Genomic DNA, 72,089 nt, shown 5'->3' with positions numbered 1-72,089 from the left:
GAATCACCTACTTTCTAATTAACCTAGTGCCCCTTGAAAATCCCCTGATCCTCCCCCAGAAACCCTAGTCAGCTCTCACCCTGCCTGGTATTTTATTTTCCTATCTCTCAGTGAAATTCAACAAACATTTTTTATTGCTTATTTAAGTTGACAGATTCATCTAATCATAGATGACACATCCACAGATCTGGGGTCACACACCATCTCTAATGTGATATTTTGTCTGATGTGTCTTCTTAGCTCTCTTTTTAGAAATGAACAGATGTGTTTGAGTGAGAAGATGCTAGCAGTGGTTGCTGTTTGAGGGGAAATAAGGAATATCCAAGGTTGTGTTGAGTCACAAAGAGTTTAACTTTCATGACGTCACTTATGTTTGATGTAATACAATTATTCATCCTTGAAGCCTCAAGGGTGTTGTTTGGTCCACTTGGAGCTATGCATATCTCTTTTGTTTATTACCAGGACTAATAGAGTCTTTTGAATTCCCTCCATGCACAACACTTCATTATTCACAGCATGCATATTTAAATGATTTTAAATTTTTCATCTTTTAAATAGAAATAGAGGCATGTGCAATCTTTAGAAAACTCCATGTGTGACCATCTTGATAAATAAAAAATATACTGAAAGAAGTGACTCTTTATATAACAAATGAATTACTTATTTTAATCAATCAATCAACAAGCATTTATTAATTACCTACCATGTACCAGACTCTGTAGTAGACATTAGAGAAACAAAACCAAATGAAACATCTTGCCTCACAAGGATATTTGAGGGAGATACATTTTTCAAAAGGTTTTATTGAAAGATTCATTTAAATAGTGGTGTCCCCTAGATGATTCAAGTATGATTCTCATAATTACAGAATACAAGAGTGGGAATGGAGCTCAGCAGCCATTTCATCCAACTAATACCTACATGGGCCTGGACTAGGGAGTTGTCAGAGTTAGAGAACAAAAAGTCATGTAGACAAGGGATTTTACAAAGACAAAATCAATAGGATCTGGCATCCGTTTGGATATGGGATCTAAAAGAATCAAGAATGAGATCTATTTAGTAGAAGTAACCTATTAGTCATTAATTAATCTGAGAATATATGTTGCTCAGAGGCACTGCCTGGAGTGTAATGACTGAGAATCAAATCCCTCATCTGACACTAAATATTTATACAACCTCATATATAATTATTCAATCCCTCTGGGACCTCAGGTTCCTCATCTGCTAAAAATGACCTCAGAAGTCCATTCAAACTCCAAATTTTTGAACCTATGAGATGTCTCATAGGAAAAAAAGTTATATACCTAGACACTGAAAATAATTTTCCAAAATCATCATATAAAATATAGTAAACTTATTTTTAAAAAGCTCTTTATAATTCAAGTAAAATTTTTTTCTTCATTTTTTATTCTTATTGCTCATTGCATATCATTTCTGTTCTCAGTAGGCCAGTTAGATGACTTAGTAGATAAAATCTGGATCTGGAATCAAAATCTGAGATCAAATTTGGCCTCAGACACTAATATGATCCTGAGCAAGTCACTTATTCTTAAATCAGTTCCTCATCTGTAAAATGAACTGGAGAAGAAATGGCAAAACACTCCAGGATCTGTACCAAGAAAATCCAAATTAGAGTTACGAAGAGTCATTCATGACTGAAAAACAACCAAACAAGTTGTCTTCATTTTCTTGCTGAGTTTGTGACTTCAGAGTGCAGTTAGATGTTTTACTAATCATTTTTAGAAGAACTGTGGTCCATATTTGGGTCACAATGCTGTTGAGCAGCTATAGAAGAAAAGAATATCTTTGAGAGTCAAAGAATAAGTATTATCAGGAATTGGAGATTATAATAATTAGGGATAAATTCAAAATATTGGTAGAAGGAAAGAAATGAGTACCAAAAGATAAGCTGGGCTGAAACCATATCAATATGACATCCAAAGAGTAGTCATAACAATATGGAAGGTTCCTAGATAGAAGGGGATAGTGATAGTAAAGCACAAAGTTCATGGTGGTCATGTGGAAGAAAACATTGCCATGTTACAATGTGGATATTTTTAGGCTTCCTTTTGATTATGCTGCTAAACTAGTCTCATTTTCTATTTCAAAGGGAATGATCCATTGAGATCTGGTGTCTAGACACTACCACCATGACTGGACACACACTGGGGTCTAAGTTTTTGGTTTGGTGAGACATGGCAGTGGACTGCTCTTACCAGTGAAGGAACTGAAAACTCCCTGAAGCTTCCCAGGTTTCTGGGCAACTTCCCTGGCAGTCAGTATTAGGCTTTCTTCCCAAGCAGCTAGATATTAGAGATACCCTTTGTCACCATTGTAAATCTAACCACAGATTTTTCTGTCTGTTCCATACATTGAGGGAGTTAAAAAAGAGAGAAAAAAATTTCAGTGGTCAAGTCCAGTTTTACCAAGAGGAATAGTTGCAAATTTAGTACTAGGTACAATTATTGAAATGGGCAGCTAGGTACAGTGGATAGAGAGCCAGCTTCGGAGTCAGGACGATCTGAGTTCAAATGTGACTTCAGCTACTTACTATCTGTGTGACCCTGGACAAGTCAGTTAATCCTGTTGACTTCAGTTCTTCATGTGTAAAATGAGATGGAGAAAGAAATGACAAACCATTCCAGTATCTTTGCCAAGAAGACTCCAAATGGGGTCATAGAAAGTTGTGCAAAATTAAAACAATTCAACAATAATAAAAATGATGCTGAAGTCAGAATTCCATGGAACTTACCACCTACCTAATAGAATTATCAGCAATTCATTAATAGAGTCATTGGGGGAGCATTAGCAAGGACTCTATTCATGTACTCAGTTCAGAGGTAATGGATGGAATACACCTGACCACTGGATTTCTCCAAGGTTTGATGCTGGTTATCTGCTAATTTGTAGAAAGATGGTATCTTGCAGTATGAACTGAAGGTCTAGGAGTGAAGTCCAGTTCCCCTGGGGAGTTCAAAGTAGGAACTATGTTTCAAAGAAAATAACTGGGAAATACAAAGTAAAATTTGTGTGAAAGGTGATACTCTGAGAAAAGGTATAGATTGCATTAATAGGACAAAATTTTGCAAAGGGGAGCAAAATGACCCATTTGTCCTGATAAAAAGTGATATGATGGGGGCAGCCAGGTGGCTGCCAGTGGATAGAGCACTGGCCCTGGAGTCAGGAAGACCTGAGTTCAATCAGACCTCAGACAATTGGTGATTGCCTAGCTGTGTGACCTTGGGCAAGTCACTTAACCCTATTGCCTTAAATATAAATTAAAATAAAACATTAAAAAGGTGATATAAGTATTACTCAAAATCTTATAGCTGCATCAAATTTGTCCATAATATTGTGGGTGGTAAGTAAAGGAGACATGATCATTGACCCATACTGCAATTAGTGAAAAGAGCTATGCCAAGTGTGAAATGAGCTAGGACTTGTGAGCAGCATTAAGAGGGAAAGGCAGGCCATAGAACTAGAATATATCTCCGAGAATTAGGTGGGTAGTGTAGGCAGCAATAGGATATAGAAATTAGGGGCTTATGTAGCGTACTCCAGAATACCTGAACACAAGAAGAAAAGGAATAGTTTGGGGAAACACATAACAAAGCTGGCAAAAAGTTACAAATTTAACCAAAGTTATGAGATGACTTCAACTAGTGACACCCAAACTTTTTGCCATTTATAGAGGGCCTAGATACCCCAATCTCTTTAAGGGAGATTTATCTGGGCTAATTCATCTGACCTTTAGGTAGTGGGCATCAAGGTAGTTAGCATTACTGCTATACTACAAGAAGGATAAAAATTGAGTCCTTCACAATCTTGTAAACCCCTGAGATTTTTTTGTTTTATATTTGACACCCAAGATTAAGAATTCACAGAGAAATTTGTTGAATTGTTTTAGGCTATAAATATATACTAGATTTTATTTACTTCTGATGAACAAGTCACCTCATAAGTCAGTTCAAATGGTATAATTTTACAAACTTTTCATTTGTGGATTGTTAAAAATTTTGTATTATTTAATTCTGTATAAATATTGATATACTGATATGGATATTGTTCTATAATATTGAGTCCTGTATAAGTATTTATATTAACTATTACTGATAGCAACTATCACTACTACTAAGACTATGACTACTACTACTAGTCCTTTGGTATCAAAGAGGATCAATGACTGGTGGCATGAGTTACACAATTATGTTTATTATAGTAAAGGGTTTAGTGTACAAGGCATCCTTCTCACAGGCCTTTAGGAGAATTGTTTCACACCATGGCCTAATTGATAGGAAATGGGACTATTGGAGAGGGTCTGACTGCTTACAGGAGTCTCTTGGTCCCAAAATGGTTTCACTTCTTCCTGTTTCAGCAAAGCACCACGGTACACTATCAGTACCAGGCAAGTACCTGTGATATTTAGTGACAAAATATGATGGCTCTATATATCCTAAACTGTCTCTCTTAGAACTAATGGTCAGTTTGGCCTTTTCTCTTTAAGCTTCTATGTAGGCCAGGCTTCTCGGACAATGTCCAGTTAAAATTTAGAGCAGACTTTGGGCAAGCTCAATCAGTCTAAAATGAAGATTGGGCATGTCCCTTACATATAGGTGTATCTTTAAAAATGGTGAGATTGAACTATTTGCTCTCTTTTCTACCATCTTGTTGTGACCCAGAATGGATGCTATAAACTGAACCGTTGAGCCAGGAAGGACTTTTCATCCCCTACTTCCTTCTCTTTTACCTTGATGAAATATACCTAGGGGGTGTTTGTTTCTGACCTGTGTTATTTGTCTTCCTAACTTTCAGGTGCTTCAGGTGATTCTCACTGACCTGGAGTTGGAGCCAGGGTGACCTGGCATGGAAACAGAAAAGCCAGGTGCCCAGAACTTGAGCCAGAGGCAAGATTTGGGCTTGGAACTGTGGCTGTGCTCTATGAGAACTGAGCTGAACTATAAATCTAATCCCTTAGCCTGAGGATCAGGGGAAGAAGGGAGGAAGAAGAGGGAAGAGAGGAAGGAAAAGGAGAGGAGAGGAGGAGGAAGGGGATGATGTCTTCCACATGTTGGAGAGAATTAGTCTATATATTTACTATCATAACTTTGGGAGTAAATAGTCTTTGTAAAAGTTTTAGTTTTACAACTGGATTGCTAATGTCTAAGTGAAATTGTTCTTTTGCATTAAATAGACCAAGATTGGTTGCTTTGTGTAAAAGCAAAATGCTCTGCTTCTTAGCACAGGATGACTGTGCCTAAATCCACAGATAACTCATATTCTTTGATATGTCCTCACTGAGTATACTTTTCTTATTATCCTGACTAGTTAGCTTAATGTCAGTAGCAGGAACAAGGATCCATGGTATGGGTCTGGGTACCTTTAGGATTTGGAAGCAAGTGCAAGTTGCCTGGACTACTAGAGAATTTTTATATGTCTTATTAAAGAGAAAGATAATGTTTTTGTAGACTTCAGGTGGAGGGCTTTTTTTTAGCTTTTTGCAAGGCAAATGGGGTTAAGTAGCTTGCCCAAGGCCACACAGCTAGGTAATTACTAAGTGTCTGAGGCTGGATTTGAACTCGGGTTCTCCTGACTCCAGAGCTGGTGCTCTATACACTGCACCACCTAGCCTCCCCATGTGAAGTTTATTTTTTTTAATTCTTTTCAAATTTATTTATTTGTTTGTTTATTTATTGATTTATTTTGAATTTTTCAATTTTCCCCCTAATCTTGCATCCCTCCCTCCACCATCCACAGAAGGCAGTCTGTTAGTCTTTACATTGTTTCTATGATACATACATTGATCTAAATTGAATGTGATGAGAGGAAAAATCATATCCTTAAGGAAGAAAAATAAAGTATAAAAGGTAGCAACATTACACAATAAAATAAAGGGTTTTTTAAAAATTAAAGGTAATAGTCTTTGCTCAAACTCCACAATTCTTTCTCTGGATACAGAAAGTATTCTCTATTGCAACTACCCCCAAATTGTGCCTGATTGTTGCACTAATGGAGTGAACAAGTCCAATAAGGTTGATCACCACTCCCATGTTGCTGTTAGGATGCACAGTGTTTTTCTGGTTCTGCTCATCTCACTCAGCATTAGTTCATGCAAATCCTTCCAGGCTTCCCTGAATTTCCATTCCTCCTGGTTTCTAACAGAAAAATAGTGTTCCATGACATACACATACCACAGTTTATTAAGTCATTCCCCAATTGAAGGACATTCACTCAATTTCCAATTCTTTGCCACCACAAACAGGGCTGCTATGAATGTTTTTGTACAAGTGATGTTTTTACCCTTTTTCATAGTCTCTTCAGGGTATAGACCCAGTAGTGGTATTGCTGGATCAAAGGGTATGCACATTTTTGTTGCCCTTTGTGCATAGTTCCAAATTGCTCTCCAGAAAGGTTGGATGAATTAACAGCTCCACCAACAATGTATTAGTGTCCCAGATTTCCCACATCCCTTCCAACATTGATCATTGTCCTTTCTGGTCATGTTGGCCAGTCTGAGAGGTGTGAGGTGCTATCTCAGAGATGCTTAATTTGCATTTCTCTAATAAGTAGTGGTTTAGAGCAATTTTTCATATGACTATGGATTGCTTTGATTTCCTCCTCTGTAAATTGTCTTTACATATCCTTTGACAATTTGTCAATTGGGAAATGGCTTTTTTTTTAAAATTTGACTCAATTCTATGTATATTTTAGAAACTTTGTCAGAAATGTTAGCTGTAAAAATTGTTTCACAATTTACTACATTTCTTTTGATCTTGGTTACAGTGATTTTGTCTGAGTAAAGGCTTTTTAATTTAATGTAATCAAAATTATCTAGTTTGTTTTTAAAGATGTTCTCCATCTCTTCCTTGGACATAAACTGTTTCCCTTTCCATAGATCTGACAGGTAAACTATTCCTTGATCTCCTAGTTTGCTTATAATATTGTTTGTTATGTCTAAATCTTATCTTGGTATAAGATGTAAAGTGTTGATCTCATCCAAGTTTCTGCCATAATAACTTTCAATTTTCCCAACAATTTTTATCGAAGAGAGAGTTTTTTATCCCAATATCTGGACTCTGGGTTTATCAAACAGCAAATTACTATAATCATTTCCTGCTATTGCACCTAGTCTGTTCCACTGATCCACCATTCTATTTCTTAGTCAATACCAGACAGTTTTGATGACTGATGCTTTATACTATCCTTTAGATCTGGTAGGGCTAAGCCACCTTCTTTTGTACTTTTTTTCATTAAATCCCTGGAAATTCTTGACTTTTTATATCCCCATATGAATTTACTTACAGTTTTTTCTAACCCATTAAAGTAATTTTGGAAATCTGTGAAGTTTATTTTTTTAATTTTTTAAAAAATTATTTATTTATTTATTTAGAATTTTATAATCCCTCCCAATCTCGCCTCCCTCCACCCAACCCCCAAAGAAGGCAGTCTGTTAGTCTTTACATTGTTTCCATGCTATACATTGATCTCAATTGTCATTTTTATTATATTAGGCCTATATCGGCCTATCCATGAGCAGTTGATATTTGCTCAGCTACTTAAATCTGATTTTTTCAAAAAGTTTTCAAAAAGTTTCTGAATCTGCCTTGGCAAGTATATTTCCAAGTATTTTATATTGTCTGAAGTTACTTTGAATGGGATTTCTCTTTCTAGCTCTTTCTGCTGCATCTTGCTAATCATATATAGAAATGCTGAGGATTTATGATGACTTATTTTATATCCTGCAACTTTGCTAAAGTTGATAATTATTTCTAGTAGTTTTTAGATTAAATTTTGGGATTCTCTAGGTACACTATCATGTCATCTGCAAAGAGTAAGAGTTTGGTCTCTTCTTTCCCAATTCCAATTCCTTCAATTTCTTTTTCTTCTCTTATTGCTGAAGTTAACATTTCTAGTTTGAATAGTAGTGATAATGGGCATCCTAGTTTCAACCCTGATCTTATTGGGAATGCCTCTAGCCTATCCCCATCACATATAATGCTTGTTGATGGTTTCAGATAGATACTCCTTATAATTCTAAGGAACAATCCATTTATTCCTACATTCTCTAGTGTTTTTAGTAGGAATGGATGCTGTATTTTGTCAAGCTTTTTCAGCATCTATTGATATAATCGTATGATTTCTGATAAGATTGTTATTGATATAATTAATTATACTAACAGTTTTCCTAATATTGAATCAACCCTTCCTTCCTGGGATAAATCCTACTTGATCATAATGCATTATCCCAGTGATAACTTGTAATCATTTTGCTAAGATTTTATTTAAGCTTTTGCAACTATATTCATCAGGGAGATAGGTCTATAATTTTCTTTCTCTGTTTTAACTCTTCCTTGTTTAGGTATCAGTACCATATTGGTGTCATAGAAAGAGTTAGACAGAGTTCTGTCTTCACCTATTTTTCCAGAGAATTCATATAGAATTAGAACCAAATGTTTGATAGAATTCACTTGTGAATCCATCTGGTCCTGGAGAATTTTTCTCAGGGAGTTCAATAATGGCTTGTTGAATTTCTTTATCTGAGGTAGGGTTGTTTAGGTATTTAATTTCCTCTTCATTTAACCTAGGCAACCTATATTTTTGTAAGTATTCATCCATTTCACTTAGATTGTCAAATTTATTGGCATAGAGTTGGGCAAAATAATCCTGAGTTATTACTTTAATTTCCTCCTCCTTGGTAATGGGTTCACCCTTTTCATTCATAATACTAGCTATTTGGTTTTCTTCTTTCTTTTTTTTAATCAAATTAACCAGAGGTTTATCAATTTTATTACTTTTTTCATAAACCAACTCTTGGTTTTATTTATTAATTCAATAGTTTTCTTGCTTTCAATTTTATTAATTTCTCCTTTAATTTTTAGAATTTATAATTTGGTATTTAATTGGGGGGTTAATTTGTTCTTTCTCTAAATTTTTAATGAAAGATTTTATTTATTTTCAGTTTTACAAATTTACCCCTATTCTTGCTTACCTCCCCCACCCCCCACAGAAGGCAGTCTTTACATTGTTTCCATGGTATACATTGATCTCAGTTGAATATGATGAGAGAGAAATCATATCCTTAAGGAAGAAAAACAAAGTAGAAGAGATAGCAAAATTACATAATAAGATAACAGGTTTTTTTCTAAATTGAAGGTAACAGTCTTCAGTCTTTATTCAAACTCCACAATTCTTTCTCTGGATTCAGATGGTATTCTCCATTGCAGATAGCCCAAAATTGTCCCTGATTGTTGCACTGATGGAATGAGCAAGTCCATCAAAGATGATGATCTCCCCCCTGTTGCTGTTAGAGCATACAATATTTTTCTGGTTCTTTTTATCTCACTGATGAAGACATCAGTTCATGTAAATCCTTCCATACTTCCCTGAATTCCTATCCCTCCTGGTTTCTTTTTTTTGGTTAATATGACTTTATTTAAACATCACTAAAATATTCTTGTTTAAGAGCAAATATAATACCCCCTCCCCCACAAAAATATAGAACCTCATGAGAAATAAAGTAAAAGAAAGAGAAAAAAATGTGTTTCAGTCTATGTTCTGATACCATCAACTCTGTCTTGGGTGAATCACATTCTTTTTTTTATTTAAAGATTTTATTTATTTTGAGTTTTACAATTTTTCCCCCAATCTTACTTTCCTCCCCCCCCCCACAGAAAGCAATTTGTCAATCTTTACATTGTTTCCATTTTGTACGTTGTGGATTGCATTCTTTATCATAAGTCCATTACAGAAGTTACTTCCATATTTTTCCACAGTTGCTGTTGTTGATTGTAATTCCCTCCATCCATTCCTCCCCAGTACCATATATTATATTTTCTCCCTTCTTTCATTCTGTCCCTCTTCTAAACTGTGCTGTAAGGTAGCTAAGTGGAACAGTGGACAGAGCACTGGCTCTGGGGCCAAGAGGTCCCAAGCCCACATACCACCCTAGAGATTCAGCAACCACCCAGCCCCTTGGTCCCAGTCAGGCCACCCAATCCCAGCACCTTGGAAAAAAGTAAAAACAAAAATGTGTTATATTTGACTGTTCTCTCCTATGATCTACCCTCTCCTCTGTCACCCACATCCCCCCTTCCCCCTTTCCCCTTCTCTCCTTTTGACTCTAGATGTCTATACCCTATTGAGTGTGTATGTTGTTTCCTCTCTGAGCCATTTCCAATGAGAGTGAAGGGTCCTTCATTCCCCCTTGCCTTCCCCCCTTATATATCATTGCAAAAGTTCATTGCAAAAAATATCTTTTATATGAAATATCTTAGCCTATTCCATCTCTCCTTTCTCTTATTCCCATTCCATTTGCCTTTTAGCCATTAACTCCATTTTTATAATATATTATATCTTCAGATTCAGTTCTCTCCTGTGCTTCATCTATAAAAGCTCCTTCTACCTGCTCTATTAAATGAGAAGGTTCATATGAGTATTATCAGTATCATTTTTCTATGCAGGGATACATGCAGTTCATCATCATTAAGTCCCTCATATTTTCCTCTTCTCCTCCACTCTGTATGCTTCACCTGAGTCCTGTACTATTCAGGACTGATCGTTTCAACAGGAACTGGTTCATTGAAAGTCCATCTTTTCCCCTGGAAGAGGATGTTCAGTTTTGCTGGGGATTTGATTCTTGGTTGCATTCCAAGTTCTTCTTCCTTCTGGAATAATATATTCCAAGCCCTACAAGCCCTTAATGTAGTTGCTTCTAAGTCCTGTGTGATCCTGACTTCAGCTCCATGATATTTGAATTGTGTCCTTCTGACTGCTTATAATATTTTTCTCTTTGACTTGGGAGTTCTGGAACTTGGCTATACTATTTCTGGTGGTTGGTTTTTATGGATCTCTTTCTGGGGGGGATCAGTAAATTCTCTCAATTTTTATTTTGCACTCTGCTTCTAGGGTATCAGGGTATTTTCCTGTAGGAATTCTTTAAAAATGAGGTTAAGGCTCTTTTCCTGAACATGGCTTTCATGCATCCCAATAATTTTTAAATTATCTTTCCTAAATCTGTTTTCCAGATCAGTTGTTTTTCCAATGAGGTGTTTCACATTTTCTTTTAATTTTTCATTCTTTTGGTGTCAAAATATTGTGTCCTGATTTCTCATAAAGTCATCAGCTTCCTTTAGCTCCATTCTACATCTGAAGTATTTGTTTTCCTCAGAGAGCTTTCTTATCTCCTTTTCCATCTGGCCAATTCTGCTTTTTAAAGCATTCTTCTCCTCAATAACTTTTTGAACTGTTTTATTCACTTGACCTAAGCTGGTTTTTAACATGTTATTTTCTTCAGCATTTTTTTGAATTTCCTTGACTAAGCTGCTGACTTCATTTTCATGTTTTTCCTGCATTTCTCTCCTTTCTTTCCCAATTTTTCTTCTGTCTCCCTTACTTGATTTTCAAAATCTTTTTTAAGTTCTGTCATAACCTGAGCCCAACTTCCATTTTTCTTGGAGTCTTTAGATGTAGAAGCTTGTACTTCCTCATCTTCAGATTGAGTATTTTGATCCTCCTTGGGATCATAGACATAGTATTTGTCAATGGACAGGTTCCTTTTTTTTCTGCTTACTCATTTCCCCAGCCTGTGCCTGCTTTTGGGGTGTTTCCTGAGCTTTTGAATTTTATTGTGATACCCCCACAAGGACCTCAGTGTGTGAGGCTCTGACTGCTCTCCTGGTCTGTGAATGACCACAAGCACTCCCCTTTGCCACAGGGCTGAGGGGGTAGGTCTCTGTTCTATGGGGGTCCTAGATTGAGATCAGGATCTGAATGAGATCAGAGCCCTCGAGTCCTGTTCCAGGGACAGAGGACAGACCTCAGAAGTTTCCCTCCATTCCCTTTCCTTCAGTGGGCTGAGCACTCAGAGCACAGCTGCCTAGAGGTTCCTGCTTGCCAGCAACATGAGCCTGCTTCGGTTTCCTGGATCTGGGCTGCCTGCTGGGCCAGGCCACACTGAGTGTACTGAGTGTTGTGACCACACTCATGATCTGGGCTTCACGCTCATTCTGGCAAAGGTCTCCCTGCTGATCTTCTAAGTTGTGCTTGGTTCTTCCTAGGGTGCAAGTTAGGAAACTGCTTCTGCTGCTGGGAGCCATAGCTCCCAGGCATTCTAGGGCTGTTCCTGGAAGGCTGAAGTTTCTTCACTCTGGCGGGCTGCCCCTCTAACACCATGGAACAGAGTTTTTCCACTATTTTCCAGGTTAGCTTGGGCTGTAGAATTGACTCACTGGATCTTTCTGTGGGTTCTGTCTCTTGAAAAATTTAGTTAGAGTCATAATTTTAAGATTTTTGAAATATTTTGGAGAGAGCACCCAGGAGAGGCTCTTCCACCGCCATCTTGGCTCCATCTCTAATTGTTTTAGTTTCATGTTTAGTTCATTGATTTCCTCTTTCTCTAATTTATTCATGTAAGCATTTAAAGATATAATATATCCTCTGACAGCTGCCTTGACTATGTCCCACAAGTTTTGGTATGTTGTTTCATTATTGTCATTATCTAGGATGAAATCATTAATTTTTTCTTTAATTTATTGTTTGATCCACTCATTCTTTAAAATGAGGTTATTTAGTTTCCAATTGGTTTTGGGTCTATATCTCCCTGGCCCAATATTGCATGTGGTTTTTATTGCATTATGATCTGAGAAAGATGTATTTGCTATTTCTGCCTTTCTGGATTTGATTATTAGGTTTTTATGCCCTAGTACATGGTCAATTTTTGTGTAAGTGCTATGTACTACAAAAAAAAAAGTATATTCCTTTCCATCTCCATTCAATTTCCTTCACAGGTCTATCATGTCTAGGTTTTTTTTAGATTTTTTGCAAGGCAAATGGGGTTAAGTGGCTTGCCCAAGGTAATTATTGAGTGTCTGAGGCTGGATTTAGACTCAGGTACTCCTGACACCAGGGCCGCTGCTCTATCCATTGTGCTAGCTAGCCACCCCTGTGATCATACCTTTTAAAGTAAATATTCCTCAGTAAAACCTAGTTTGATTTTTAAATAGAACTAATTTTAGGGGCCCCCTCCCATGCTCAAGGGAACACCAGTGTAGAGGTTGGAGGCATTTGCAGAGCGCCCAGACCCTAGGTGAGATGTTACCTAGCTTGCTTCCCAAGCAGCAGGGGGGTCAGTGAAGGTAGTGTTACGACTCTATACTAGAAGCTGAGTAATAGTAAATTCTTGATTTGTCTTCATGATAATTTTCTTTTTCAAAGAGCCAGAAATGAAGGAAAATGCTAGGAAAATATGATTCTGACCAATAAGGGGAAACTAGTTGCTAAAATAGGAGTAATCAACCTTGGGAAGAAGTAATCACTTCATTTTAGAGTTTGTGATGGAGGAAGAAAGGACTGGTGCAGTTTGACATACATCCTGAATTTGGAGAACACATATTTTGAGGAGTTTAGATAAAGGACATTATAAAATTTTCTCACAAAGCCTGCTGCATTTTGGAGCATGGGAGGAGAAAGAGGAAGCTCTTATTACCTGCTGCTTCTTGCTCCTTGCCTATGAAGATGTTACCAGGGAAATTTGGTAGACCATGTATCCATCATTGTTCCCTTTCATAGTTGCTGCTGAGACCCCATATTAGAAGCTCTTGAGAGGAGAGATTTTTGTACTTGGAATGCAGAAAGAGCTTGATAAATATCTATTGATTGATTGATTGACTGTTCCAAGCTCTGATAGCTAGTTAAGTTGCATTGTTAACACTCAAACATGCACTATTGGACCTTTGGAGCTTCTCATGTAAATGCCTCCATCCTTGCCAGTAAGAAGTCTGACACCTGCCTTTTATACTCTAAGGAGTAGCCCAGATTTTCTCAGTAGATTTATTTTAAAAAGGAGATTAAATAAGGGGGGAAAATCTCCTGTACCTTTAAGGAACACTGGTCTTTCTCTCCCTCTCCCACTGCATTTTCAATAACCAAACAAATTCTGGTTGATAACATCATGTTTTATGACAGTTTAAATAGAATAGAAATGAAAGTAAACAGGAAAAGAATGCTTCCCGATGTTTGGCAGCAAAGGAAAGGACAAGGGAAAAGCAAGAAATAAAGGGCGACCAGGTAAACAAAAGCAGCATCCAACTCTAAGATGGAGAAGGGTTGAAGATGGGGCTGAGGAAGACACCAGGAGGTCTCCATAACTGCCTTTCCTCCCCAATCTTTTTCCTTTTTTTAGGTTTTTGCTAGGCAATGGGGTTAAGTGGCTTTCCCAAGGCCACACAACTAGGTAATTATTGTGTCTGAGGCTGGATTTGAACTCAAGGTACTCCTGACTCCAGGGCCAGTGCTCTATCCACTGGGCCACCTAAGCCACCCCCCAATCTTGATCTGATCAATTCTCCTATAGCCTCCACTTCTTTACCTTGGCTCCTTATGTCCAGATTGTCAGTCAGCTGTTCCAGAAGGTCTCCAGAGTGCATGTCCCCTGGAGCCTCTGCCAAGTCAACAAGAATTTATTGAGCACTCTCCAAAGTGCCTATCATTGTGCTAAGGAATCTGAAGAAAGAAACTGAAAATAATCAACAGATGGGGATGGCACTAGAATTCAAAAGTCTGAGGAAAACTTCTATAAGAATCATTTGCATAAAGATGATAATTAAATCCATGGAAACTCTCAAGATCAGTAAGGGCAACAGTATAAGGAGAGAAAACAAGATGATCTGGGAGAGTCTTGAGGAATAACCATGGATATTGAGCATGACCTGAATGAAGTTCCAGCAAAGAAGAAAGAGAAGTCAGATAGGTAGGAGAACTAGGAGAAAATGATGTTACAAAAACCTAGAGAGAAGAGAGGATCAAGAAGATGCTGAAGACTGAAGAGATGGCAAGAAGGATGAGGAAGGAGAAAAGGCCATTAGATATGACAATTAAGAGATCACTGTTAAAAAAAGTAGTTTCAGGGCAGCTAGGTAGCACAGTGGATAGAGCGTAGCCTTGGAGTCAGGAGGACCTGAGTTCAAATTTGGTCTCAGATACTTAATAATTGCCTAGCTGTGTGACCTTGAGTAAGTCACTTAACCCCATTGTCTTGAATAAAGAAAAAATTTTTAAAAAGGAAATAGTTTCCATTGAATGATGATGTCAAAAGTCAAATGAAGAAACTGATGCTGAGGTGATTATGACTTGTCCACTAGTAAGGACCAGATACAAGATGTCCATCTTGGCCCAGTGGCTCCACAGGCCACAAAATTGCTTTTTCTATTAATGCCATTGCTGCCTCCCTATTGAGGTGTTCCTTCTATGCAAGTCAACTGGAATTGGGCTCCCTTTTGCTATGTGAACCCCACCAGCTGAGGGGAATTGTGCTGGTAGACACAGTAGGGAAAAAGTGGAGGGAAAAAGACTGAGCCAACCCTGCCTGGAAGTGAATATGAACCCTGTTCCACTGGCATGATGAATCAGTTCACTTAAGGTAGCGATACCCCATTTGGACCCAGTTGTCCTGCGCTGATGTGACCAGACTCTTCTAGAATTGATCAGGACCCCTTCAAGTCAGATTCTGCTTAAGAGTCTGTAACAAGTAGATATGGTTCCAAATTTCCTTCCCAATCTTAGCCATGTGGCTTCCTAGTTGGCCACTTCATTGAGGAGAATGTTGTCATAAACCTCCAGGACTGCTTTGTGTTGCCCTAGCAGGCGCCTTGAAATATAGAGTAGCTTGTTTGGGGCATCTGTTCAAAAGATAATCTACCTTCTCCCAGTTATATTTGAATTCCTAGGGCAGGGTTTCTGTATGTTCTGAACTTTTTAACAGTCTAATGATACCTATGGATCCCTCCTAAAACATAAAATAAAATCCATAGGATTACAAAAGAAAACTAATTTTATTGAAATAGTTACAAAATTTTTTTTAAATAAGTTTACAGATACCAGTATAAGAACTCATGTTTCTAGAATCTCTTGTTAATAAATATCCAGAGCTATTTGAAGAAATCCAGGGGATTCCTGGCTAGCTTGTCTCCTGGCTAACTTGGTTAAAGCTAGGATTGGGGGGTAAGAACAGCTGATAGTCACTTACAGAACACATTGCTTCCAATGTTGTATACATTTTGAGACTATTTTTTTAATACTATTAAGGCTACTTTCTAAGACTAGTTTTAAAAAGAAATATATATATTTTAATGCAAGAAAAAATCAGGATTAGAATTTAGAGCTATAAGGAACCTCAGTATTCAGCTAATTTAACTCCCTCAAACAGATGAGAAGACAGATTCCAAGCCCAAGGTTAAAGATAATATGTAGTAGTTGTGTGATTCAAATCTGGGTCCTCCTTCTCTAAAGTCAGTATTCATTCTAATTTCCTATCTTGACTATCTTTGACATAGACCTCTTCATTTTGTGATGAATCAAGTCACACATAGTATAGTGAAGGGTTAAAGATTTTGATGTATGGTAACATTCAGGAGTTTCAATTTTTACATACAGACATGATACAATGCTCAGCCTTGCCTTGGTACAACAATTATTTTTCACAGCTTTGATGATGGACCCAGGTGGGATTGAGACTGTTCTTAGAATGAAGTTTTCTCACTCAGTCCACCTCCCCAAACTTGAAGAAATCAATCATATTTTCTTAAGGCTCCAGAATGAGTTGCTTCTACAGAGGATGGTGTTCTTTGAATACAGACCAAGTATTCAACAGAGTCCTTGACTCTATGCTGGATCTTAATGGAATGTCAAGCCCTGTTGTCATGATGCAGAAGAGGACTATCTCTCCTTTGCTTGGAAGGTGATGTTGGGTTGAGGTTAGCATGGGATAATCAGAGGAATGAATCCAACACTACTGAAACAGGCAGGAAAGAGACCAATAGAGACTCATAGTTTGAAAACAGATAATGCAGGTTTTAAGCCAATTATATAGCCTTCACAATATCTTCTGATAGGAACATTAAGACAAAATTCAATGATAAAAAATAACAAGGGTTTAAATTGAAACAGTCTTTTTATTTTAAATATTTTTAAAATAAATATAGCATGCATACTGCATTCTATCTAAGGATCTCAAAAAAATTACCTGTTCAGAGGCTCCAGATGAGATGATTTTCTCACATGCACTATTAGATTGTAAGCTCATTGAGGGCATGAACTAACTTCTTTGCCTTTTTTTGTATTACTGCCACCCCCAGTTCTTAGATGCCTGTCCTGAACCAAAGTATTTAATGAATGTTTATTGACTAACACACACAGAGGCAACCCCTTGCTTATAAGTTTGAATGTGTTATGAAAATGTCTATTATAGCTCACAAATGGTAGAGTAAAGCACAGAAAAGTGATTTATAGGAAAAGGAGCCCAGGCTCCATGACTGTCTTGACTATTGAATGGGAAATTACTCTGTGCACACTCTCTTTTTACAGTTACAAGAAAGGTCACTCAGATGGTGCAAAAGGATGGCCACTTGAAATAACATCAATAGCTTATCATTACTTCAACCCTTCCTTCAGCGGAAATACCCAGTGGTTTATTTAACTCTGGTGGCTAGGTTCTCAGTATGGGATGTTCAAGTATTGCTCCTTGGTACATCTCTCATCTCCTCATCTCTGTTCCTCTTTCTGCTACCATCATAATCTAGAAACATCTCTTTAACAGCAAGTGATGGCTGCGATTAGATATAAACCATTGATCATGCTTGGGCTAGCAAAATAGTGTCAAAGAAATTGCAAAATGGCCCATTGCAGAAAATGGCACAGATAATAACTATTGCTCATCTTTGTCCATAGTAGTGTTAAAGATTCAATAATAATTTGGAAGCCCAAACATTTTCAACTTGAAACTAAAATTTATCATATGAGCATTTGGTATTTTTGTCATTTTGCTTATTAGAAGTTGCTAAAGAAGATTTTGAATAAGAAGTGTTTTTCCCCCCAAAGAATCAAAATTGGTTTTAAGTACTGGGAATGATAAAGTAGGGAGAAAAGAGGAAACACTAGGGAAATGTATTCATGATAATAATATTTCTGACTATAAAATATTAAATATGATGGTTAGAAGGAAAGGATCTTAGATATCACTGAATTCAGTCCCTTCCTTTTATAGATGAGGAAACTAAGGACTCAAGAAAATCAGTGACTGGTCCGAGGTGATAGCAAATAGAGCAGAATCTGGATTTGAATTCATCTCCTCTAAATCCAGCACACTTTCCACTATACCATACTGCCTCACAGGAAAGTAGTCTAAGGAAATTAAAATTCAGGAAGGCAGAATGAGTTTTGATCATCACAAATAATAATCTACAGAGTCAGGATTTGAACCTGGCCCTCTGACTCCAAATTCAGTCCTCTATAATAATAAATAGCAATTATATAACTAGCATAATAATCACCAGCATTTTACCATTCATAAACCCTAATAAATATTACCTCATTTTATCTTCAGTTATCTGAGTACTGTTATCATTCTTATTTTACAGAAAAGGAAGCTAAGGGAGACAGAATTTAAGTGATCCACTCAAGGTCACTTGTACCCAAGTTTAAATTTGAGCTGAAGTCTTCCTGACTTCAAATCCAGAGTTCTATCTATTGCACCATATAGCTGACTATTACTCTTATAGTAATAGGCAGGCCCAATTAGATTGAATTGAAAAACTTTTATTGAATATCATAATCTAATTATTTTAGACTTTAGAGCTGAGAAGGACTTTAGAGCTCATTTAGTCCCATTCCCTTATTTTACATATGAAGAAATTAAGACCTAGAGAGAAGTTGAGTAATTCAGAACTAGTTAATCACAGAACTGGGACTTTAAAGTTCTCTTTCTAGGGCCCTTTCCTAATAACGTTTGAACAAAATTAAAACTGTGGTTTTAATGCAAGTAGGCATTCACACTTAAACTGAGTCTCCAGTCTATTTGTATGAGGGCATTTTTTCTGCAAATCTCAAATATCTGAAATAGCTCACATGAGAAATCTCCCTTGATAGGAGCTCTTCTCTGTTAATAGACAAACCAGTCCTTCCTCACAGTACCAACTATTAAGGGATACTCAAAACCAATTGAAATGCCACCTTTGAAAGAGGTCTTCTGAAATATAAGAACTTGGCTTTGAATCATTATGACGGCAGACAAAGACAGTCAGAGTGAGTTTCTACCTAGGCAGGATTTGTTTACTCCATTTATCTGAAAGCCTTTTTATAGGGCCCACTGTAAAGAATGGGACTGAAGAGCTGGAAAGCAGCAAAAGTATTACCCATTTCTAACAGATCAAGAAAGGGAGACTCAAAGGGGTTAGTTGACAGGTAATAACAATAGCTAGAACAATTTGATGGCATTTTTAAGGCCTGCAAAGCTCTTTAGATACAAGCCTCATTTGAGCCCACAGATGAAGAATCTAAAATTCAAAAGGGTCATGACACTTCTTCATGGTCACTAGCAAGTACTAGTCATAAAATCTTAATTCAGGTCTCAATTTGAAGCCCATTCCACTGGTTTCCTCTAAGATCCCACAACTACCGGCAGAGCTAAGATGCAAAGCTAAATCTTCCTATTCCAAGTTCAATGTCCTTTCCATGATACCAGAAAGTCTAATGAATAATCCTATTGATTTTAAATGACTCTAAGAGATTCTGAGTGACATATTTTTCATAGGGGCTAGATGCAGACAGTCCTACACCGAGTATGTGTATTATATAAACATGTAATAGAGCCATAACCAATGGAATGAATAATAATTACTAATAATGATGGACATGTATATAGTATATTAAGATTTGCAAAGCACTTTACATATTACCTCACTTGATCCTAATCTTAGCACAGTATTTAGAATGTAGGAAACACTTAATGTTGCTCAGTCTTGACATTCTTTGTGACCCCATTTGGGGTTTTCTTGGCAAAGATACTGAATCGGTTTGCCATTTCTTTCTCCAGTTCATTTATAGATGAGGAAACCATGGGGGAAGTAAATAGCCCAAGATCACATAGATAGGAAGTGTCTGAGGCCACATTTGAACTCAGGTCTTCTGTCTCTAGGTAGAAAGCTCTATTCACTGTGCCTCCTAGCTGTCCTAGGAACTAGCTATGCTACCTCAAATTGTTAGCACTTAATAAAACCTTGTTAACATGTCAAATACATGCTTGTTAATTTCTTAACTTGTTCCCCAAAAACAAACTATGAGGTAACTGCTGTGATTATTCCCCATTTTATAAGTGGAGAAACTGAAGTTAAGATTCTTACCCAAGGTCTCACAGTCAATGAGTTGTGCAACATGTAGAATTCAATTCTTCCTGATTTTAAGTACGATTTTCTTTTAGACTTTGTCCCAGGGCACCAATATCCAAAAACTGGCAATCCTTGTTCCATTCTTTAGGAAGTATACCCACTTCTTTCCCTACCCAATAATCCTCTGTGGGTTATCCAGAGTCCCATTACTGTGGTGCCATTCTCTCAGGGCTCATCTTCTTTTCTCACCTCTGTAGTCAAGAAGGTTCAACCACTTCTGCTGACATGACTGCATCCACCATGCCATCCATAGCAGTATTGCATCCCATTCATACAATAACTGGTTCTTTTTTAAAGTTGTTTTTTTTAACATCAACAGGCATTTATACACACACACACACACACACACACACACACACACATATTCTTATACATATATACACATATGCCATTCATTCCACTTTCCCTCTCCAATGAGCTTTCCTTTTCATCAATAGGAAAAGAAAAAAACCCATTAGCTTACCAAGCATTTTTATCCCAAGCTAAATATCTTTTTCCTACTAGGCCTGTATTTCAGAGATATTTTTAAAAAAAGGAAAAAATACCAACATGTACAAAAATATTCATAGCAGCTCTTTTTGTGGTAACAGAGAATTGGCAATTGAGGGAATGCTCATCAATTGGGGAGTGGTTTGAATAAGTTGTGTTAGATGAATGTAATGGAATATTATTGTTCTGTAAGAAATGATGAGCAGGTGGATTTCAGAAATATCCAGAAAGGCTTACATGAACTGATGTTCAGTGAAGTATACAGTATACAGTATCATTATATACAGTACACAGTAACAGCAACATTGTGTGAAGATCAACTTTGATAGACTTAGCTCTCCTCAACAATACAATGATCAAAGACAATTCTAAAAGAATTGTGTTGGAAAATGCCATCCACACCCAGAGAAAGAACTATGGAGTCTAAATTCAGATCAAAGCACCTTATTTTCACTTTTTTTAAAATGTTTTTTGTTTTTTCTTTCTTGTGGTTTTTCCCCTTTTGTTCTGATTCTTCTTTCACAGCATGACTTAAATGGAAATATGTGTAACATGATTGTGTATATATAAACTATGTCAGATTACTTGTGATCTTTGGAAGGGGGGAAAAAAGAATGAGAGGGGGGAAAAAACTTTACAAAAATGAATGTTGAAAACTACCTTTACATATAACTGGAAAAATAAATTAATTAAAAACATCTTTTTCCCAATTTATTTCTGCCAAATTACCTTTTTCAGATTTGAACAAATTCCTATCAAATTTCTTTTTCAGATTTAACCAAATTTCTGCCAAATTCTTTTTTGTCAGATTTAGATTGTGCTTCAAGGACACATTTTTAAATGCCTCAAAAAATAAATCAAAGTCAATGTGCATGGTTTTTTGTTGTCAGTGTGATGGCATGAATGAAAACTAGTATAAGAAATGTATACAGAATGACAACCTCAGGAAAAATAATCTCTAAAAAATTCTCTTACTCATGCACTGTTTGTTTAACCATATACAAATAGGTCTGGTGCATTCTTTTCTGTGAATATCCCTTTTTGAATGCTGCTCTTAGTCTCTGCTTGAAATTCTCTCCAGCAAAATAGTAGAGCAAAGGGTTAAGGCAGCTATTAGACACAGTCAAAGCCATGGCGATGACAACAGCCTTATGAACCTGTTCATTGCACTTGTTCTCCTTCCACTGCGTTAGGTAGATCGTCCTCAGTATGTGATAGGGCAGGAAACATAGTACAAATAGAATTAGGGCGATAGTGATTGTGATCAGTGCCTTCTTGTAAGAGATTCGAGTTGAAGACTCTGGAATCTTGACCTTGAGCAGGGTCTTGATCATTAGCAGATAGCAGATAGTTAAAGTGAAGAAAGGTAGGACAAAGCCCACCACCATCACCATGTGGTTCAGGATCCTCAACCTGGTGATCTTGCTAGGGCTCAGTTCCAAGCAGGTGGACCTCTTTCCATTGGTGGTGGCTCCACCACTCAGGAGTAGGCTGGAGGGGGCCATGATCAAGATCCAAATGGCCACACACAGGCCCCAGGCAGTCTTGAGACTGGTTATATGCAAGAGCCTGAAGGGACACACAGTGGCCAGGAAACGCACAATGCTCAACACAGTCAGGAAATACACACTGATGTACATATTGACATAGAAAGAATAGGACAAGACCCTGCAGGCTATGTCTCCAAACACCCAATGAGAGCCTTTTAGGTAATAGTGGGCTCTGAAGGGTAGTGTGCACACAAACAGCAAGTCTGAAATGGCCAAGTTCAGCATGAACACATTTACTGTCTTGGGCTTTTTAGAAGGTTGCAGGAAAATGAATATGGAAAAGCCATTTCCCAGGACCCCCAAGACAAATACAACCAGATAGACTCCTGGAAAAAAATTTCTCTTGAAGTCATCCACTGTGCAGTTCTCCCTGGTGCCCCCGAAGCTGTCGTTGGGTTCCATCTCTGCTGAGGTGACTGGCAGCATAGAGTAGAGTCTTTCTGGGCTAAAAAACAGAAATGGAGGTCAACTTGTCTGTATATTATCCACTCTGCAGGTAACCCAAATCATCTTCCCAAGACTTAAATAAGAAAAAAATTATAGTGATTAACAGTGACTGACTGATGTTCAAGTTGTAAGGTTGGCAAGCAATATGTGAGCCTTGGTAATTGGTTAGGTCGGCAAGATTATAATCTTAATGCAGAAGTCTCTAAAATCATTTCCTTTTATAAATTATTATGATAATTTGGACATGATGTCAACATCTCACAAGTTCAGGGCACTACTATACAATGGTAACACAAACTTACTGCGAAAAGGAGGGAGGAGGGCAGAGGAATAAGCATTTATTAAATGTCTACCATGTGCCAGAACTGCATTAAGCATTTTACAAATATTTTCTCATTTGGTCCTAAAAATAATAATAATAATAACTAGCATTTATATAATGCCTGCTATGTGCCAGGTACTGGCCTAAGCACTTTACAAATATTCTCTTGATACTATTGCTGCTCCTTGCTGCTGCTACTTCTACTTCCTCTACTGCTGCAGTGCTATGGCTCCTCTTATACTTTCTCCTCCTACTGCTGCTGCTACTTACACCTCCTATTCTTTCTGCTACCGCTACTGCTGTTTCTACTCCTGCTCCCAGTCCTATCCCTACTCCTTCCATTTCTACTACTAATAACAATTAGCATTTATACAGTGCCTACCATGTGTCAGGCACTAAGCATTTTGCAAATTTTATCTCATTTATTCTTCACAGAAGTGGGTTAGGTTCTATCAGGATCCCCATTTTATAGTTGAGGAAATCCAGATAGGTTAGGGTCAGAGGTCAGATTTGAACTGGGATCACCCTAACTCTAAGCCTAGTGTTCTGACGCACCATTTAGCTGTAGTAGTACCAGGAGGAAAATCATGTTTTAAAGTCATTTGAGTAATATAAATTTTGACCATTATGATAGTAAGGGGAAAAAAATCTCCCACTGAGAGGAATATTTTCAAGATGATTGGGTCATAGTGGGTGCATGAGAATTCAAGAAGCCAGCTCTGAGAAAAAGCAGGCCTCTCAGAGACCCCAATTCTCTGCAATTTGACAGGAATATGAATTAATCATGTTCTATTCCATACTTTCTCCTACTTCTTTTCTAATTTCATCCCTTTCCTCTTCTCTTTTTTATAACTCTAGAGTTTATATTACAAGTTGAAAGTTCTCAGAATAAAACTTAGCTTTTTGAAGGGAAGGTAGAATACTGAAAAAAATAATATGACCTTTCCCTCTCTGTGGGGAAGAGGGGATTCATGCTGAAGAAGGGAGGCCAAAAACTAGAATCCCAAAATGCCATTGGTTTAGCTACTATATTAAATGCATCCTTGGCAAAAGTTTTTCAACTTATTTTGAAGGGGAGGGGTCCCACCCTTGTAAATGAATTTCTAATTTAATAATAGAAGTTAATAATAATAATGATAGCTAACATTTAAATTGTAGTTGCTATTTAAATAATGCCATTCAAAGTACCGACACTTTGCTAAATTCTTTCCAATTGGATTTCACAATAACCAAATTAGGTACATGCTATTCATTTTACAGATGAAGAAACTGAGGCAAACAGTTAAATGATTTGCCCAGGATCACACAGTTCAGATGTATTGTGAGGCCAGATTTAATATTTATAGATGTAAAACTCTAGCCCCTCCACCCAATTGTTATAGAAATAAAGTGGATAAATAAAATAAAGAAAGAAAGAATAAAGAATAAAGAAAGAAAGAAAGAAAGTGCTTTGTGGATAAATAATTGTTCTGTAAAATGAAGGTAAAAAAGGCAGCATATCATTTTAGAGAATGTTGGACTTAGGATGGCTTAGATGCAGATACTGCCTCAGACTCGTCGTAGCTATATCAGTCACCTTGGGAAGTGGGTCCTGTTGGTTAGGTACATGCTGTATCACATCTGACTCATCATCTCTGGTCACCAATCTTCTATATTATAATATTATATTAATAATGATTATAATGATTATATTTATATAATAATTTGTATTATTATATTACCTATTTATATTTAATTATTATAATTACCCTGTGCATATTATACATTCAATATGTTATATATTTATATTTAATTGTATTATAATGACTATATTTACATATTATGTTACACATTTATTATCATATATTTCATTATATATTTATATTTAGTTACAATTGTTATATTTATATATCACATGCTTATATTCACATTTAATCATTACATTATAATGATTATATTTATAACTGCAAAGCACTTTATGCCCGTTATTTCATTTGCTCCTCACAGCAACCCAGGGAAGTTGGTGCTATTATTAGAGGTAAAGAAACTGAGGAAGCCACTTGTCCAGCTGCTTACCGTACAGCCAAGCATATGACTGAGACAGGACTTGAACTCAAATCTGCAAGATTCCAAGCCTAGCACTTTGTCCACTGGTCCACTGCGAGTGAGCCACAATTGCTTTGGTAGCCCATTGTTAGAATGCACATTTTTCCTTAAAGCCTGATTTGCCTTGCTTTTGTCTGTTAATTACTAGAGCCTTTAGGCCCAAGTCCCAGATTTACCACTGAACTTCAAGCTATATAACCTTTAACAAGTTGCTTTGTTGTATGAGTCGAAGTTTCTACAGCTGTAAGGTGGGAATCATACACTCTTAGGAAAGGCAAAGTGCTCTCTCTGTCCACTGCCGCACCAGCTTCCTTACACTACCTACTTTCAGGTTTGTTGTGGAGGATAAATGGGAACTCTGAAGCAACTAGGAGGCCTAAAAAATAGGGTGCTGGCCTCGGACTCGGAGAAGAAACCACCTCTGATCCTGCCCTAGCCCCTTATTAGCTATAGGATCCTGAGCCAATCCCTTCATCTCTGAGTCTATGTCCTCATCAGCAAATGAGGATAATAATCGCATCTATCCCATAAGTAGCTCTGAAGAGCAAATGAGGACATGCGAAGTGCTTTGAAACCTTAATGAGTTACATTAAAGCCATAATTGTTGTTGTCACTGTCACCATTGGACTTGGACTTCTTTAACCACTCAGGGCTGTGAATTCTTAAGACTTGAGTTATAGAGAAGGTGCCAGCCTTGCATTGGGGGGGAAAAAAAAGACTTTCCTCAACAGGGAGTTTTTTCTATTAATGAAATTACAATTCCAGTTCCTAGCCCAAACATCACTGTTACCATTATGATAATCACATTACTATTCTCTCTACTCTTTGGCTGGGGATCTGAGTTGGCTCTCACCTTGTTCTGCTGATACCAGATGGTTTCTCAAGTGAAACTAGATGTATATACACACCAGTGCCTAAAAATACACTCACCATTTTCATGGGAAATCATAACAAGAACATATGGGGAAATTAATCCTCTGATTATTGCTGAATTTTCTAAGTGAACATCTTTAACTTCTGTGACAGAAAAACTTATCAGAATGTGTGATATGGGTGAGAGATTCAACAAATTCTCATAAAAGGTCTTTTCCATAGGAGTATCAATCTATGTACTGGGGGAGAAACAAAGTTCCTTTTTCTTAAATAAGGATCCCAACTTGCCCTCAAGGCCCTGATAGAAAGGATAAGACTTGTATATGAGCAAATCTAAAATTAATCATGACTGTGCAAAAGGAAAAACACAAACTAAATAGTTCAAGACCACTACTGCTCAGGTGTGCTGGAACCCAGACCAGAAACAGAGGACCACCTCTGGAGAAAACTTAATAGGGATAGAAAAAAGTATATCTTTTTCTTGGCAGTACATGGCACCTTCACCAAAACTGATCATGTACTAGGGCACAAAAACCTTAGAATCAAATGCAGATAGGCAGAAATAATAAATACACACTTCTCAGACCAGGATGCAATTAAAAACTACATGTAATAAAGGATCAGGGAAAGAAAAACCAAGAACTAATTGGAAATTAAAGAACCTGATCTTAAATAATGGGTGGATTAAACAGCAAATAGAAATAATCAATAATCATATCCAAGAAAATGATAATAATGAGACATCATACCAAAATTTATGAGATGCAGTCAAGACAGTTTTGAGGGGGAAACTTTATATCTCTTAATGCCTATATGAATGAAATAAAGAAAGAGGAAATCAATGAATTGGTTATGCAACTAAAAAAGCTAGAAAAAAGAACAAATTAAACATCCCCAATTAAATACCAAATTAGAAATTCTGAAAATCAAGGGAGAGATTAATAAAATGGAAAGCAAGAAAACCATTGATCTCATAAATAAAACTAAGTTGGCTTTAGGGAAAAAACCAATAAAACAGACATTTGGTTAATCTTATTTTAAAAAAGAAAGAAGATAACCAAATTACCAGTATCAAAAATGAAAAGGATAAACTAACACCAATGAGGAGGAAATTAAAGAGATAATTTGAAACTACTTTGCCAAACCATATGCTAATATATTGGACAACTTGAGTGAAATTGATGAATATTTACAAAAAATACAAACTATCCAGAAAAGAAATTAAATTATTTAAATAACTCCATTTCAGAAAAAAAATTGAAGAAACCATCATTAAACTCCTTAAGAAAAAAGTCTCCAGATCCAGATAGATCTACAAGTGAATTCTACCAAATATTTAAGGAACAATTAATTCCTATTCTACATAAACTATTTTTAAAAATAGGAGAAGAAGGAGTTCTACCAAATTCCTTTTATGACACCAATATGGTGCTGATACCTAAACCAGGAAGAACCAAAGAAAATTATAGACCAATATCCATAATGAATATTGATGCAAATAAATAAATAAAATGCATGCAAATATGCATGAAAAAATAAAATTGATGCAAATAAATAAAATTTTAGCAATGAGACTACAGCAAGTTATTACGAATAATACACCATGATTAGGTTGGATTTAGGCCAGGCAGGCAGGCATGGTTCAATATTAGGAAAACATTCAACATAATTAAACATATAAACATAATTATCTCAATAGATGCTGAAAATGTCAAATTCTCATGATTAGGTCAAGCTATTATAATAAAAATGACAATTCTACCAAAATTAAATTACTTATTCAGTGCCATACCAATAAAACTACCAATAAATACTTTACCGAGCTAGAAAAAAATAGTAACAAAATTCATCTGGAGTTACAAAAGGGCAAGAATAGCAATGGAACTGATGCAAAAACTGTAAGGAAAGGTGGCCTAGTTCTACCAGATTTAAAATTATACTATAAAGCAGCAGTCGTCAAAACTGCCTGGAACTGGTTAAGAAATAATGGATCAGTGGGTTAGGATAAGTTCAAAAGAAAAGGCAGTAAAAGACTAAATCTACTATTTGACAAACTCAAAGATATCAGCCTCTGGGATAAGAACTCACTATTTGACAAAAATTGTTGGGGAAAAATGGAAAATAGTAAGGCAAAAACTAGGCATAGATCCACATCTCACACCCTATACCAAAATGAGCTCAAAATGGGTACAGGATTTAGACATAAAGAGAGATACCATAGATTTAATAGATAAAAAAATATTCTATCTGATCTATGTAAAAGGGATACATTTATGACCAAAGAAGAATTAGAGCAGATTATAAACTACAAAATGAATGATTTTTGCTATATTAAATTAAAAATCTTTTACACTAATAAAATCAATGCTGCCAAAATTAGAAGAAAAGCAGAAAGCTGGGAAACAATCTTCATAACCTGGAGTTCTGATAAAGATTTCATTTCCAAAATATATTTATAAGGTTCAAGTCATTCCCCAATTGATAAATGGTCAAAGAATATGAACAGACAGTTTTCAAATGAAGAAATTAAATCTATATATGAGCATATGAAAAAACTGCTCCAAATCACTATTGATTAGAGAAACGCAAATTAAAACAACAATGAGATATCATCCCATACCTATTAGATTAGCCCAGATAAGAAAAAGGGAAGATGATCCACGTTGGAGTGCTTGTGGGAGGATTGAGACATTGATGCATTGCTGGTGGAGTTGTGAACAGATCCAACCTTTCTGGGAAGCAATATGGAACTATGCCCAAAGAGCAATAAAACTGTTCATACCTTTCAACCCAGCAATTCTAATTCTAGGACTATATCCAGAAGAAACTGTAAAAAAATGGGAAAAGTTCCAAAATATTCATAGCAGCTCTTTTTATAATGGCAAAGAATTGGATATTGAGGGGATGCCCATCATTTAGGGCATGGCTAAACAAGTTGTGGTACATGAATACTATAGAATATTATTGTTCTATAAGAAACAATAAATGGTTGGATTTTAGAGAAGTGTGGAATGACTTAAGGGAGCCAATGCTCAGCAAAGGATATCAACTAGGACAACCGTATTTGACAGATTATGAACTATTATTATCCCCAACCAGAGGAAGAAAAACAAAACGAAACACAGAAAACAAAACTTCTCTACTGAATCTGATGAACACTTTATAAAAATTATCTCATGTATCTTTTTCCCTTAATCCTAATTCCTCATGCCAAAAATTACTAATTTGTAAATATGTTTAGCAAAATACGTATGTAAAATGCTAACCTGACTGTTCCCAACTGAGGGGAGGGAGGTAGAAAGGGAGGGTGGAGGGAAACTTTGTAACTTGGAAATATGTATGTGCATATGGATGAAAATAAAGGAAAAAAAAAGAAACAGAGGACTACTAATGTGATAGCTTTCATGAGCAGCTGCTGCAATTCCAGAGAGAGAGAGAGAGAGAGAGAGAGAGAGGGAGAGCACTTCATCACTGAAGAAGATCAAAATTACATCACTACTTTAGAGGCAAATTAAAATGTGGCTGACTGTAGTTGATCAGATCAATAGGAGCTCATAATGCTCACATTTCAGATTGGGCAAAAATAGTTCATGTGAATACCTGGGGTGGGTACTGTAAACTAATGTATCTTGGATCCTTTGAGCTGCTTCCATTCAGCCCTCCTGATAGAGCACAGCACCCTCTCTGATGAGGGCACACCATGCCGGATGCTCTTGTGCCAGTATCTCCTATGCTGTACAATCAATACCTAAGTTCTTGAGAGAGACCTTCAGCGTGTCTCCGTATGGCTTCTTCTGATGCCCTTGTGCTTGCCCTGTGTGAGTTCTCCATAAAGTAGTCTTTTTAGCAAGCATCTATCTAGCGTTCTAGCAATATCGCTAAACCATTGTAGTTGCACTCTCTGTAGTAATGTTTGAATGCTTTGCAGTTTAAATTGAGAAAGTTCCTCAGTGTCCTTCCAGGTGATCTTCAGAATTTTCTTAAGAAAATTTAAATGGAAGCCATTCAGTTTCCTGGTACAGTGCTGGTAGATTGTCCAGGTTTCACAGGCATACAGCAATGAGGTCAGCACAACTTCTCTACAGACCTTCAGTTTGGTTGTCAGTCTAATACCTCTTTTCTCCTACACTTTCTTTCAGTCTCCCAAATACTGAGCTAGCTCTGGCAATGTATGTGTCAAGCTCAATGTCAATGTGTACTTCCTTGGAAAGGACACTGCCAAGATAAATGAACTTATCCACAAAATTCAAAACTTCTCCATTGGCTGTAACCAATGGTTCCACATATGGATGATGTGGTACTGACTGATGTAGCACCTGTGTTTTCTTAGTGTTAATTGTTAGGCTAAATTTAGCACAAGCAGCAGAGAATTGATCCAAGCTTTTTAAAATCTCTGTGATCAGTCCAGCTTCAGAGGCTTCACTGAGGGCACAATCATCTGAAAACAGAAGATCATGTATCAATACTCCCTTTGGTCTTGGCTTGTAGCCTTTTCAGTTTGAAGAATTTACCAACAGTGTGGTAGCTGCCATGTTCATTCTCAGTGAAGGCGTTTGATAAAATGGCTGTAAACATCATGTAAAAAACCCTTGTTTCACTCCACTGGTGACTGGTGAATCTCAAGAGCATCATCCTCTATCCAGAACCCAGTTATGCATGTCATCATGAAACTGATATAGAATAACAATGAACTTCTCTAGGCAACTAGATTTTGACATAATTTTCCATAAACTCATGACTAACAGTATCAGAGACCTTGGTCAGATCTGCAAACATTGTACACAGACCTCTGTTCTTCTCTAGACAATTTTCCTGGAGTTGTTGGACAGAAAATACCATATTGACTATTCCTCAACCATTTCTGAACCCAAGTTGGTTCTCAGGGAGATGACCATCTTCCAGGTGAAGGATCAGCCTATTGAGAAGGACTCTTGTAAGAATCTTAACAGCAATGACTAAAAGAGACAGACCTCTGTGATTGTCACAGGACATTTCATTTCCTTTACCTTTACAGAGATGAACAATGGAGGCATCCTTGAATTCCTGAACCTCCTCATACCATATAACCTGGAATATTTCAGTCAGCTTTTGTTTAAACAATGGAACCCCACCCCCACCTCATAGATCTCAATGCAGAATAGAATCAGCATCAGATGCTTTGCCACATGAAAGGAGCCTAATGGCACTCAAAACCTCTTCTTCAGTAGGAACTTCAGCTAGGAACTGATTGACTTCAACAGTCATTGGTTTCTGCATTGATTGATGATGGTCTGTTAAGAATACTATGGAAGTGTTCAGCCAATCTTTCTAGGAACTTGTCCCTTTCACTATTCAATGTGACTCCATTAGCACTGAGTATTTGAGATGCACCATATGTTTTGGTCCATAAATACCTTTCAAGGCATCAAAAAAGCACTTTGTATTGTTATTATCTGCACAATTTCTTCTGCTTTCTTACTGAGTCAGGAATTCTGAATCTCTCTAAACTTTACTTTTGAAGGAGTTAAATGCTGCCTTCTTAGAAATGGATGAACTACCCTGCTGGTAAGCCTGGTGTGGTTCTTGTTTCTTATTTAGCAATTTACATATTTTCCTATCATTTTCCTCAAACCAGTCAATTTGTGAGTGTTCTGACCCAGATGAGCAAATGCAGAGCTGTATACCAAATCTCTAAAAGTTGCCCATTCCTTTTCTGCTCCAATGTTGACAATTTTGTATTGGCTCAACTTTCCCTCCAAGTTAGCAACAAACTTTTCCTGCTCAGGGAAGCACTCTAATCTCTTGACTTTACTTCTTTTAGTAATCATTTTGCTGCTGCTTTGGAAAGGATGAGTAGATTTAGCTTAGAGAGGATGAGTCTGTGATCAGTCCAGCACTCTGCACCACATATTACCTTTGTCACTCTCATATCCTGTCTGTCTCTTCTCCTTATAATCACATAGTTTATTAGCTGACAACATTTGCTGCAAGGAGACATCCAGAAAATTTTGTTGCATTTAGGTAAATGGAAGGCAGTGTTTGTAATGAGAAGGTCATGAGGTACACAAGATTTCAGTAGAAAGTGATCATTGCTTTTGCTTGTTTTCAACTCTATTCCTCCCAAACATTCCCTGTCATGACTGGTAGTCTGAGCCTACTCTAGCATTAAAGTCACCCACAATTATAAGTTTGTCCTCTTTTGGTACATTGATGATAAGGATCTTCAGGTCTTCATAAAATTTTTCTCTGACTTCATCAGGATTCATCATGGTGGAAGCCTAGGCACTGATGATGGTAGCATAATGCTTTCTTTTGAGTGGCAATTCCATTTGTCATGAGCCTGTCATTCACAGTTTTTAGTAGGCATTCAAACTTTACTAGATTCCAATTGCAAAATCTACCCCAACTTCACAGTGTTCCCCATCAAGTACCTGAAAGATGGATAAATCAAAACTGCCATAATGCTGCAAATTCCATACATTCTCAAGTGAAGATTAACTCAACCCTGTATCATGCTTTTCAAAGAATTATCTGCTTTTTCTTGTGATTCCAAATCCATCCAAGCTTAGGTACCAACATTCTTTCAGAAAATCACTGATTTCTTGTACCTATCACAAAGATCTTATACTACAAAGGAAATGCATTTCTTTTAGCTGAATCTTTAAAGTGATTTGGCACCATGATTAAATAAAAACTTCTTCATCAATTAGGAGCATTCAAAGAGAGAACAAATAATTTGTAAAATTTTTCCTTTTCAACCACTTCTCTGCCTGTTAATTAGTTAATAATACTGAAAAAGTTTTTTAGCTGTCCCTTTTCCTCTAGTTTTGCTGATATACACACATACACACATAGAAGGATGGATGGATGAATGGACATAGATAGATATAAAGATAGTGATGATATTTGGTTTAGACAAAGGATGTATGTAACTCAGATGCAAAAATACATGATCATTGGGTGGCTAGGTGACACAGTGGATAGAGTACTGGCCCTGGAATCAGGAGTACCTGAGTTCAAATCCAGCCTCAGACACTTAATTACCTAGCTGTGTGGCCTTGGGCAAGCCACTTAACCTCATCGCCTTGAAAAAACCTAATATATGTATATATATATATATATGTATATATATATATATATATATATATACATATATATATATATAAAATTGAACATGACAGGAAAGAGTAAAAAAAAGTAGCATGAAACTAATTTTATATTTTTATATTTCAAAGATCTATGGTTATTTCCTCAGTGGTGCAGATTACAGTCCATCCATGATTGAACATTAGGCAAGACTCTTGTTCATGACCTCCTATAATTCTCCAGTGGGGTGGGGATTGAAGGAAGGTGATGTTCTACCCAATGTTCTGGGGACCTTTTTCCTAGGCATGGATAGTAATGGAACATGTTGGTCATATTTTCTATTCACATGATATCCATCTTTATTTTAGGTGACACAGTTCTCCAGATATCTATTTGGTAATTTTTCTTGCATAGTTCTTCACTTAAAATGTTTTTCCAATTACTCATCCTCCCTGTGACTTTCTCTATTGCCTTTTTAATGACCTATAGCTTAAGTTCCTTGGATATGTATAGTGTTCTATGACTCACAGTCTTAGAGCATCACTGGAAGAATATTGGTTAAAAAAAAAAGAAAAACCTTTATTTTAGACAGAAGTTTAGGGGTCATTAAAGTTACAAAGCTTTCCAAAGATAATCCAACACACTTTTTTCCTTCTAATAATTTCTTAGTCCAAGTCAATGTTCATTGACAATATCTGTCAAAGATGCATGTACTGATGGACAAGTTTTGTGGATTGTCTACCCAACTACATACCCAACTCTGCATAATAGGTAAAAGTCTACAGAAGGTGAGATTTGAGTCAAGTCCTATAGGAAACCAAGAAGGCTAGCAGTCATAACTGAGAAAAAGACATTCCAAACATTGGGCATAGCTAGTACAAATGACAGGATTGGGGAAGAGGGTATCAGGTGTGAGAAACAGCAAAGTGGGTCATTACAGCTGAATTGCAGAGTATATAGGGTAGTAAAATGTAAGAAGATTGAACAAGTAGAAATGAGAGGCATAATCATGGAAGGTTCATGGAGAAAATGGTGGGTTTTGAAGAATAAGAATAGGTTTGAAGGATAAAAAGAATTAAATAGGCAGAAATGTAAAAGGGATACATTCTAGGCAGGGCAGATATCCACCATGATTGTATGTTATTTGTCCTTTAAAAAAAACAGGGCAAATTTGTAGAACATTAAAGGTCAAAAGGGGAGCAGTGTGAAATATCTGGGAAAATGAATTGGAGACAGAGGGTAGTATTGAATGCCAGACTACTAAAGAATTTGGGTTTTCCCCTATACAGTAAGGACCTACAAATCCTTGGAAATATAAAAATATCAAATTAATTTCTTGCTACTTTCCTCTCACCTGCTAAGTTTAAGTAGGATTTAAGTGAACATATTTTTATAGCTAATATAAAAATGTTTTTATTTGTTTTTAAAACAAGGGATTTGCATGATAAGTCCATTTCAATAGGAAGATTTTTTTGTCATTTATAGGAAGGATAGATCAAAGATGAGGGAGACTGGAGGTGGAAATAACAATTAGAAGCCTAATAATGTAGTCTAAATGAGAAGCCATGAGGATCTAAACAAGGATGCTAGTAATGTGAATGGAGAAGGTCTCAAAGATATTATGGAGGGGGGATGGATGGAAGTAGGGAGAGAAGTCAGATTTTTAAGCTGACCAGTAAGTAGGGGGTAAGTAAGTAAAAGCAATGGGACTGGAAGATTTTTTCAGAATTTTAAAGTGAAGGGGAAGAAAACTGTAGAATAGTAGTTTGAGAGGCTTAAGATAGGTAACAAAGTCTAGGGAAAGATTTTTTTTTGTTTTGATTTTTTAAGATAGAGGAGATCTGATAATGTTAATAAAGTGAGAATCTGAATTCTTGCCAGCTGCTCAGGGACAGGGTTGACCTTCCCTCTGCTAGTGCTTTCTCACAGCAGCACCAGGCTAATTTTTATAACCTTGCCAAGCTACCCTAAAAGAAGAGAATGGAACAGTAAATGGAAGAGAGCCTGAGAAGTCTTTGAAATCCTAAATCATCAATGAGAGGTGCTGCTATGGACAAGAGATTATATCTCCCAGATACTGGATGATGGAGGAAGTAAATAAATTCACTATAGTACAGCAAAAAAAAAGGGAAATGAAACCTCAGTCAGTTCAGTACCTTAGTAGTCCTTTGTTAGTAGAGTGGGACCCAGAGTGAAAGAACACACGAAATAAATAGCCCAGGGTAGTCTGGTCATGAAGGAAGCAAAATGAACTATAACTGCTTGTAGGGATTCCAGGTAATCTTTCCAGGTAATCTGCCAGTCTGCTAAAAAAGGAATGTCAACAACCAGAAAGCTCTCTAGAATGATTGCTAGGCTTCCAGGAAAAGTAGAGATGGACAATGGGAAACAGAACCTTAAACTTCCTTCAAACAACCGTACAGCAAAAAACCAACGAAGCAATTCAGCTTAAGCAGCTTTCATTAAATAGATCAGTCAGTCAATAAGCATTTATTAAGAATCTACTATGCTCCCTGCAAGAACTAATGACACCAAGAGTAACAAGGATCACAAGGAGCAATCATAGTCATGACAAGATGAGCCAAAACTGTTTTCAGTCATTTCAGTCATGCCTGACATTTTCTTGGCAAAGATATTGGAGTGATTTATCATTTCCTTCTCCAGTTCATTACAGTGTCTAGTGACTTACTCAAGGTCACACAGCTAGTAAGTGTCTGGGGCTGGATCTTCCTGAGTCCAGGAGATACACTATGCACTTTACCACCTATTTGCCTCTTTATAGGCAGAGGAGTTAGTAAAGGAGACTTGGATATGGGAGAGAGGGAATAATTGATGAATCAAAGATTTAGGGGAGATGGGAGTTGGTAGAATAAAGTACAAGTAAAAGGATTAATTTTAGTAAGAGAAAGGCAACATTATCTTCTGATGCTAGGTAAAAAAGGAGAATATGAGTGAAAACATTCAGAATTTTGGAGTTGCAGGAGAGGAGCTCAGAAGGCATGGTTTTGGTCTTCTCAGTGTAAGGGGCTGGAGCATGTTTGAGATGAACTGTACGCTACTTCTGAAGACATAAGTACAGCACTGGATGGCTTTGGGATGATGTAGCAATCCCTTGTTCTCTGTGATGACAGAAGTAGAAACAATAGACTTTAAAGAAAGAGACAACATCCTCTCTCTCTCTCTCTCTCTCTCTCTCTCTCTCTCTCTCTCTCTCTCTCTCTCTCTCTCTCTCTCTCTCTCCATCTGTTGAGTGTTATAACTCTTGGAGCTTTGGTCTTGTCCTTTTCTTATGGAGGGTTGCAGGGAAGAGAGGATTCTTCTCCAATTACACCCCCATGAAAAAGGATGAACACTGGTCTTGGCCTCTGTTTGGGAGACGAGCCCATGCTACCCATCCTCCATTCCTCTTCAGATTTTGCTTCCGTCTCTTTGGATTTTACCACTATTCCTTAGCTGCATCAACCCTGAAACTTCCCTCAACACTTCTGGCTGTCTCACCCTTTGCTGAGTTTCTCTGGTAGGGGAGATCCTGAACTCTATCCTGGATAAAGTTTCAGGCAGGCCATAGTTCACTCTTCTCCCAGTTCTATTTCTGACTACTAAAACTTCACCTTTATAGCACCTTCCACTCTCCTATCCTTGCCTTTCAGTTCCTTTTTTGTGTTATCTTCCTCTTTTGAATAGAAGGTCCTTGAGAGTTGGAACTGTATTTGTATCCTCAGTGCTTAACCAAGTATATGGCACTTATTCAGTAAATTGATTGACTCCTGGAAGATAGAACTCTTGAGAGAGTCTCTGGGAAAGTATAGAGCCAAGTTGAAGATGAAATGTCTCCTTTAAAATGTTTCAGGTTCTAAGTATTGACCCCTAGGAAACTATAGTAGGAGTTAATGGTTACTATATTTTGCTGTGAGTCTGTCAATATGTAATTATGAGTGTTCTGTGTTTTAAGCATTGCTTTTATGTGGTAGAAATAAATAGCTGTCCTATACCTCTTCTATATAGTACTTTGAGTATTTTTTTATTCTAATTGGTAAGCCTTAGATATGAGACACATCTAGACTTTCAATAATTTTCTGTGGGACTTCATAAAAAGCAGTAAACAATACGAGAGCCTGATTCCACTCTTTTAAAGGTCAGGCTCCCCTGGGAATTATGTGAGTCCAAAGTTAGGATGCCTCTATTACATCAGCAAAATGAAAAGCAAGATCATTTGCTCAGAGTGGAGTAGAATTAGGCTTGAGGGTTTAAGGACAGAGAAGTTTTGCAAACAGGTGCTATAGAAAATGTGGTTAGGGAGTCAATCAGAGCTGAATAGAATTCTATAGCAATTAGGATTTAGACAAGGTTAAAAGGTAGGGATTTAGTCAAATCCTGAAAGTGCTACCTGGGTTCAGTATTCAGACAAGCCCAACTAACGACTTCTATGTTTGCACTTTTCTAGAGGTGAGAGAAAGGGGACTAGCATTTATATAGATAGCAACTATAAATACAAACAAAAACTAAAACCTAGAATCATTAAAGAAAGAATCAGGTGAGTTCCCTAAATTCTCCCTACTAATACAAAGAAGTGAAGTAACACATTTTCGGAATTTCCAAGAAGCAGATTTGAAAAAAAAAGTTACCTGAGTTAACCAGAAAAGTAAATTAATCACAATGTTCTCTTTCCCAAGTAGTCCAGTTCATTGAATTTTATTATAAGGTGTTAAATAACAAATAACTCCACTGATTTATCATATTTTTTATAATTTAAGTTCTTAAAAGAGTGTAGCACCCTCACTTTCTGAGTTGTAGTTTAAGAGCTGATATACAGTTTCAAAAAGAAAAGTAAGCAATGTGGCATTAATCAATAATGATTTGCTACTTTTTGTCATAAAGATGCCTTCCCACACACACTGGGTCATTTGAGGAAACAGTGATTTGGGCTCTTTAATGAGGTGCCATGAAAGGGTGGATATCATTTCTGCCCAGACTAGAAAAGCAGCATAAAAAAGACTGAATTTGGAGTCTGAAGACACCAAGTTCAAATATCATTTCCATTACTTGGTAGCTGTTTGACCATAGGTTCAGTTTCTTGTTTTCAAGATTAGGGAAATAAACTGGATGATTTCTGAAATCTTTTATACCTTTAAATCTTATCTCTTCTGCAGATTACATAGATCTCGTGTTCTGATTCTCAAGCATCACAAGATCAGATGTAGAACATGCCAGGCTGCCACTATACACACACACACACACACACACACGCATGCACACATGTATACAAGTCACATAAAATTCTGGCTTTCTGTACCCATGGAGAAACAGCAGCCAAGGTCATATATAACACCTGCTACCTAAAAGAGAAAGAAATGGGTAAATCCCTGGTCTCCACAGTTGAGCCCCAGCAAGCCAATAGGGAGGCTTCCCTTCTGTTTTTCTCACTATCTCATGTACTACATAACACCCCTCTCTCAAACTGAGCCAGCCTGCCCAAAGTAAAACAATCCTGAAGACTAGGTGGATAATCTAAATATTTCCTAGTTCAAAGTATAACTTTTGACTCTCGTTTCTGAATGCATAGCCTCAGCAGAGATTTTATTAAAATTACTTGTACCTATTCTATATGACATAGAGAAAGCAAATAACTTTAAGAGCAAATTGAGCTGATTTTATTCAACTGAAATCAGAAGAAATATAAGAATTGTGATTAAATTATCCTTATGGGAACAAATGAGAACTCATTTTCTTTTTTCCCCAAACCTCCCTTCTTCCTAACATTTCTATTTCTATCCCAGTTCTCCATATTTGCAACTTCAGAGTCATTCTTGACTTCTCACTCTTTTTCAGTCCAAATATCTAATCAGTTGATAAATCTTGACAATACTGCTTCCATAACACCTCTTGTATTTATCTCATTGTCTTTCATCCTTGAGCCACAATCTTATTTAAGGTATTCATCACCTCTCACCTGGACCATTACAATAGTTTCCTAATTGTTCAACTTGGCTCATATTCCCCCCCCACAATTCACTATTTACAGAGCTTCCCAAGAATTTCAAAAATATAACGCTGACCATGTCAAACCCTACCAGCTATATTCCTATGACTTTCTATTACTTCCAGGATCAAATATAAACTCCTCTGTTTGACATTTAAAATCTTTCACAGCAGTGGATAGAGAACTGGCCCTGGAGTCAGGAGGACCTGAGTTCAAATATAGCCACTAGATACTTAATAATGACTTAGCTGTATGACCTTGGGCAAGTCACTTAACCCATTGGCCAAAAAAAAAAATCTTTCACAACCTGACTCCAAACTAAACTTTCAAGTTTTACCATACATTTCCATATATCATTTCCTTTTTATACTCTGCAGTCTAGTCAAGCAGGCCTTTTTTTTGCAATTCTTCACAAAGGACCTTCCATCTCCCTCCCATCTCTGATTTTTACATTAGTATTCCCTATTCTTGGAATGTTCTCTCTCTTTACAAATCTTTCATAGAAACCCTTGTATCCTTCAAAGGTAAACTCAAGTACCACATAATAATGCAATTACTACTACTCTGCTACTGCTATGCTATTACTCCTCTTTCTATTACTACTACTACTACTACTACTACTACTGCTACTACTACTACTACTACTACTACAAGCCCGAATTTATATAGGGCTTTAAAGTTTATAAAGTAATTTATGTGTGTTCTTTCATCTACATGAAGTTTTTTCTGATTCTACCCATATGTATCCATTCCTCTCCCCTCTCACAAAAATCACATTTATTATATTTATTAGGATAGAAATAGATTGTTAGACAAATAGTTAGAGATAGATGAGAGATGAGAGATAGATAGATAGATGATAGACAGACAGACAGATAGATAGATAGATAGATAGATAGATGACAGATAGACAAATAGATAGATAGATAATTTCTCCCAATAGAATATAAACTTCTTAAGAAGAGAAAATGACTTTTGTTTTTGTATCGCCAATGCCTGACAGGGTACCAGAACTATAGTCAGTGATTAATAAAAACTTATTGGATGATTGAAAACTGTTAATCTCCTTTGATCATTTATTGTGATATGACTTTTTTGTGATATTTGTGTTCCCTATCTATTTTAGACATCAAAATTTTATCAGTGATATTTTATGAATTTATTTTTTTCTTTTATAATTTTCCTAATTCTATCTTCATTAATTTTATTCTAACAAAAATTTTTTTAAAGTGTATTCAAGTACCATTTCTGATCCAACAGGGGCACTAAGGGGCAATATCAATTGTCATCCAAAAGGATCAGAGGTCCTTCCTCAGTAAGGACCAGAGTACAGACTAAGAGAGCAGTGACCACATCTCTTCCCAAAGCATATCACCTTGGAAGCACTGGTAACTTCCAAACTCTTAGCTTTAAGAATAGTGCAAAAAAACAAAAACAAAAGCCCAAACCCACAAAACCCTGAAGCTTTAGATAGTATTCCTCCCATACCCCAAAGACAGCAATAGAACCTAACTTTAATATAAAGCTCAAAATCAAGAAATAATATAGGAAAATTATCAAGCAATAAAAAGGGACCATAAAAAGTTATATGGTGACAGAGAAGATCAAGACACAAACTAAGAAGACAAATTAAGTCAAAGAGCTACAAGCAAAGCACTAAAAGAAGAAAAACATTAAACAAAAGCCCAGAAAGAATTCCTGGAAGAGCTAAAAAAAAATTCAAAATCAGTTAAGAGTGGTAGAGGTGGGGCAGCTAGGTGGCATAGTGGATAAAGCACCAGCCCTTGAGTCAGGAGTACCTGGATTCAAATCCGGTCTCAGACACTTAATAACGACCTAGCTGTGTGGCCTTGGGCAAGCCACTTAACCCCATTTGCCTTGGAAAAAACATATATGTGTGTGTGTGTGTGTGTGTGTGTGTGTGTGTGTGTGTGTGTGTGTGTATATATATATATATATATATATATATATAGAGAGAGAGAGAGAGAGAGAGAGAGAGAGAGAGAGGTAGAGGTAAAAGTAGGTAAAGAAAAGAAAGCAAAAGAAGGAAATTATGAAAAGACAAACAATAGCTTAGTAAAAGAGGCACACAAAAATACAGAAGAAAATAACATCTTAAAAAACAGAATTGGCCAAATGAAAAAGAGGTGCAAAAAAATAATTCCTTAAAAATCATCATCAGATAATGTAAATTAATGACTCCATAAGACATCAAGAAACAACAAAACAAAGTCAAGATTATATTTCAAGAAATTATTCAGGAAATACACCAATATTGTTGAACCAGAGGGCAAAATATAAATGAAAACAATCCACCAATCACTATCTGAAAGAGATCCCAAAGAGAAAATTCCCAGGAATATTATAGCTAAACTCTAAAGTTCCCAAGTCAAAAAGAAAATACTTCAGGGATCCAGAAAGATACTATTCAAATATTGTAGAACCACAATCAAGACCACAAAAGATTTAGCAGCTACAACATTAAAGAAATGGAGGGATTATGATATGATATTCTGGAAGGCAAAAGAACTGGGATAACAACCGAGAATAATTTACACAGAAAAACTGAGTAAAATCTTTCAAAGGGAAAACATACACATTTAAAGAAATGGAGGAAAATAGAAAATCTGACTTTCAAATACAAGATTCAAGAGAAGCACAAAAAGGTAAACATGAAAAAGAAATCATAACAAACTCAAGAAGTATAAACAGTTCATCTTTTAGAGTGGAAAATGATTTATGTAGCTTTAAGAATTTTGTCATCATTAGGGTGTAGGAATGAGTCAATTAGGTTTAGATGGTGTTTTTAAAAATGGGTCAGTAAGAAAGAGAAAAGTCCCAGGAGAAGGGAGAAGGAAACATAAGATTAGGAAAAATGATTTCATATGAAAGAGGCATACAAGAAATAGCTTTTTTCAATGGAAGGGAAAATGAGGAAAGGGGGCAAGTAATGCTTGAACCTCAGTAACATTTAAATTGGTTCAAAAAGGGAAAATATATACATTCAATTGGTAATAGAAATCTATCATAGAAAGGGAAGAGGGAAAAAAAAGGATGAGGGAAGATGATAAAAGGAAGGGTGGATAAAAGAAGTCAGAAGCAAAACAGACTTTAGAGGAGGGACAGGTTAAAAAAAATGAGAGAAGGATAAACAGAAGACAATAGAATGGAGGGAAACTCACAGTTGATAATCATAACTGTGAATGTGATTGGGATTAACTCACCCATAACAGAGAGGTGGATAGCAGAATGGATTAGAATTCAGAATCCAACAATGCATTGTTTGCAAGAAATATACTTGATACAGAGAGATATACAAAGTTAAAACACAGAGTTGGGACAGAATCTATTAAGCTTAGTTGAAGTAAAAAAGACAATCATAGTAATCATGATTTCAGACAAAGCAAAGGCAAAAATAGATCTAATTTAAAAAGAAAATCAGGAAAACTATGTCTTGCTAAAAGGAACCCTAAATGGTGAAATATTTATACCAAGCATATATACACCAAGTAGCATAGCATCCAAATTCTTAAAAGAAAAGTTAAATGTATTACAAGAGGAAATAGACAATAAAACCACACTAGAGGGAGATCTCAACTTTCCCTTCTTAGTGTTGAATAAATCCAACCATAAAATAAATAAGAAAGAAGTCAAACAGATGAATAAAACCTTTTAAAATTTAGATATGTTCTCTCTCATCACACTCAATTTGGATCAATGTACAACATGGAAACAAAGTAAAGACTGACAGATTGCTTTCCGTGGGGGTGGGGGGAGGGAAGTAAGAGTGGGGGGAAAAATTGTAAAACTCAAATAAAATCTTTAATAATGCAAAATTAAATAAATAAATAATTTTAAAAAGTTAGATATGATAGAACTACAAAAAATGACTGATAATAAAAAATATACCTTTTCCTCAGCTATATATATGGCTTTCCAAAAATGAATCATGTATTAAGGTTTAAAAACCTTACAATCAAATTCAGAAAAGCAGAAATGTTAAATTCATCCCTTTCAGACTATAATGCAATAAAGATTACATTTAATAAAGGGCTATGGCAGCAGAGATTAAAAGTAAATTAGAAACAATAATTAAATCATAAAAAATGAATGGGTCAAAGGACAAATCATAGAAATAATCAATAATTTCATTAAAGAAAATGATAACAATAAGAGAATAATGAATCAATTTAGATATGACTAAGGTTCAAACATTACCTGCCCCTTCCAATTTTTCCTTCAACTGTAAAAACTATTTCTTTCATCCATGCCTCATTCATGTGAAATAATTTCTCCTGCTCTTATTTTCCCTTTTCCCTTATCCCAGGGTCCCTCTCTCTCTGAACCTAATTTTTTAACAAGGCTATAACAGTGAAATACCAATCAAAATTTATGGAATGAAACCAGAGCAGTTCATAAGGGAAAACTTATATCTCTAAAAGAGTACACCAATAAAAGAGAGAAAGAGCTAATCATAAATCGGGCATGTAACTAAAAGAACAAATTAAAAATTCCCAATTAAACACCAAAATGAAAAATCAAAAGAAAGATTAATAAAATTGAAAGTAATAAAACTGGGGTGGCTAGGTGGCTTAGTGGATAGAGCAACAGCCATGGAATCGGGAATCAGTTCAAATCTGGCCTCAAACACTTAATAATTACCTAGCTATGTGGCCTTGGGCAAGCCATTTAACCCCATTGCCTTGCAAAAAACCTAAAAAAAAATCAAATTACTAATACCAAAAATAAAGAAAAAAGGAGAATGTACACCAGTGAAGAAGAAATTAAAGCAATTTTGAGTTATTTTGTCCATTTATATGCCAATAAAACTGACAAACTATGTGAAATGGATGAATATTTACAAAATATAATTCTGCTCTGATTAATAGAAGAGAAAATAGAATACTTAAAAAATTTGGATACATTATCAAGGAGCTTCCTAAGAAAAATCCGCAGGACAAAAGGATTAACAAGTAAATTCTACTAAATATTTAAGGAATAATTAACCCCAATACTATATAAACTATATTTTGGAAAAAACAGGTAAAGAAGAATTCCTAGCAAATTATTTTTATGACACAAACATGAGCTTGATCCCTAAACCATGGAGAGCAAAAACAGAGAAAGAAAACTATAGACAAATTTCTTTAATGAATATTGATACAAAATTTTTAAATAAAATACTAACAACTAAGGAGATTATAGCAGTATATCAAAAGGATAATATCCAGGTGGGATTTATATCAGGAGCACAAGTTGGTTCAATATTGGGAAAACTGTCAGTATAACTGATCATATCTATAACAAGACAACAAAAAAACATACAATTATATCAATAGTTGCAGAAATAGCCTTTGACAAAAAATACAATACCCATTCCTATTTAAAAACACTTTAGAAAGCATAGGAATTGGAGGGGGGCAACTAGGTGGCTCAGTAGATAGAGTGCCAGCCCTGGAGTCAGGAGGACCTGAGTTCACAACTGGCCTTAGATACTTAAAAATTATCTAGCTATGTGACCATGAACAAGTCACTTAATCCCATTGCCTTGCAAAATCAAAAACAAATAAATTTTAAAAAGAAAGAATATCATAGGAAAAAAAAGAAAATATGGGAATGAATGGAGTCTTGCTTAAGATGATAAATACTATCTACCTAAATCCAAGAGCAAGCATTATTTATAATAGGGATAAACTTGAAACCTTTTCAATAAGATTGGAGTGAAGCAAGGATGTCCATTATTACCACTATTATTCAATAATGTACTAGAAATGCTAGCTGTAGCAGTAAGAAAAGAAAAAGAAATTGAAGGAATAAAAATAGTCAATGAAGAAAAAACTATCCCTCTTTGAAGACGATATGATGGTATACTTAGAGATCCCAAGAGAATCAGTTAAAAAACTAACTGAAACAATTAAAAAACTACTGCTAAATTGTTGGTTTATTTTATAATAAGCCCACATAAATCATTAGCATTTCTCTGTACTACCAAAAAAAAAAAAAACACAGCATCAACAGACATAAAAAGAAATTCCATTTAAAATAACTGCATGCTATATAAATACTTGGGAGTCTATCTACCAAGGCAAATCTAGGAGTCATATGAATACAAATTACAAAATAATTTTCACACAAATAAAGATAGATTTAAATAATTAGAGAAATCTTTAATGCTCGTGGGTAGGCCAAGCCAATATGATAAAAATAATAATTCTATCTAAATTCACTTATTTATTCAGTGCCATATCAAGAAAACAAAGAATTATTTTATAGAATTAGAAAAAATAATAACAAAATTCATCTGGAAGAACGTCAAGAATTTCAAGGAATCAATGAAAAAAAAATGAAGGCAGGCAGTCAACAGCTCCAGATTTCAAACTATATTACAAAGCAATCAGCTTGAAAACAATCTGGTACTGGTTAAGAAATAGAGTCATGGATTGGTATAGTAGATTATGTACACAATACACAGTAGCAAATGATCATAGTAATCTAATGTTTGATAAACCCAAGGATTCAAATTTTCGGGGTCAGAACTCAATATTTGGAAAAAATTGCTGGGAAAACTAGAAAACAATTTAGGTAATATCATAAGTAAATTATGAAAGTATTGAAAAATGTATTTGGAAGAGTTTATGTCCAAACGAGATAGAGAGGATCACGGAAAGTAAAAAACATAATTTTGATTATATGAAATTAAATAGTTTTTGTACAAACAAAGCTAATACAGCCAAAATTAGAAGAAAAACAGGAAACTGGTGAGGGGGAGGTTGGGGTTACATCAAGTTTCTCTAATTATGGTCTCTTTTCTCAAATATGTAAGTAACTGAGCCACACCTACTTATCTAGTTTTAGTCATAACATCTAAACAAATGACTACCAAATCTATCTCTGGCCTTGAATTTTTTTCCAAGCTTAATCATACCTTCTCAACTACTTGCTAAACATTAATTTTCATTTGAATATTTCTAATGCCACTTCAAACTCATCATGTAGAAACAATAAACTCAATGACTTTCCCTCAAACCATACTACCTTCTCCTAATTTCCTTCTTTCTGTTCTTCCTGTCATCCAGACTTGAAATTTCTTTATAATCTTCACATCCCACTTCTCCCTTGATCCCATTACCAATTCAACTAGTTGTCAAATATTCTTACTTTCTCCTTTAAAATGTCTCTTACATCCAACTCTTGCTTTTTGTTCTCAAAACTACTCCATATATCAGTATCATCTCATTCTTTAGACTAGAATAATCTTTTAATTGGTCTACCTTACTTCAGTCTCTCCCCCCCCCCTTATCTGTCCTAAACCTTTCTAAATTACAATTTTTATTCTAGATTTATTCTAATTCAATTCCCTTATCCCAAAACTTTCAGTGACTCCTCATTATCTTCAGAGTAAAATTCAGCCCTTAGATTGAGATATTCAAGGCCCTCTACAAAGTGCCAATTTACTTTATTTTAGCCTCATATTCTATTACTTGCTCAATTTTTGTTCTACCAAACTGTTCTACTCACTGTAACCTGAAATATATGTATATATATATATATATATATATATATATATATACATATATATATATATACTGTTCCATTACCATCTCTTGACTAATATCATTCCCTTAACCTGAAGGACCTTCTACCTTCTGCTTATACAAAACCTACTCTACTCAGTTCTGGTTCCTCTTTCTCCATAAAAACTTACTTCACTTCATCCCACAATGATCTCTTCCGTTGTTCGTATTTTCAGTTCATCATGGGTACTGTTGCTCATTTGGTATCTAATTTTTTGTATTTTTTTAATATTTCATTTCTAAAGGGACTGAACAAGATTGTCTCTAAGATCGTTTCAAGATCCATGTCTTATGATCAACCTATTTATTTATTTATTCTTTGTCTCTCTAACTAGATTGTAATATATTTATAGGAAGAAACTATAATCCTAAACTGCATCTCAGACTAATTACCTCTTTTGCAACACAGCCCCTGAATGAAGCAAGAACTGTTTAAATATATACCTGGGCATGAAAAGTAGAAAGCAACTAACATAGACCTACTGAATTTCTTTCTATAATGAAGCTCACAGAAACAAGGGCAAAACTGACAGATATACCTTGGGGTTTATTTTGCTTTGTTTTATTGTTTTACAGAACATTCCACAAAAGATAAGGAAAATGAATATATGAGGGAATAAATTAGGAAGAGGAAGATTTTATTATTTTGAATAAAGAGTATACAAACATGGAGGAAGAGGTAGTGGGCATTTCATGGCCTCATTTATTTTGGCATCAGATAAAGGTTAATCAATTTAACATGTCCTTGCAAACCTTAAAGCACTATATAAATAATAGGCATCATCATCATCATTATGATTATTAAAGAAGGCTGAACACACATTCACAGAAATATATATACAAAGAATTTGGTACAAAATATAGGAGATATATATAACATATATATATATATATATATATATATAATTCAACAGGGAAATAGGGTCAAGAAAAGGAAAGGGTGTGGTGTAAGAAAAAAAGTGAGTCAGGAAGGTAATAGTCAAAAGCAAAATAAGTTTCTATTTCAGAAGACAGTATAAAGGGAGGATAAAAAAAGAAGGAAATAAGTATAAGATGTCTGTCATAGTAAAGGAAGGGTGGAGGAATAGAAATTAATTACTTCTCTTAGAGATTGTTAGTATTGATCAGATTCTCCCTTGTCTTCTTTGTGAATAAAGGGTTGGTAGAAAAGGGATAAAATATATAAGAAGCTATAATGAAGAGAAATTCAGAATGAAAAATGACAGTGAATGTGATTAGGATGAACTCACTTATATAATGGAGAAGGGTTGAAAATAGAATAAAAAATAGAGTCCCATAATATATTTAAAAAAACACTGAAAAGATAGTTAATAGTTGAGGACATAGAATGTAATTTTTTATTCTTCAGGTGAATTTTAAAAGTAGTAGGATTAATAATGATCTCAGACAAAGTTAACAATAGACATGGTTAAAAGAAATAAGAAATGAAATTACATTATGCTTACAAGAATCAGAAATAACAATTAATACTAATGATTGACACAGCAATTAAAGTCTAGTTGATCAAATTGCAGAGAGAAATAGATCAGAAAATTATAATAGTTGAAGGAACTCAATGTTCACTCAATCAGCAAATATTTATTAAGTGATAATTCTGTTAACAGACAGAGGTCTAGGCATTAAGAATGCAAATATATGTATAATGAAATCATCCCTACTCTAAAGGAGTTTACCACCTAGTGAGAGATAACGTGACATACAGTTTATAAAGAGAATCACTATAAAGATGTTAAATACAAGATAATTTAGGAGTGAAAGCACCATTGACTGAGAAAAATCAAGAAAAGCTTTAAATAGAAGATAGTACTTAATCTATGTCCTGAAGAAAAAAAAAAAGGCATCCAGAGGTGAAGGTAAAGAGAGAAGATTCCAAGAATGGGAGATGGCCAGTGGAAAAACATGGATATTGGTAGATAGAGTTTATCTCCATACCAAGAACAGAAAGAAGGACAATTTTTCTGCTTTGCAAAGTCAAGGGGTGGGCACTTGTCCAATGAACCTGGAAAAAAAGGATTTGGGATAAAGTTGTAAAGAATTTTAAAAGCAAAGCAGATGGGCTTTTATGTCATTTCAGAGAAAACAGTAAACTATAGGAATGTGAGTAGGGAAGAGATGTGGTCAAATGTGGTTAGGGAAATCACTTTGTCATAATAGATACTTGAGAATTATTAAATAAAAAAGAAAGAAACATTTCTATTTCTCAACTATGCATAATACTTTTACAAAAATTGTCCTTGTGACAATATAATAAAATCCTTGCCAATATATTTAGAAAAATAAATATCAAACACATTCGATACTGACCACATGTAATGCAATTTGAATGATTCAAACTTAAACATAGACTAAATAATTTATTCCTAAAGAAATGATGATGTATCAAAAACTTCATAGAAATAACAGATAATTCTATCTGAAAATGTTAACAATGAATTAACACATCAAAACTTTTGGGATTTATCCAAATAGTTCTTAAGGTAAGACTTCTTGAGCTAGAGTGATGTCTGCTGGCATATTTCAAGGTATTTGTGAACTTAGATGGGGGGGGGATCTTTTATTTTCACTAACCTCTAATTGAAATTTAGCATTTTCTTTGATTATAACTGGAGGTAATGAACATTCAGTGCTTCATGGTAACTACATGGTAAATATTAGGCATTTAACAAATGACAGTTGACTGACTGACATCTGAGGGAATCCATAGACTTTACCAGATTGTTCAAGGGAGCCAAGACACACAAAAAAGTTTAATAACTCCTGAATTTCAGGGGAATTTATATCTCTAAACTCTTTTATCAACAAAAGAAAAAGGAGAAATTGTCATACAAGTTAAAAAATCTGGAAAAATAACATCAATTAAACTCAACTAAAACAAAAACAGAAATCTGAAAAAACCAAAGAGATTATGAACAAAATTTAAAATATATCTATTATAGAGTTATTCTTTAAATCTAATAAAATGAAGAATTAGTTTATCTAACAGAAAGAGAAAAAAAATTGCCAGTATGAAAAAGAAAAAGTACTCAACAAATGAAAAGAAAATTCTTAGAAACCGTTTTTGCCAAATTAGATGCTATCAAAAAATGATCACAAATGAAATGGATGAATATTTACAAAATATAAAATTATCATAAAAATGGAGCATTCAAGTAACCCAATCTTAGAAAAATATTTTGAGCAACTCACAAATTAACTCCCAAAGAAAAAATACCACAAAACTAGGATATATGAATAAATATATTAAACATTTAAAATTAACTTTAATGCTAATGAGAATATTTTACTAATTTATTTAAGAAATCAAATCATCAAAGTGTAACTTATAGAATGAGACAAAATCATAACAAAATTCAACTAAAGGAACAGAAGGCCAATAATTCCAAAAGAAATCACAAAAGAATGGGTAATGAAGATGGGCTGGCATTAGCAGATCTCAAACCTTACTATAAAACACAAATCATTTAATCTAATTAATACTTGTTAAAATAGAAAAGTAGATCATTGAAATAGATTAGGTAAATGAATCAAACAATAGTCTAAGTGCTCTACAAACCAATGATATTATTTTATGATAAGGACTCCCTATTTCTCAAAAATTGCTGGGATATTGAAAAACAATCTTAAAAAATTAGATTTAGACTAACATCATATGCCATATTTCACAATAAATTATAAATGGATACATAACCCAAATATAAAATGTCAAAGCATTTAAAGAAAATAGAAAAAGTAAAAATTTCTTACATCTATGGTTAGGCAGAGAATTTTGGCTAAAACAGGGAATAAAAATGATAATAAAAAAATAGTTAATTTAAATTGTATAAGATTGATAAGCTTTTGCACAAGAAAAATAAATGTAGGTAGAATCATACAAGAACAAATTAATAGTAGAAAATATCTTCATAGCAACTCCTCTAATATTTGAGATGCATAATAAAATAATGCAAACTAAGGAAACTATAAACATAATATACCACATTAATAACGAAAATCAAAATCAATGAATGAAGCTTTTGACAAGATACAAAAATTCACCACATTTTTTAAATTGTAGAAATAAATTAACTTTTTTAAACATAGTAAATAACATCTATCTAGAACCAAGAACTAGGATTCTATGTAATAGGAATTTCTTTTTAAGATAGTAGTAAAATAGGATATCCATTATCACCTTTGTTTTTTGACATAGTACTAGAAATGCCAGCAATAACAATAAAAAAAGAAAAAGCAATTGAGATAATAGCAGCAAAGAAGAAACAACATCATTGTATTTTAAAGTGATAAGATGCTCTGTGTAGACAATGCCAGCAAGTCAATTAAAAATAAAGTAAGTACCACCTTTAGCAAAGTAGCAGTATATAAAGGAAGCCCATTTCTTCTTGTATATTACCATGAAAACCTAATAGGAAGAGCTAGAAAGAAAAAAGTTCCATTCACCATAGCCACAGAATATGTAAAATATTTGTGATTCTGCCTATCAAGATATGAAGGAATTATATGAACATAACTACAAAACACATTTTACCAAAATACAGACCTAATAAGTAGACAAACATTAGTTATTCATTGTTTCCCCCCAAAAATCCAAAACAACAAAAAATAAAATTACTGCCTAAATTAATTTACATATCCAATGCTATTTCAATAAAGCTACAAAAATATTGAAAATATATAATAATAATAATTAATAATAATAATAATTAATCTGGAAGAACAAAGGGTGAAAATTCTCAAAGAAAATAATAAAAAAGTAGGGAAGAGGCCTCATACTACCAGATTTCAAACTATATTACAAAATAGTAATTATAAAAATTATTTTGGACTGACTAGAAAATAGAAAAGTAGAATAGTGAAACACATACAGAAGTATGAAATATAGTAAGCTAGATTCAAAGATGCCAACTACTTGGCTAAAAATACTCTGACAAAAACTGAGGAAATTGGAAAGTAGTTGGGCAGAAATTAGGTTTGGACCAATACTTCATAGCATATACCACAAGAAGATAAAGTGCCAACATGAACTAGGACTAGATCTAAAAGGTCCTATCATAAATAAATTAGAAGAAGAAGGAAGAGACTTTGAATAGAGAAGTTAATGAATTGATAGAATTAGAGACAGATATAGCGAAAAGGAACAATTCTGATTACATAAAACTGAAAAGATTTGCATACAAAAATACATTAAAAATTAAAAGAGAAATGGTTAATAAGAGAAGGAAAAGACAAAATCTTCTCATCCAGCATGTAATTAAAGCAGAGAAATACAACACATAAGGAATTGATTCAAATACATAAAAATGACAGCCCTTTTTCTTTGTCATCTCTATAACTTGGCTCCATTACCTCTTCCCACCCAAATGAATTTTATCTCTGAAATCCATGAATTCATGCTAGACAAATCTGACTATCTCAATTCTTATTCTTAGCATCTTATTTCTTGAACTTGAATTTTCCAATCTATCCTTCAGCCCACTAACAAAGTCATTTTCCTATTTGGGAAAATTGGGACATTAATGTAGTGTGGATGGAGTTGTCAGTTGATCCAACCATTTTAGAAAAAAAATTTTAAAGTATGACCGAAGACCAATCAAACTGTGCAAACCCTTTGATACAGCAATACCACTACTAGGTCTATATCCTAAAGAGATCATAAAAAAGGAAAAAGAACTTACATGTACCAAAATATTTATAGCAGTTCTTTCTATAGTGGCAAAGAAAAGGAAATTGAGGAAATGTCTACCAATTTGGGAATGGCTGAACAAATTGTGGTATATTAATGTGATGGAAAACTATTGTGCTATAAGAAATGATGAAAAAAATGGATTTCAGAAAATCCTGGAAAGACTTACATGAACTGATGCAGAGTGAAGTGAACAGAACCAAGAGAATATTGTACAAGCAACATCATACAATGATCAACGAGGACAGACAACTCTTCTGAGCAATACAATGATCCAAGACAATTCCAAAAGACTCATGATAGAAAATGCTATCCACAACTAGGAAAAGAATCATGGAGTATGAAAACAGATTGAAGCATACAATTTTCACTTTCCTCTCCACCTTGGTTGTTCCCTTTTGTTATATTTCTTCTTTTATAACATGACTAATATGGAAATATGTTTAACATGCTGCACTTATAACCTATATCAGATTGCTTGCCATCCTAGGGAGGGGGGAGGAAAAGAAGGGAGAAAACATTGGAACTCAAAATCTTATTTAAAAATATATGTTGAAAATTATCTTTACATGTAATTGAAAAATTAAATACTATTAAAAGGAAAAACCAAAGCAAAGTCATTTTTCTGGCATACAAGTCTGACCATGTCACTGTCCTTCAAATCTTTGGTAGTTCAACAATAGCTATGGGATAAAATTCAGAATTGTTTGTATATTATTCAAAGGCTTCCACCATCTCACTGCAACCTACCTTTTGCATCTCATGACTTTCTCATCACCAACACTGTCTTCCATTTCAATGTCTCCTCTGAAGTTGAGATGCAACAAAGTATTGATCAATCCTCTGCTGCTTGTGCTAATTTTAACCTAACAATTAATACCAAGAAAATCCAGATGCGCCATCAGCCAGCCCCATACCACCCTTATGGGGAATCATCAGTTATAGCAAATGGGAGAAGTTTTGAACACTATGTATAAGTTTGATAGTATACTTTCCAGGGAGGTAAACATTGATAATGTTTCATATTTGTCCTCTTCACAAACTATATATTCCAATGAAGAAAAAAAGGAGTACTATCTATTCTGTGATCTTGCTCTGTCTTCTACCACCTTTGTACCCATTGCCCCAAAGTCTGAAGCAAACTTCCTCCTCATTTCCAATTGTTGAAATTCTTCTCACCCTCAGAGTAGAGTCCAGGGGTGACATTAATCAATCAAGCAAGCATTTTTAAGTGCCTACCGTTTGCCAGTTCTGCTCAAGGTGCTGGTATGATCTAATTATGAGCTGCCTCTTCCATATTTGGACAGTTGCCCGTTAGTTGGTTTCTAGTTAAATGGTTATTTGTCTAATTAAAATGGACTAATTACAATCTAGATTATTTAAATGCATATAACTCAATGCATTACCAATAGTGAATTAGACCTTTATGAAAACTGTATAATTGTTTTTATGTTCCTTTTAACATTTGGTATTGCTATTGAATGGAAGGAAGGGAAGAAACATTTATTAAGTGACTTCTACGGGCCAGGCACTGTCAAGTGTTGAACACTTTACAGAGATAATCTCATTTGATAATCACAACAACCCTGAGAGGAAGATGTTATTATCTCCATTTTATCTGTATTAGAGGAAACTGGGTGGTGATGTTGATATTGTTTGTTCATTTTCGAAGAAGACCATGACATCAGGGAGGTGATGCCATGGCAAGCACATGAATTGGATTTGAGTGAGGGGATGCTGTGCTAAGTTAACAGCCTTAATTTCTCTTCCAGAGCCATCTGGGTCCAGTGACCAGAGAGGAATCAGGACAACTGGAGATGGCCCTGGAGGCAAGGCAATGGGCTTATGTGACTTACTCAAGGTCACACAGCTAGTAAGTATCTGAGGCTGGATTTGAATTCATTTATTCCTGATTCCAGAGTCCATTAAGAAGTCACTTAATAAATATTTCTTTTCTTTCTTCCCTCCATTCAATAGCACTACCAAATCTTAAAAGGAACATAAAACCAAGTATCCCCCCAATTGCACAGTTTTCATAAAAGTCTAATTCATCATTGATATATAGTGCATTAAGATACATTTAAATAATCTAAAATACAGACATATAACATAAATATTGAGAAGCAATTTGATATAATGGAAAGGGCACTGGATCAGAGTCACGAGATCTGAGTTTAAATCCTGTCTGTGAAACTTACTTGGTATAGAATTAGCTGCCTGAGGATAATGGGACAATGGATGTTTGGAGAAAAGGTACAAAAATGTTAATTCATTGTCATTTGAGATGCTTTTGGTATTCTATACAAATCACAAATAAAACAAATATGCATAAGTGTGCCTCCAAGTATTTGCAGAGTTAAAGATTTCATAACTAGGGTCAAATGAGTCCATTTGCAAACATTCCCTTTGGTCTCTTTTATTGTCTAGACTAATAATTTATTTTACCCTGAGCTCTTCACTCATATCTGTACCACAGTCCTCCCCCTTTGCCCTCTGAGTAATCATTTGAGCTTTTTATTTTTAAGAACAAAAAAAATTTTTTTTCAAGACAAGTCAATCCATTAGTATTTATTAATCATTTACTGTATGCTAGCCACTATGCTAAAAACAGAGGATGCAAAAGAAAGTCAAAAATATTTCCTGCCCTGAAGGAATTCTTCTTTCTAATGTGAAAATAATGAGCAAAATATACAGAAAGATTTGAGTTAAGAGAAGCCAGAAGGTAAATGGGGGGGGGGTGTAGAGAGGGGAGGAGAAAGAGTGTTCCAAATGCCACACATAGGGAACAGCTACTAAAAAAGGTAGAGTTTTTAGGTACAAAGAACACTAAGTGGGTCACTGATGCCAGATTGCAGAATGTGTTTAAAGGAGTAAAGTCTTATTCCAGAAAGCAAAGAAGTTTAAAAGTCAATCAAAGGGAGCAGCTAGATAGCAGAGTGGTTAGGGTACCAGCCCTGGAGTCAGGAGAACCTGAGTTCAAATATGACCTCAGACAATAATTGCCTTAGCTGTGTGACCTTGGGCAAGTCACTTAACCACATTGCCTTAAATAAATAAGAATTTTTAAACAATTTTTTAAATAAAAAAAATTTTAATAGTAGTGGACCTGTGCTTTAGGAAGAAGGCTTTGGCAGCTGAATTGTGGGTAGGCTAAAGTGGGGAGAGATTTAAGACAGATAGATGTTCAGCAAGCTATTGCAATAGTTCAGGTTTTGAGGGTCTGCACCAAATGGGTGGCAGAGTCAGAGGATAAAAGGGAATGGGGGTGGATTATATTGGAGAGAGATGTTATGATAAGTCTTGGTAAAAGATTGAATATGGCAAAGGTGAGAGAAAGTGGGAAATTGAGAATAACACTAAGGTCCCAAATCTTATTCTTGGGTGACTGGGAGTAACTTTACTTCTTCATTGCCCTAAGAAAGATGCTCAGCTTTAACCTTTAGAGAGACTGTCATTCCATGATTTGAAACCATAATCATCATTTGTCCTCAAAATTCTTCCCTTGTGTTATACAAAATGTATAACTCCAGAGTTTCCCATCCCTTCTATGTTGACTAATTCTGTAGAAATTTATTTTCAGGGGATCATTTCTCTGAAATCTGTTCTTTCCAAATCTTAGAGTATACCTCTTGCTATGTCTAGCTTTCCTTTCCTTTCACTGACACAAATTCTAGGATAGAACTGTCACTTACTTCTCCCAAAGGTTTCCAGTATTTCCCCTCCAGCAACCAGCTCCTCTTCGTTTTTGAGAATCAGGTCCTGAATAAATTCTTCTTTCTTTTAGAATAATGAAATTAAACCAGACCAAGGAATTATTAACTGTTCTGAGCTTGACAAAAGAGAACGCCTTAAGATGCCAGCATCACTGAAGTTCTCCACCACTAATCTATCATGCTTGTGATCTTGTGAAGTTTCCCAACTTCTCCATGTAGTTCCTGTTTCTGTCCAGGTGGTCTGGAGTATAATTGGATGAGAACTTCATTCTTATTTGTGCCTCCATTGAGTTCCACCCAATATTTTCCCTTACCCCAAGGGTCCTGGATTTCTTTTTTTTTAATTATTATTTTTTTAGGTTTTTGCAAGGCAAATGGGGTCAAGTGGCTTGCCCAAGGCCACACAGCTAGGTAATTATTAAGTGTCTGAGACCAGATTTGAACCCAGGTACTCCTGAGGGCCGGTGCTTTATCCACTGTGCCACCTAGCCACCTGGTCCTGGATTTCTTAATATTTCTTAACATGCTTTTCTTAATATTTCTTAAGCATCAGAATACTTAACCCCCTACCTTTTTTAAAAATTTTTCAAGGCATTGGGTTTAAGTGGCTTGCCCAAGGCCACACGGCTAGGTAATTATTAACTGTCTGAGGTCAGATTTGAACCCAGGTACTCCTGACTCCAAGGCTAGTGCTCTATTCACTGTGCCACCTAACTGCCCCCCCCACCTTTTTTTAATTTATCTTGTTCTTTTTGGAAAAGGTATAACCGTCTATATCCTTATTTTTTCTAGTCATGAATATCATCTAACCAAGTCTTAGTGATACTTATGACAGTAAATGTAGTTAGAATCCTAATTATTTATGGCTAGATATTGAGATTGTTTGTTTTGCTGTTGGTAACTTTCCTAGATTGTTTGCCTTATGAATTTTTCGATGCCTCTTATTCTTCTTCTTCCTACCTCATAGTTATTCCCTTTGGTATTTAGTTTGGTGGGCATATGTAGGCAGTAAACCAGCCATGGTAACTAGGATATTTTGACACCTCACAGTCAATCAGTCAAGAAACATTTATTAAGCATCTACTATATCTATTAAACACAATGAATAGGGGACTGGACTTAGAGTAAGGAAGACTCATTTTCCCTAAATTCAAATCCAGTCTCAGGCATTTACTATCTAAGTGATCCTGAGCAAGTCACTTAATTGTGTTGGTCTCAGTTCCTCATCTGTAAATGAGCTGGGTAAGGGAATGGCAAACAACCCCAGTATCTCTGTCAAGAAAACCTTATATGGGATCATGAAGAGTTGGAAGAAGTGACAGAAAGCAACTGAACTGTTGTTCAGTTTGCAGGGTCCTATACTAAGACCTGGGGATACTTTAAAAAAAAAGCCCCTGCTATCTCAAGGAGCTCATAATCTCATAGTCCCCTTCTATTTCACTGCTGTAAGAAGTTATTCAGAGCAATTTTCCCCCAAAATTACTAAGTGGATTGAAGTTTCCACACCCACTCCATAATCCCTTACTCCCACAGAAATTTGCTCAGAGAAGGCACTTGTTTTTGATGATCCCATACTGACAAGTCTCAATTTCTATATTTTTATTTCTTCTTTCATTTCTAAAGACTGAATCCCTCACCAACATGAATTTTTCCTCTTGCATCCTTTGCCTAAAACATTGAGCTATTTTCATGTTTTTACCAGCTTCTACCAACTACAAAGTCCCTTTGCCCTACCCATCTCTCAAACTCCAGTCACCCTATTAATGCCCTTATTCTGTTTATGTCTTCATTCATTCCCATTTATAGTTAGTTCTTCTATCTCAAGTTTTAAGCCAAATAAATTGTTTGTTAATTGGACTGATCACGTTTTTGGTTGATGATCTGGAAGCAGGGAATAAGGGGAAGAGGAAGGACAGAGTATAAGATTATAGATTTAGGACTGAGAAACCATTGAGTCAGATTCCTTTATTTCACAGGTGAGGAACCTGTGGCACAGAGAAGCTATTCACAGAGTCACACAGCTGGTAAGCACCTGAGATGAACCCAGATGTTCCTGTTTCCAAGTGAAGGGCTCCACTGAGCCAAATTGCCTTTTGTTTACCCTCTTTACTTTTCGGTTGTGTCCCCTAAAGAAGGAGCTTTGAGGATTATACGAAAAGTGATGATGTATGACCCATCATAATGACATCTGACACACATAAAACAGAGAAAGGTTCCAAATACCATGGTACCAATAGAAATGTTCTTATAGAAAATTAACACAAATAATTGGAAAGGTTTTCATTTGCCCAAAGGTTACATTCTTCCAATACAACTTTTTTAAATTTTTTTCTTTATTTAAGACAATAAGGTTTGAGTGACTTACAATGTAACACAGCTAGGCAATTATTAAGTGTCTGAGGCTGGATTTGAATTCAGGTTCTCCTGAATCCAGGGCCAGTGCTCTTTCTACTGCATCACCTAGCTGCCCCAATATTTTGCAGATAATAACAAGGTTTATCTTTTTTCCCCCCTTCTTTTCTGAAAAGTCATTTACTTCACTTTATTCTGTTTTCTTTTTTGCAAATTCAACGCAACTTTCTTGTACAAAGTATACCAATGTGGTTACAAATGTATTTGGTGATATATTGCTCTTGATATTAAGGCCTTTTAAAAAATATTTTGAAACATTCCTTCCCTGCCTATATTATATTAAGAGAATGAATGGTGATATGTTTAGAGAGGCCAAACATTCAGCATGTTCTTTTTGGAGGTAATACAGGCTTATAAACTTAGAGTTGTTCAAAGGACTTCAAGCAGATGCTGAATGACCCCCCTTGTTCAGCTGTGGTGGGTGGGCATCAGAAACACTGATGTACCTATCACTTGACTATAAAAGATGAAAGCAGCAGAGAGACCTAGGGGAGGAATTAACCTGGCTTGACTCCCAAGCAAGAAGAGGAAGCTAGAACCCTGAGCAAACAGGAAGAAGAGACTGGGGAGTCAAACCACAAAAGAGACTACCCGAAAACCAGAATAATTTTTATCATAAAACCTAAACATTTGTCTATTAAAATGCTCCTCCCTTTTCCAACTGCATATTTGTGTGAAGTCAAATTTTTTCATATTCTTCAAAATAGCATATGGTAATGACCAAAAGCAGAAGCATATGGGAGAATACAATTATCTTCTATTAAGCCAGACATTAAAAATATTTGCAAAAATATGTAAAACAATACTATTCTTATCACATTTTTTTGTTTTGGAAAATGACCATTTTTCCATAAGAAGTGCTATTTAGGGGCAGCTAGGTGGCACAGTGGCTAGAGCACCATCCCTGGAGTCAGGAGTACCTGAGTTCAAATCTGGCCTCAGACACTTAATAATGACCTAGCTGTGTGGCCTTGGGCAAGCCACTTAAACCCATTTGCCTTGCAAAAACTAAAAAAAAAAAAACAAAAATAAAAAATAAAATAAAAAAGAAGTGCTATTTATATTAACAGGTAATGGGTTTATTATTGTTATTTTAAGTGAATTAATAGATATTATATAATTCTATTATTTTTAATTTCAAATATAGTAAATCCACAATAAACAAAAGTGCTTTGGGGGTTCTTGATTTTTAAGAGACCAAAAGGTACCTGAATGCTATCATTTAATCCTCATAATAACACTGGGAGTTAGGTGTTTTTATTAACCTCATTTTGCAGTTGAGGAAACTGAGGTTAAGAGTGATTTGCTTAGGATCACACAAAGTATCTGAGATCAAATTTGCACTCAAGTCTTCCTGATTAAAAGTCCAGCTCTTTATCCTCTGTATAAAACCTACTTACTTCGATGACCTCCAAGATTTTTCCCAGCTCTAAATCTAAGCCAATGTGTCAGTTCATGAATCCCTTCTTCCAACTTGCTCAGCAATCCAGCCTATTTTTCTTGCTTGCTGGTAAACATCAATCCCTTCCCCAACCAATTCATAGAACCTCAAAGCAGAAAAGGCAGCTTATCTGTCATCGTGTCTAATTTGTAGTTGACCAAGAACTCCTCTCCAGTGTATAGAACAAGGGGATCATTCAGCCTCTGCTTGAAGTCTTTTGAACAGCTCTATGTGTTGGAAGATTTTTCTTACTTCTAACAAGTCGAATCCCTTTTTCACATGATGGGTGTCAAAGATGAATTATTTTTTACGAATTATCTACTCAATCCCTTCACTTCCTCACTGTCAACCCTTTCCTTAGTTTTGTAGAACTATTCATTGCCTCCTTAAGGCCTGTTGAATGGTTTGTATTCCTTTTGTCCACCTATAACTCCCTCAACCATTTGCTTCCTTGCAAGCCCTGCTCCAGTCTCCCTTCCAGGTGACAGGGTATCTAGTTCAGTGTTAACAGGTCAGTTGTTCTGATCTAAGCTGTCTATTCTTGTCATTCTAGTCCTGGATTCCATATCCTTACTGTAGAGCAACAGAGAATCCAACCACAGACCCACACCCAGACACATGACAGGGCAAAAATAAGCCACACAAGCTCCTGACTGCCTTCTCCAGAAGGCCAACAGCCAGGGACACACAACAACAACCCAAAGGGAAGTAGGAAGGACTATCAAACCATCGACCACAGCTGAACTGCTTCTAAACTCCCTTCTCTGGCCATTCTATCCCATTCACTACACTGTGATCAAAGAGTACATAGAACACTAGACAAAGAGTTGAGAATGTCTTGAGTTCAACCAGCTTCAAACACTTACTAGCTGTGTGACCCTAGGCAAGTTGAACTCCCTCAACCTCAATTTACTTATCTGTAAAATGGGGAATACTAACAGCAGCAACCTCAGAGGGATGTTGTGAGGATAAATGAGAACATATGTAATATTTTATATAACTTAAATATTATTACTATTGGAATATTGCAAAGAGATGAGCTAGCCTGGTTTATGTGAGCATTGACCATAGAGAGGATCCTTATTAAAATTTATTTTTTCTTTTTGGAACATATGAGGAGATGTCTTAAAGCTGAACTCTGACATGTAGCTTCCTCTACCCTGGTACAGGTTGATGCTAACATTGCCTTTCCTGCTTTATCTCACATGGTTTTCCTCCACATACTCCATGCTTTGACCAAACTATACTCTTCTCCATTTCTTATCCACAGCCCCCCCCCCCCACACACACACATACCCCATTCAGGAATTTGTCTCTTTGTTTACACTGTTCTATCTATCTATCTATCTTATCTCTATCTATCTCTCTCTCTCTCTCTCTATATATATATATATATATATATATATATATATGTATATATATATGTATACATATATATCTGAAATGCTTATTTCCTTTATAAAGAAACATATGAATACCTTTTTGTTTTCTACACCTCAGTAATTTCTTGATATACATTCTGCTTTCTGACCTCTAGAATATTCTATCATAACAAAGGAAAAGTTAAGCAAAAACTATAGACACAGAATCTCTAAGTATATGCAACATCCAACATTCAGTTTCCTCACCTTTCTATACGGAGGAGGAAAATATTTACATATCTTGGTCAGATAGGTAGATAGAATACTGGGTCTAGAATCAGGAAGCTTCATTGTCCTAAGTTCCAATCTGATTTCTGACACTTATCAGCTATATGACCTTGGGCAAAAGTCACTTAATTCTGTTTACCTCTGTTTCCTTCCTGGAAAAGGAAATAGCAAACTGGTCCGGTATCTTACCAAGAAAACCCAAAATGGGGTCACAAAGAGTTAGAAACAACTGAAAAACTACTGAACAACATACGCATGTCTTAGTTCATTTCATTAAATTAGTTAGATTAAAGAAAGTTGATCTAATATTGACAATTACTAATTTACTTAAGACACCATACTTTATAAGAATCCATAACCTATTTAGTTATCTCATATCCATCCCATTCAGTGTTCCAGCTACTAGATTAGAGATGACCATATGACAGAGTTCCTGGAGACTCCTCAAGAATTCCGTTTAGTTTCTGAAGTGTCAGATTGGCCAGATAGTTAGTTACCTATGGGTTGTGATTTTAGAATCACTAAAAAACCAGCTTTCTAAAAAATATGTGTCTAAGAGAATGCTGGAAAATGTTTAAAAACAGGCTAAAAGAAGTTCATTACACACTTTTAAATTTAATGTACATTATTAATACCCTTTCCATAAATTTCAAGCTTACACTGAAAATTTAATAATTAGCTCTCTTAAGCCTGTACCGGCTGGCTGCAATCCATCCTTGAATATGCCTGCCTGTTACACCCACCCCAGATTGCCTCCATCTCTAAAATCCCCATCATTAGAGAATCCTTTGGAAAGGCAATAATTATTGGACTCTCTTGTTAAGGTGCAAATATGTTATTTAGGATGGAAGCACATTAATCCATTAACACAGATACTTCACCTTATGTTCATTTATAGATTAGAAAATCTAAGGACTCTGAAGAGACATAGAAAGTTAAATTTTTAGCAGGCAGAAATCATGTTAGGAAGCACAAAGCATGAGGCATTGCTTAAGATGCATGTGTTTAAGAGAAACACAAATTTGAAGAGCTCTAAGGTGAAAAAAAAGCCCTGGGGAAGTGCTAGCAAATTTGCCTTCACAATTTTGCCCTCACCAAGTTAATTTCTAACCCACCAATCCCTCACCTCATCCTCCTATGGGCGACTCCATCAAAGTCTTTCCCAGGTGTTTTGTATCTTCATATTCCTTAGGACTGACTCCTTGTTTTCACTTGTTACACGATTCCATTGGAGATTTCATCCTCACTATTTGGTCTACTTTGTCTTCCTTCCCCCAAGGTTATTTTTAGCTTAATGTCTTCTCTTTAGAGTCTTCCCCTTTAGAGCAACTCCCTTGTGCTTCCCTTTGATTTTCTTGTGGGCTTCCTATGAACACTTCCTATGTAACAATGTCAGTGTCCACAATATGACTGCATAGTCTTGGCAGAAATGAATGGTGAAGAGGTGGGGATGAAAAGAAGACATGAAAAGCAGGAGACAAGGAAGGGGTCCTAATTTTATTTTTTTTCCTGAAACACTGTAGCCATGTGGTATGTTGTAAAGAATAATGATATTAGAATCAGACTATCAGGGTTTGAATGCCGACACTATTATTGGTAATCCATGTGCTCTTGGGCAGTGAATAATCTCCCTGTGTTTCAGTTTCCTAATCTATAAAATAAAGGAACTGGAAAAGATGAATTCTAGGTCCCTTTCTGAACTCTTGGGTCCCTTAGGGTAGGGTCCCCAGAGGGTGGCTGACATAGGATTCTATGGTATCTCTGTAGCTGGATAGTCTTCACAAGCCCCCGTGTGTATGTTTCCAATTAACAGCCAGTCAGTAGTCACAGATCTTAGCAAAAGCATTTACTAAAACAGTATAATAACAGCAATTATAAAACATTCCCTCTATAAACCCGTGACACACTCTCCCACAGAATGGTGGAGAGGGGGGAACAAAATTAAATTGTAATGATAATGAAAAAGGATTAGGAAAATTTGGGAGTGGGGCATAAAGAGGGGAAAAAATAACTACTGGAGAGGGAAAACAGTGTGGGAGTAGAAACTTTTCTCTATTAGACCTAAGAAACAAAAACTTTAAAGAAAGGGAAAAAACATTCAAGGGGAGCCTGAGAAGTTGGTGCCAAAGGATGCTGTAGGTACTGGATACTTGTTCTCTCTTCCAGAATTTTTCAAGTAGAGAATTTTGAATTTTTGTTTTGTTTTCTTTTGAGTATATGAAGGGTAGTATGGCCTTTTTATTTAAGAGATCTTAAGGAAACATATGACAAAGATCATTCAAAATAGAGCCTAGATGTCTTTTCTTCCTTCCTTTGTAGAATTCTCAGCCATATTCCTTGGATGCAGCATCTGGGTTGGGTGATGTATTTATCTGTAAACATTCTACTCATTCTTGATTGCCAAAAACCCTATTCCTAGAATCTGCTTCTTCATTCTAGTGATTGTCTCTCTGGGGCTTTATCCATGTCTCTCTACTCCCCAGTAGATATAACATCTCCAAATAGTTCATTAACTCTCTTTCAAAGCTACATGGATGATGTGAAGAGAGAGAACAAAGAGAAAATAAGCCCCTCTTTCCTATGCCCTTTGGTATAGGAATAGAAAAACTGGCTCCAAGATTTGATTGCCTCAAATTCCTCAGGGCTTAGTTTTTTTTACCACCCTCAGAGGAATGGCTAATATATTTTTTCAGTTAGTAGAATTGTTCTCTCCTTGACTCAGTTTGAGATTTTTCAGACCTGATATCAGAATCAGAGACATCCTAAACACATCTTGTTTACACATAAACACCTCAAGTGTGACTATATCATCTGAAGTAAGGGGATAGGGAATTCCTCCTTCTTCATTCTTCTGCTAGGCAGTGAACAGTCATCTTGCTTTCTGAGTATATGGCAATAACAAATCTTGCCTCTAATATTACTCTTGTGACCTTGGGAAAAATCACTTAACTTCTCAACCTCCTCAACTGTAATACTCTAAGATCCCTTACCATTCTAAATCAACATATGGAAATAAATGCATAGAATGTATTTGCATCCTATTAGAAGTGGTACTTTTAAAAATCCTTTTAGGGCTTTTCAAATTCAATCTGAATTTTTATTAAGGGTCTACCTTACCTCTGTATTTTGGTGGATACATAACCACTCTAACAGTGTTTAGTGAAACTCAGCCATACCTTCTTGGGAAAGAGGTAATTACTGAGGCAGAAAACAAAAGAGATGACAGATTCAAATCCTAAGGAAATGGACAGTGCTTCATTTTGCACTAAAAAAAAAGCAAATTGCCCTCTTTATTTTTTAATTGATATTTTATTTTTCCAGATACATGTTAAGAATGTTTTTCAACATTCATCCAGATGCATATTTTAAAGTTACATAATTTCCTTCCACCCTCCCTTCCCATCCCTCTCCCCTCAGAGAATATTATACATACACAATTCTGTTAAACATGCTTATAGATTAATCATTTTTGGTATGAGGAATTAGGATTGTGGGAAAAGAAAGAAAACCATGGGATAGGAAAGAAAAACATAAGAGAAAGTTTTAAATTAAAAAAGAAGTGGAAAATCTCCTAGATACAATTTTTTCCTTGATTAAAAAGGCCTTATATTTATAATAGAGTTTTCAGATTTGGGGAAAATTTTAGTCAATTATATCAACTTTCTTTTCTTTTCTTTTCTTCTTTGACTTCTCTACTACACTCCTGAGTTGAGCACTTTCCTCCCCACTATCCTTCACCGTTTTAATTTCTTTTTGTATCTTCTCCCATTAGACTGTATGTTCCTTAAAAATCCAAAAATGTCTTTATTTCTGTACCCAGCTGATGCCTGGCTCATGGTAGATACTTAGGAAATGACCTTTCTTTGGGGGGCAGCTAGGAGGTGCAGCAGAGACAGGAGGGAAAAAAGGAAGGACACTGGTTCTTAAGTTCTTATTCTTCCCCTAACTTGCTATGTGACCTTCTCCAAGTCACTTGATCTCCCTGGGTCTCAGTTTATCTTTAAAATAAAGGTGATGGATGGGATATGCCTAAAGTCCCTTTCAATTCTAATAGTCTAAGATTCCCATGTTCAAAGTCCCTTGGATAAAAGCCCATAACTTGGAAAGTTCTCCATCCCAAGTCCCTTAACTTGTCTGAGCCATAAGCAGCTCTAAACCATAAGAAATCCACATTAGTAAAGGAAATATTCATATTATAGAGTTTCCAAGCAAACAAAATCATAGGCCCATGCTGCATAGATATACATGCAATACTGAAAACTGCATAATTATACACTGAACAATAATGCTGATCATAGATTTTGCTATGAGACCACTTGAGGGATGGAGCCCAAGGGCTGGCATGAGACCCCTTCATCCCCACAATGGCCTTAGTCCAAACTCCATCAGCCAAAAACTACTGGCATCTTCCTTTCCTAAGAGCACACTCTAGGGACCCCCAAGTCTTCCTCTCTTGGAGGTGGAGTAGGGAGAGGAAAAATCAACCTATATCCAGATCAATACAGTACATCATGATTCCCCTGCCTGTGTCCTGTGGGCATTTTCATTAGTGTGAAGAACATGTGTAGAGAGGATGTTATGGGCATACTCTCTGCCTGGCAACATTAGATAAACCAACAACAGTCTGAAGGACAACTGTCAGTATCTTCTTCCCTTCATCCTCTGGTGATCTTAAATAAGTTATTTTCTGTCATTAAAATGTTTTATTTGCTAAAAAAATAAATTTTAAATGTTTCTTCTTGTATTTACTTCACTGCACCTCCAAGTGTTTCATCCAGGTCATCACCCTCTTTGTCTATTCCTAAACCCTCTTCTGATTAGTTCTTCTCCAACAACTAAATCGAATTAGTCAGCAAAAACGACATACACATACGAATCATAGGAAAAAGAAGTGGCTTGTTCACAACTGGCCAAGTCTGAGATGCAACTGAGAATCCTATTATAATGGTTTTCTATTATTAGAGAACAGTCAAAGGCCTTAGCCCGGCATTCATGCATTCTACCATCTGGCTCCAACTTACTTTGTCCAGTTGTACAAAGTACCACTTCCTCTCATGGATTCTCTACTTCACTAAACTCTTATTACTCATTGTTCCCTAAACACATCCCACAATTTCCTGCCCTTGCTCTTCTTACTCCTGAAACCCTCTTGCTTCTTTGTCTGCTACTATCCTAGATAGATGCAAATGGTACCTTATCCATCTGAGCTTCTCTGATTCTTCCAGCTGAAAGCACATTCTCTTGTATCTGATTTCATATCACCTTCATTTAGTTATACACTTAAATCTTATTTGTAGTCTTACTATATTATGTGCAGTCTTTTTTCCCACTGCTAGACTACAGTCAGCTCTTTGAGAATAGGGACAATGTCTTATCTATTTTTATTTTCAGGAATTTTCCTCAGAGCAAATAACACAGAGGAGATCCTAATGAATATTATATGAATAATGAGTGTGTTAGAAATCATAGTAAGAAATCAAGCTCCCTTCAGAGATAAGATCTAAGATTATTCAGTTCTGAATATCACATTTCAGGAGGGATATTAATAAGATGAAGAGTGTCCAAGATGAAAAAGAGCAGTAAGCCTGTGTCCTTTAGATTATAAGCTCTTGGAGGGCAGGGACTGCCTTTCTTTTTAGTAATTTTATTTGCCTAGTGTTTGGTATATAATAGGTACTTAAAAATTTTTTGGATTTATTGGATCAATACCATGAAGTAATATTTAGCCAGGTGAAGCAAACTCAAAAGAGAGGTAATAGTTGTTTGAAGGACAGTTATATGACAAATCAATTAGAGTTGAATCTGCTCAGAGAAGGTAACACCAGGAGCAATGGGTAGAAAGAAGTAGGAAAGAGGACAGGATGTCAGGAAGAACTGCCTAACATTAGGACTCTCTCTGGACTTTGCCACCATGCTTCAGCTGCCTTCTACCCCTCACCCTTTTACTTCTCTTCCCCCATTGGTAAGCTTCTCCTGGAATCTCCATTTTGAAGAGGGGCCCATGGACCAGACAAGCTCACTCTTTAGACTTGACTATTGGGTTTCTTCTTGCCATTATCTCCCTCTTTTCAGCTCCCTTTTACTATTTTGTCTTCTTCCATTTTTTAATGGTAAGGTCAGTCTTGTATTCCAGTATCCCCAATATTTAGCACAATGACTAGCATATAGGAAGCACTTAACAAATGTTTGCTGACTTGTTTTGCAAAAAAAAAGAATGTATGAGAGGAACAGGCTATCTCATTTGTCTCCTTTATCTTTGAAAGTCTTCCAGAGAAAGTTGGTTGACTATTTGTTGGGTATGCCATCACTATGGCTCTCACTAGAGCTACTTTTCATGTGTGAGTAAGATTAAATGACTGCTTCTTCTTTCAAATATTTACAAATATGTTATTTACTTATATTACCATTCAGAACATTTTGAATATGTAAACTTTCTAACTTCAAGATAAAAGAAATGAAAATCTCACATTTAAAGTAATAATAAATTGTTTTTAAGCAGATTCCAGTCTCACATTTGATGCAATATATGTGGGTCAAGGACACTAGATCTGAAGTCTTAGGACTTGGGTTCAAATTCTGACTCTACTAAAGTTACTTTTATGACTTTAGACAAATCACTTTAGCTTTCAAAACCTGTTTCTTTCTCTGTAAAATAGTGGTGGTGGTGGGGGAATAGGATGAGAACTGAACTGTATATTCTCTAAGATAGCTTCCAGTTCTAGATTCCATAAACTTGGGGGACTCTCTTTTACAGAAGTCTCCCTTTGAACATTTGCTTCAAATCACATATGTGAGGCCAGAAACTCCTCATTTATTTCCATACCGAAAGAGAAAATGAGTGAAGAGCAAAGGGAAAGAAAGGGAGTCATTCCTCTTTCTTTTCTTTTATCTGCCTTTGTTTTGACAAGCACACTGATGGCATAGTTCAGAGGGGAAAAGCCCTTTCTCTGGAAGACCTGGACTGAAATCCAAGCTCTGCTACTTATTAGTTGTATGATTTTGGAAGATTACTTAATTTCTCTCAGCCTCAATTTCCTCATATATAAAATGAGGAGGTTGGACTAGATGGCCTTGAGGTCCCCTCCAGCTCTAAATCTATGATCCTTTGATCCAATGAAGTAAATTACAAAATCACCATTTCATGATATTCCAAATTTCTGATTGATTGATTGCTTGATGTGTTTGAATTCTGAGGGAAGTAAGTGCAGTGTTGTCTAAGTATAAAAAAAAATCCTAATGAGGATCAATGAAGAAAGGATTTTCAACAACACTAAAAGGCAACTGGATTCAGATGAATTAAAATCATCAATATTGATTCCAGAGAGCAGATGATAAAATATACTTACCTTCTCTCAGTAGAGGAATGAGGAGCTATGGGCATGCAAAAAAAGTACCAAGGGTTTAAATTAGTCACTTCCTTAGTTTATCCTGCTGCATCTAGAGGTGAAGCTCACAGTTCACCAATAATGTGGACACCATGAACTGAATCTCTAGGAAAGATACTTTTTCCCCTACTTTTACCCCAGACTCAGAAAAGTGAGCCTGGGATCTCTGTTTTGTCCATCTCAGGACCCAGAGGTTTGAGGTTTTTTCTTAACTGATCTTTTTTGTGGCATGAAAGAATTCAGAGGAGAGGTAGGTATATCAGGAGATTACTATTATTTGAAACAAAAGAACTCTATAAGAAATTTTTAACTTTAAAAAAAGAGAGATAAAGGATTTCAGAACAGAAGTAGCTAGCTAAACAGAGATCAAAATGAATATTTTTTAAAAAGGAGTTTACCTACCATAGAATTTCCTTCCCTCAGTGGTCTCCTTTTGGTCTCTTCTCTTTCTTCTCTGCTTACTCTTCACATCTTGCTGCTTGCTCATTTAAAACAGAAGTGAAAGAAAACCCACAAATTATTAATGTTTAATCAACAGTGACAGCCAATCATAAGCAAGAAGGAATGCTCTTTATGGACAGTAGAATATCCTGTCTTTTTAAACATATCTTTATGGATTAGAGGATGCTTTTAATCTTCCAAAGCAGTCTTTCTCCTTCTTTCAAAGTTAGGACTTCCAAAATGGACAAGATTGCAAGCATACAGTATAACTGCTATTTTTCTGGTATCCAGAGAAATCAACAAGGAGATCCAATAGGCTCCAGCAGAGGCTTTAAGTGGCTTCGAATTTTTTCCAAAGGCTTCTGTCCCAGTATGCAGTCTCCTTGCCTCACCTCAAAAATGTAAATGCTGAGAAACAAGATAGAGATAGATATAAAATATCTTCCTGAAGCAATAGTGACTTAAGAGGATGAATCAGACCAGTCTATATGTCTAAATGCTTGAATCCATAAAGCTTTTCTCTGCCTCCTGATTAAGTGCCTTCACCTGGGGGGGGGGGGTGTTGCAGACAATATTTTCCTAATTTTTTGACACAAAGACCTATTCTGAAGTGGTGATGGTCAGTCTAGAGGTTAAAAGACCATAGTGAAGAGGGGAAGAATGCAATGGTCTTTGGAACTCAGACCAGCTTGAATCAAATTCACCAAGATTCCTTGCATCAGGTGGTGTGAACATCCCTTGTAAATGATAATATAGGAGAAGATTTCAGCCCTCAAAGAATTTACGGGAAGATAAAAATCTTTGTACATATGTAATGGAGCCTTTGGAGCATGACCAATTCACTTAACATGGAGGCACCCTTAAGGTAGCTCGCCCAGATCTTTGCCAATGGAGATACTTTTTATCCCTTAACACAGAGGCAGGACTAGCTTCCTTTTACTGACTGCATACCCGGACCAGGTGGCATCTTTAAAAGTGGTGAAATTGAGATGGTCACTCTTTCTTCGTTATATACATTTTCCTTCAAGGTTCTTCCTGCTGCATCTAGAGGTGAAGCTCACAGTTCACCAATAATGTGGACACCATGAACTGAATCTCTAGGAAAGATACTTTTTTCCCTACTTCTTTTGCCCCAGACTCAGAAAAGTGAGCCTAGGATCTCTGTTTTGTCCATCTCAGGGCCCAGAGGTTTGAGCCATGAATTGAGCCTTTGGAACTTGAATTCAATATGGAAGGTTTTAACCAGTCAGCCCAGTAGGGAAACCCAGAGAATCCAGGGTGCCTAGAATCCGAGGAAGAGTTGGGGGGTTGGAACTAGAACTAGACTCTCTAGGGAATTAACTAAACTATGAACCTAATCCTCTTCCTTTTCCCAGAGATTGAAGTGGCTTGAGGTGGGGGGGGGGGGTGCAGAAAATATTATGCTTCCCTCATGTTAGAAGAATTAAGTTACATGTTTGTTGTTTCATCTTTGAGTAAATATATTTGTGTAAAAGTTAGTCTGATTGTTAATAGCTAACTGGAACTGGGAGCATCAGATCTCTACATGCACAACTGAAGCAAGGCCCTCTATAGGGATCAGAGTCATTTGTGGAGAGCCTAGACAGTTCCAACTCCCTTAAAGGTACTAGAGAACCCTGAGGAGGAGTGAGATGTGACCTACCTGGCCTTCAGATAGTGGGAGCCAGGATAGTCAGTGTTATATAAGGGAAAAGATAATTAACATTGGCTATTATAATTCACTTCTCTTTCTGCTCTATTCCTTACTCTCCAGTTTTTTCCACCTTGTTCCCACTCAGATACCTTTTCCCTCTTTCATTTTCCAGCTCCTTTTTATGGTGTCTAACCTCTACCCCCCCCCATTAGAATCAGAATGTAAGTTAATGAGAGAATGAACTATCTTTTTTTTAGCTTTTGTCTTTCAATACTTAGCACAGTGTTGGACATATTATAGGACCTTAATAAATACTTCATCTGGCTATTTATCTATGTCTGTCTAACCCAGATATAAAATGATATGGTTAATTTTTCCCAATTAAGGGGTACTATTAAGATCCAGAAGGAACCTCTTATTTCCTATGTGAGGAGACTAGCTTACAAAGGTGAGGTGATTTACTTCAGGTTAAACAGGGAATAGATGGGGGGTAATAGGTGGCACAGTGGATAGAGCACTGGCCTTGGAGTCAAGAGGACCTGAATTCAAATCCGACCTCAGACACTTAATAATGACCTAGCTGTGTGGCCTTGGGCAAGCCACTTAACCCCATTGCCTTGCAAAAAAAACAGGTAATAGAATTCAAATGGAATTTCTCTCACTCAAAATTCAGTTCTCTATACAACAATCTCAAAGTGGGAGTTGTAGAATAACTGCAAGGAGGATGTGATCAATCAATGGGTAGGAAAGATGGCTTACATGCCAACTTCCTTATGAAAGCTAATCACAGGACTGTCTCCCACACAATCCTTCCAACTTCCACTCTCCCTTCCCTCTACTATGAAAACTTTCAACCTCCCCATTCTGAGACTGGTACTGGCCCCTCAGGTCAGTTATAACTCTACTATTACCCAGGCACGTATAGTAATAGCTGTTTAAAGTGCCACTGAGGGGAAACTAGTTGGCGCAGTGGATAGAGCAATGGCCCTGGAGTCAGGAGTACCTAAGTTCAAATCCAGCCTCAGACACTTAATTGCCTAGCTGTGTGGCCTTGGGCAAATCACTTAACCCCATTGCCTTGCAAAAACCTAATAA

General features: G+C 35.9%; 1 protein-coding gene across 1 annotated transcript; it reads right to left on the bottom strand.

Annotated features, from left to right (window-relative positions):
- Positions 1 to 16,934: 16,934 nt before the first annotated feature.
- CYSLTR2 (cysteinyl leukotriene receptor 2) lies at positions 16,935 to 64,654 on the bottom strand. The gene is given in 3 exon segments (XM_074217129.1): positions 16,935 to 21,724; positions 21,726 to 22,697; positions 62,641 to 64,654. Coding segments are annotated over 3 exon segments (1,041 nt in total). The 5' UTR covers positions 62,646 to 64,654; the 3' UTR covers positions 16,935 to 21,660.
- Between the last annotated feature and the right edge of the window lie 7,435 nt (positions 64,655 to 72,089).

Source organism: Macrotis lagotis, chromosome 1 (assembly GCF_037893015.1).
Source record: "Macrotis lagotis isolate mMagLag1 chromosome 1, bilby.v1.9.chrom.fasta, whole genome shotgun sequence".
NCBI classification, from domain to species: Eukaryota; Metazoa; Chordata; class Mammalia; order Peramelemorphia; family Peramelidae; genus Macrotis; species Macrotis lagotis.
The sequence above is the reverse complement of the archived record's forward strand: the minus strand, read 5'-3'. Positions and strand labels throughout refer to the sequence as shown.